The 72,089-nt window shown below is 38.3% G+C and overlaps 3 protein-coding genes and 1 pseudogene across 5 annotated transcripts; 3 read left to right on the plus strand and 1 right to left on the minus strand.

Annotated features, from left to right (window-relative positions):
- Positions 1-2,542: 2,542 nt before the first annotated feature.
- LOC149822757 (switch 2-like) lies at positions 2,543-9,407 on the plus strand (annotated as a pseudogene). The gene is made up of 7 exons (XR_016425824.1): positions 2,543-2,557; positions 2,776-3,717; positions 3,801-4,044; positions 4,751-4,877; positions 4,948-5,223; positions 5,324-5,652; positions 9,157-9,407. The product of XR_016425824.1 is annotated as a switch 2-like (transcript).
- Positions 9,408-14,211: 4,804 nt separating this feature from the next.
- Positions 14,212-15,015, plus strand: LOC149822758 (putative CCR4-associated factor 1 homolog 7). The gene has a single exon (XM_089980361.1). It carries the CDS (start codon positions 14,212-14,214, stop codon positions 15,013-15,015), a length of 804 nt encoding a protein of 267 aa, XP_089836487.1.
- Positions 15,016-23,787: 8,772 nt separating this feature from the next.
- Positions 23,788-24,597, plus strand: LOC149822759 (putative CCR4-associated factor 1 homolog 6). The gene has a single exon (XM_089980362.1). It carries the CDS (start codon positions 23,788-23,790, stop codon positions 24,595-24,597), a length of 810 nt encoding a protein of 269 aa, XP_089836488.1.
- Positions 24,598-26,696: 2,099 nt separating this feature from the next.
- LOC149822760 (uncharacterized) lies at positions 26,697-56,668 on the minus strand. 2 transcript variants are annotated; one of them, XM_089981247.1, is made up of 9 exons: positions 56,555-56,668; positions 52,226-52,300; positions 48,891-48,979; positions 41,436-41,540; positions 41,175-41,324; positions 38,240-38,313; positions 37,961-38,079; positions 36,232-36,315; positions 26,697-27,091 (listed from the first exon to the last, which is right to left on the minus strand). In XM_089981247.1, exons 4-9 carry the CDS (start codon positions 41,440-41,442, stop codon positions 26,998-27,000), a joined length of 528 nt encoding a protein of 175 aa, XP_089837373.1. In that variant the 5' UTR covers positions 41,443-41,540; positions 48,891-48,979; positions 52,226-52,300; positions 56,555-56,668; the 3' UTR covers positions 26,697-26,997. The 2 variants fall into 2 exon arrangements, with proteins under 2 accessions (XP_089837373.1, XP_089837374.1); XM_089981248.1 differs by lacking the exon at positions 52,226-52,300 and having other exon boundaries at positions 56,555-56,658.
- Between the last annotated feature and the right edge of the window lie 15,421 nt (positions 56,669-72,089).

Raw genomic sequence — 72,089 nt, forward strand, 5'->3', positions numbered from 1 at the left:
TGATTGCATGGGTAACTAGATATATAGAACCAACTTTCTGGATACTTATGAATCTATAAGTTTGTATGCAGGTTAAAGGTCGTGTTACAGTCATGGCATAGAGAAAGGAATTCAGTGTGTGTGGTGATTAGTAGACTGACACCAATCTCCTTATCCATTTGATGATGCATGTTAATGAAGCTATGGTTAAACTAATCTAGTCTATTTACATGCAAAAAGGGAAATAATGCCCAATCTGCCCTGGGTGGTTGTTGCCTCTTGGACAAGATAGATCTAGCTTGTGCTTATTGTTTTGAGAGCTAAGAATGAAGTCATAAGCTTAAAGACAAAATTTCTATAAATGGAAGAATCTAGTACATGTAAAGAATGGGTTAAAAGTTATGGTGAGGGAGAAATTGGTACCAGTTATTAACTGGATGACATAGCTGTATTGACTTTGTCGGTATAATTCTGCCAAGTAGAGACAAACTTTGTGCATGTGTTCAGAGAAAACATCTATTACTCCTACAGTCCTACTTTCACAAGCTTTTATATTTATGAATTAACTCATACTGTGGTTTACTGTTATTACATAACATACATTATGATCAAATTGCTTTTGTTTGTTTTTATTGCTAGCGCTAATCAGTCTCCAAAGATGACATTCTTTTGAAACTTTAGTTTTGTTATGCTTCTGCTCTGATCATGCAAGCTTCATAAGATCATCTCTTTTGTATCTATATGTGTATAAAGGAAACACATTTGAGACTTTGGGTGTTCTTTATTAAACCTAAGTTTACCATGGAAAACTTAAGAACTCCATATTATTTTTCAACTTGCGCTAAAGTTTTCTGGGACAAGGTTAAAAAATCCTGTAGCATTTCCTCATACATTTTTCAGACCCAAATTTTATACCAGAATTACTTAACCTCTCTCATACATGGATATTTTCTTTTTAAAAGATTGGGGGGCAATGGTCCTTAAACTATTGCATCGTATCTCTCATCTTCTGTGTAAATTATGGGAAGCTCTAAGTCTAAACAGTAAACACTAATAGGTTCTGCTTTATCCTTTCTATTAAATTTAAAACCATCCTTGTTGATGTACAAGATGGGTAGCGAGAGCCTCTAATGGGTCTAACACTGTAGAACTCTCTCTCTCTCACGCACTTCATGGAGAGATGATATAGGAAGAGGATGGTTCAAGGCTGCAGGAATGTCATAATTTTTTTTTCGGGTAGCACCTTTGTTGCATTTTTGGTAGCAATTCATGATGTATACAGTGTAGCATTTTTTTCGGGCAGCACCTTTATCTAAATTTTTAGAGATCCTGAAATTCTTTTACTTACCCTTATTCTTCCCTATCTAACTTTATATTGTGTCATATGTGACCATTCTTGTGTGTACCTTGTATGATCAAGAAATTTTGCTTCCTCCACTTACAGGTAGTGGTGGAGGATTGATGAAATATGGCTCGACTAAGATAATGGTGGATGTATACAGTGCATACATAAATATGTAAATGAATGTGTTCTTCTGTTCTTCTAACAAAAGATATATGTATGTATATATGGTCTACGTAAAATGGAAATAAAGAATAATAGATAGATAAGTACATAATCCACATATTTTATGTATGTGTGTGTCCTAGAGACAGATGGGTTAACTTGTGATGGTTGAGTTGACTCTTGACTCAGCCAGATCAACCTAGTGAGTCATCCGACTGGGAAAGCAGTTTATTCTAGATATAGAAGATCACCTTAACCTATTTGATTGACTAGGTTTCATGTCGATCTGGGTCAACTCGGGCAAGTCATTTGGTTGACCTGCTGGGCTTTGAAAAATGTTCTCTTGGAAATTTCTTTGCCTAAACTAATGTCTAATAATTTTATAGGCAATTCTAGAAATTTCAATTACCTGGGCTTGGCATGAACTATTATTCATGCTCCATTTCCCATATTTCTTACTTATGTATGAATTCTAATGCTCATAGTTAGACCTCTTGGCTTCTTTGTCTTTCTCATTTTGTCTCTTGAAATCACATTTCTCTTTCTTTCTGTTCAACCAACTGAGCTACCTTTGTCAACAATGCACCTCCACATAAGATGCTGCACATTCCTTTTATGCAATGATAAACGATATTCACAATATCCAATTCACTAAACAGTAGTACAAGCACAGGTAACGGGTAACTAAATACTATATTTGTTATTCACATAATATCATTGTGGATTTTTGTGTTTTTTGTTTTCTTCTGTTTGTAGAAATCATTCCGACATTGTCTTTTCATCAAAATGTTCTAGTTTGCTTGTACATTGTCTCTGGTTTGTTGGACTAGCATTCTTTGGACTGGTTTTGTGAGTAACTTCTTGTTCCTGGATTCATTGATTCAGTTTGTTAGGCTTCAATTTTGATCTGCATTTAAAGATGCATTTTTTTCTCCATGTTCTACATTTGGCTGTCTATTTTCTGCATGTTCCAGGATTTCTAAAACTATATAGTATATCTTTGAATTATTTCATGTAGTTTCTGAACAATGCTTTGAATGGTGAAATCTAGTTCAAATGTCTTCTGTGGAGGTAATGATCGATGCAGAATGCATATGAACTTTTGGTTTTTATGAAATATAGACACACTATTTTTTTATTTAATTGTGATTGCAATTATGAATTATGCCTTTTCTACTTATTTTGTACTATGTGTGGACATTTTGGTATTTATTGAACCTACAACTTATCTATCATCCTGATTAGCTTCTGTCACTAATTATAGCACTTTCTTTTCTATCTGTTTTTAGACATTGACATTGATATTTGGCAGGGGACTTGGTAAGACCATTCAAACAATTGCACTCCTGGCTGCTGTTCTTGGAAAGGATCCAGATCATGGAGAACAAAGTTTGCTTAAATCAGAAAACAAGGGTTTAACGTTGATTATTTGTCCTACCTCTGTTATTCATAATTGGGAACATGAGCTCTGTAATTGGGGAAACTTCAATGTCGCTGTTTATCATGGCATAAATCGTGACCTCATTCTTGAAAAACTTACAGCAAGAGGCATTGAAATACTTCTAACCAGTTTTGACACATTCATGATTCAAGATAAGGTTTTGTGCAACTTTAACTGGGACATTGTGATTATGGATGAGGCTCATCGATTAAAAAACGAAACATCACAACTTTATAGAGCTTTTTTAGGAATCAAAACTCGCAAGCGCTTTCGACTGGCAGCAACTATAATGCAGAATAAAATTATGGAATTGTTTAACCTGTTTGACTGGGTTGCTCCTGTGTCTCTGGGGAACCATGAACATTTTTGTGAATTTTATGATGAACCACTGAAGCATGGTCAAAGGTTAAGTGCACCTGAAAGGTTTGTGCGTATTGCTGATGAGCGTAGACATCACTTGGTCACTGTTCTGCGTAAGTACCTCTTACGAAGGACCAAGCAGGAGACAATGGGACATCTCATGATGGGAAAGGAAGACAATGTTGTTTTCTGTGCCATGAGTGGAGTGCAAAAGCGTGTGTACAGAAGGATGCTGGATCAGCCCGATGTTCAGGCCTTTATACAGAAGGACTTTCCATGCAGTTGTGGAAGCCCTCTGACACGGGTTGAATGCTGCCATAGGACTGTTCCCAATGGGATCATTTGGTCTTATCTTCATCGCAATAGTCCTGATGGTTGTGATTCATGCCCCTTCTATCTTGTACTTCCCTGCCTCATCAAACTTCAGCAGGTGGGCCAAATTTCCTTTTACAGTTTTACTCCTTTCCATTTCCTTGGCCTTAAAATAATGTGGAGCTGGATTTTATTTATCAGATAAGCAATCACTTAGAGCTGATTAAACCTAATCCAAAAGATGAAGTAGAGAAGCAAAGGAAAGATGCAGACTTGGCTGCTGCTGTTTTTGGGAATGATGTTGGTTTAGTTGGTGGAAATACTCAAAGTGAAAGTTTTATGGGCTTGAGTGATGTAGAACATTGTGGTAAGATGAAAGCACTGGAAAGTAGGCCATGTGGGTCTCGGAAGGGGATAAAATTCTTCTATTCAGCTATTCTGTGAGGTGATCTTCTATATCTAGAATAAACTGCTTTCCTCTATCCTGATATCGGGTCTCATAATTGAAATAATGCCTCATCAGTTTAATCTAATAGATCTTTTATTCGAGAAATAGTTTTTATGAATTTTGGCTCTTATGTAGCATGCATGTAATATATGCTCTCATGCTAAAAAATTCTGTGTACTTTCCCTCTTAGAACTAGTCTTTTGCTGTTGTGGTTTCTACTTTACTATGTATGCTCAAGCATGGTCCTGTGGCACTAGCGGCGACTGCTGCTAAGCTCTTTCAAGGATGCCTTTCAACTTGAAGAGGTGCAACCATGCAAACCTGTCCAATATTTCTGCCTCCAAATGAACTCAACTAGAAATTATCGAGTGTATAGTGACCATCAAGTGTGCTCAACTGCTCATCCTCCACAAATGACAAACTTTGATCTTTTATTTCACAGTGGGTAATTCCTTATGAATTTAGCAACTTTTACCTTTTATATTTTTCCTTTCACAGCTCACCAAAAAAAAAATCTAATTGCTGAATAAACCTTCATGCCTCTGAATGACTGGAGGTAAATGTGCTTCACCCTCAAATGAAAAAGAAAAAAAGTTTATTGTACAGCTCAAGCATTATATCATGCTGTTTATGACTGTTGATGAACAGCTTTAAGGTGAGCTCTGGCATGGAATGATCTGCCCATAATGTTTTTTACTTGCAGAATGCTTGACATACTGGAGAAATTTGTCATACGCAAAGGCTATTGTTTCTCCAGACTTGATGGTTCCACTCCAACGAACTCTTGTCAGCCACTTGTTGATGAATTCAATTCAAGTCCTAGCAAGCAGGTAATGTTCAACAGCAATTAAATTGCATAATTTATGCAACCCTAGTCTCATGGTGTCTGTTTTCTTCAAGGTATTTCTTATATCAACTTGAGCTGGTGGGCTTGGGCTCAATCTTGTCAGTGCAAACCGAGTGGTAGTTTTTGATCCCAACTGGAACCCTGCACAAGACTTGCAGGCTCAAGATAGGTCATTCCACTATTGCCAGAGAAGCCATGTTATAGTCTTCTGCCTTCTTGCAGCTGGTTCTCTTGAAGAGCTTGTTTATACCCGTCAGATATACAAACAGCAGCTTTCCAATATTGCTGTTTCAGGAAAGATGGAAGAGCGTTACTTTGACGGTGTCCAAGTAAAGTTTCTATTCTTGTGTTTTCAGTGTTTTGCTGTTGATTTGCATCCTGTTTCCAAATTCAGGTTTTACAAATTAAAACTCCATATTGAACTGGCAGGACTGTAAGGAGTTTTGAGGTGAGCTGTTCGGGGTATGTAATCTGTTTCTTGATCTTTCAGACAAATTATTTACCAGTGAGATAGTCAGAATGCATGAGAAAACTGTGAGAGAACCTGTTAGTCCTTCCAATGGCCTCGGAGGAGCAATGCCAGATTGTAAAGCACATGCTATACGTGAAAACGTGGAGACTAGTCCACAACCTATACATGGTTCTTTACAAGCACAGGTGGATGCAACTGTTTTTTCTTGGGATGAAAATTTCAACAGTCATGCCCAGGAATTATGAAAAAGAAACTGCGCAGCTGTTTAAAGTACTTGATGGAACAGGTAAGGATGCTGGCTTTCCACATTATCTTTTACTGCGTACAGCTTGCATAAACGTCTTTGTTCATCGCAAATTTAACACAAATTACATTGTGGTAGGTTTCCAATGTGGGCTTGAACTAAAACTTGATATGGGATGCATGTGGCTATATTTTTTATAAGCTATTGAACAATCTTGGACGTTGTACTAATAACAGGGCTATATATATGTATGTATGTATGTTTAACACCCACATTAGATCTATCACCATATGGATAGATGATGAGGGTACCCAAGCTCAGCATGAATTTTGCATTTCATGCGTTGTATCATTGCGTTCTAACTGTCCCCTTTGATTGTTTGCCAGAAATATTCATGACACTATTTTTGGCCAGTATTTCGCTATTAACATGACAATTGTAGATGCTGAGGTGTCCTTTATTCAGGAATCTTCTCTTGTGTCCTTCGCTTAAGTGTTTAGTCAAACAAAGCTTGTTTCTTGAGGACCATATATAGATGCGTCTTCCATGTGAACACTTTATCCCTTGTACCTTCATAATCATAGGATCTCTGGAAGATGCATCATGTCAGCTTAGTTGTAGCCTAAGATGATTTACATGGTGATGGATTAAATGAGTAGAGAAAAACGGAAAAGCTAAAATGAAAGATGAGAGAAGTGATAAAGGGATTGAGAATATGGCTCATCATCGACCCATTCTTTTCATTCTGACAATCTCGTGCCTGTTCTGTTCTAGCTCATTCAGTTAGACTACTCCAATGAAAAAAGGAAACCTTTAGCAACAAACTATAACATGTATAATATGTGTGAATACAAAAGGCATACACATATAATCAGTACTGCCTCCTACAACAAACATTTATTAACTAGCCTGGCTGGATTTTGTTATCGGCCTCAAATTTAGGATATACCTGTCAGATTTGTGAAGTGAAAGATCTCTCCCTCTCTCTCCAAGGCAGCCTGCATACAATAATGGTACAAACACGTAAGGTTTGCTGTTGGTTTAAGCGGTAAACCTGAATCAGCCTAAACCCAATTCAATGTTCATGGGTTTGATAGCTAGCAGATCAGATTCAAGGTTGGCAAATGTTAGGCACAGTTATGGATGGGGCATAACTTGATCCACAGCAGACACCTTTCATCTTATACGAGAGAGAGACAGAGAGAATTGCTTCTTTGCTTTTCCTAAAAATTTTCTAAATCTCATCACTTACTTGGATGCAGAAACACATACAAATATCGATTTTCACCTTCAAAATTCTGCATTTTTTGTCCTATAAATTAGAGAGATGATGCAACAGACATCACACATCATCAAAACTTGTTTCTATGGCACTGATTGGTCTTTGGTTATGGTGAGGCGACAAATCCCAACTAGGGTTTGTCAACTGTGTTGGACAACATCAACCTTGCTAGTTTTCGCTAGTGGAGATATACTCTAGTATCACAAAGCTGGATAGATGAAATGTTGAGGCATTAAAAAAAATCTTAGAAATGTCTGAAGAGTACATTTATGCAAACAAATTCATGTAGTCCAAATGAGTGTTGTCATTTAGTTTTCAGCTTGAAGAACTGGATGATATTTATATGGATTGTATCCAGGTTAGATCTAATTGGATCAGATGTGTTTATTGGATCCAAAATTTTCACCATTAATCTGCTTTAAGCCCTTTCCTATTTGCTATAGTGATGGATGAGCTTACGAGATCAATTCAAGAAAATGTGCCGTGGTGTATGTTGTTTGCTGATGATATTGTTTTGATTGATGAGTCTAGAGCTGAGGTTAATGCTAAGGTAGAATTATGGAGACAAACATTGGAAGCAAGAGGTTTTAAGTTGAGTAAGAGTAAGACAAAATACATGGAATGTCGGTTTAGTAAGCAATGAAGTAGTGATGAGAGTGTAGTGAAGCTTGGTGAGCAAGAAATACCGGTGGATGATTGTTTCAAATATTTGGGATCCATCATTCAAAAGTATGGAGAAATTGATAGAGATGTAAATCATAGGATAAATGTTGGGTGGATGAAATGGAAAAGTGCAACTGGAGTGTTGTGCGATCGTAGAATGCCATTGCGGTTGAAGGAAAAGTTTTATAGGACGACTATTAGGCCCGCTCTACTATATGATACGGAATGTTGGGCTGCCAAGAGACATCATATTAAAAAAATGAGTGTAGTTGAGATGCGTATGCTGAGATGGATGTCTTGAAATACAATAAAAGATAATATTCAGAACGAGGAGATACGTAAGAAGGTAGGCGTTGCACCCATTGAAAATAAGATGAGAGAGAATCGTTTACGGTGGTTTGGACATATTCGGCGAAGGCCTAATGATGCTCCAGTTAGAAGGATGGAGAAATGGGAAAATATATTAGTTAAAAGAGGTCGGGGTAGGCCTAGGACGACATGGATGGAGGTGATAGGAAAGGATATGAATGCTTTGAACCTCACTGAGGACATGGCATTGGTTAGAAAAGATTGGAGGAGAAGGATTCATGTGGAAGACCCAAAATGATTTTCTTTTTTGGTTCATATCGCCGACCCCAATTGTTTTGGGATGAAGGCGTATTTGTTGTTGTTGTTGTAATCTGATATGTGTTTGAACTACAAGGACCTAAGTTCATCCAAACAAAGCAAACATGAAAAAGGCTAATCCAAACAATAATTTTCTTTTCAAATAAACATGAAAAGATATAAATAGAAATTGATTACATCTAAACACCACCATAGTTATCTGAAAATAATCTTTTGCATCTTTTTGCCTCATCATTTTTCCATTTGATGCTCATGAAAGCAACCTTTTTTTTATTGTGCATGTTTGAAATTGTCAAGTTATGATATGATGAAGTTGAAAGATTCTGCTAATTAATGAGGATATACTGTATTTTCTGCAGCTGTATGTAATTTTGTATAAAAACTGCATAAGAGAGTCACAACATATAAGTATGCCTGAGGGCTAACTAAACGGAGGCAGTTTAAGTAGTTGAACGTCTACAGTTTTGTTGTGTTAATTGGATATTTCTGTTGTTTGGGATTTTATGATCATGCACCATAGCCTGAAGTTTGAAAAGATGTCATTCATTCCAGTGTGATATCTGCACATCCTACAGTGATGCTGAATCAACTGTAAAACCAGAAGTATTCAACTAACAAGTAGGTATATATTCCACTGTGGCGATTAGCACACTTCACAGTGAAACATAGGAAGCTCGTGAAACATAAATGATATAATATTAGTAGTTTGCTTTTGAATCTTAATGTTAGCCAACTAAAAATGTGCAAGACTTCTGCGATCCTTGTGCTGGAATTAGTAACTGTACGTTGCATATTATTTTTTCATAACTACGTTGTTAGAATAGAAGATGGGTGACGGTTGCCAAACTGTTATCCGTGCATGATAATTTTATTCTTACTATACGAATGCTTTAGTAAATTTAAAGTATTAAGCAATCACGATTTATGCTAAATACTGTCAGCATCAATACTCACCATACTGCCTTAAATTGCAGGGATTATGTATACACAGAAATGAAGATATTGTTAACATAAATGATTACCACCAATCAAAAGAAGCTGATGGTTGTTCTACTGACAAGATCAAACCATGGAATACCAATCCAAAGAAATGAAAAGCAGATGGCAGTTCACCTGTGGCATGAGAGGAGAAACACCGAGGAAAAGAAGGCAGAATATAGTCGGATTGCACGATTTATGGGTATGAAGTAGAATTCTGATTGGGGTAGCAGAATTGCGGGTTTTCCGTTGCCCGGGCGATCGAGAAGATGAACGCCGTGGAGTGGTTGGGAAGCTACATATCGAAGGGAGTCTACACAGTGGCTGGGCCATTCCATCCCTTTGGTGGCGGCAGGACGGAACCTTCAAATCCCTTCAAATCGACGCCTTGGTAAGTGAAGTTCGGCAAGTTTCAGGGGGTGCTGAAGCGACGGGAGAAGCTGGTCACTATCTGCGTCAATGGCGCCGAGGCCGGGTTCCACATGTCCCTCGATCACAAGGGTGAGTCCTATTTCCTCATGGTGGTTGATCACGACAATGATGATGGGGGCACCGAGCGCGCCATCCTCTGGCGAGGACACATGGGAAGCGGAGGAAGAAGGGTGGTGGTGGTGACTCGTCGTGGACCCAAACTGGATTAAGAATCCACGAATCCTGTGAGGACAACAATCAATGAGAACCAAGGGAAGATAGTTGTGAGGACCAACTTGAAACGGTCACGAATTCTGGGGCTCATGTTCGGGCGGAGGTCGATGAACGGGGAGAGGAGGGACGGCAATGGCGTTGAAAGGATCAGCTTGCTGGAGAGGGCAGAAATCACAGCGAATCTTCTTGAAATGGTTGCTGGAGCTTGAGCTCAGTAAATGGTTACTCTCTGCATCGCTGTTCGATAGAAAGAGTTTGCATCTTGATTACAAGAGACAAAAAGAGCAATCAAGAAAGAGCTAGCATCGGCCCATGCGTGAAATCACCCCGGACACCATCTACGCACACAACCACAACACCGGCCTACTTTGCCTCTTGCAGCTGGGCTTCACCTTCTTTGACGAGCACGGGAACCTCCCCACCCACCCCAACACCGTCGATAAGTTCATCTGGGAGTTTCATGTCAAGGTACATAACAAGCGCAAGTTTCACAACTGGGTGCTGAGGATGTGCATGACGATGTCGTTCTTAATGCTAAATTCGATGTTGATCATTTCTCGTGAGATACTGCCGGAAGTGAAGGTTGATCTCGTTGCCTAGAACGAGATATACCTTCACTTCCGGCAGTATATGACGAATAATGATCATCATCGAATTTAACATTAAAAACGACATCGTCGTGCACATCCTCGGCACCCAGTTGTAGAACTTGCTCTTGTTCTATAATGAAGTCATCACGTGGTTGGGGTTCAAGGTGGCCTTGGGCTTCGGCTTGATCCTAAAGGCCGTTCGGCGCCACGTGTAGGACCCGAGGCAAGGTTTCCTGAGGTTTGTGAGGCTCTACTTCTTGAGGTTCTACTATGTGTGGCGCCTGATGGGGTCCTGCGGCTTCTCAGGGACAATCGGTGAGGTCTCTAGCTTGCTCGGGGTGTGATTAGAGGAGACAACCAGTTTCAACCATGCTAACTGGGCGCGGCAGCCTTATGATGTTGCAGATGTTCTTGGCGCTGAAGCCCCAATACTTTCCCAACGGCATTTCGGAGACTCAGGCCAATGTGTTTTTTGGAACCGCTCTGTATCATGCGGTGGATATTTAAAATCACCGTCAATTGCAATTTTCAATAACACCTGGTCTCATCTCGTGGTAATACACACATTCTCTCTCTCTCTCTCTCTCTCTCTCTCTCTCTCTCTCTCTCTCTCCCATGAGTGTTTTAGTCATGTGTTTGGGAGAGTATGAGTGGCAGAGCGAGGAATTTAAGCCAGGGTAGGCCACAAATGGTCGAGATTTTGGTAAAACATTACCGTCCATGGGTTGAACTTTTGATTCATTTTTGCTAACAACTTTTACAAATATACAATATGAGTTGGATAACATGCGTTGACTCAATAAATTGCAAAAAAGAGAGATCACAATAAGAAATCTTTAAAATCTAAAATGTACCAAAAAAAATTTGGATTAAGCATCATTCACTCAATAATTGCGAAAATAGAGATTAAAATATTTTTTTTAATCTAAAGCATAAAAAAATGGGATTTATCATCATTCACTTAATAAATTATAAAAATAAAGATTGAAATACAAAATCTCTAAAATTCAAAATATAATAAAAAAGATTCGGATTTAACTTCATTCACATAATAAATTGCAAAATTAGAGATTAAAATATAAAACTTTTAAAATCTAAAATATATTAAAAAAAATGGATTTAGCATTATTCATTTAACAAATTATAAAAATAGAGATTAAAATACAAAACTCTTAAAATATAAAGCATATAAAAAAATAGTATATAGCATAGTTCATTCTATAAATTGCAAAAATATTTATTAAAATATAAAATCCCTAAAATTCAAAATATACTCCAAAAAAATCAAATTTAGCATCATTTACTCAATAAATTGCAAAACTAGGTATTAAAATAAAAAATATCTAAAATATAAAGGATACAAAAAAAATCAGATTTAACATCATTCACTCAATAAATTGCAAAAATAAGGATTAAAATATAAAATTCTTAAAATCTAAAGCAAAAAAAAAAAAATCGGATTTAGTATCATTCACTGATAAATTGCAAAATTAGAGATTAAAATATAAAACCTTTAACATTTAAAGCATATCCAAAAAAATCAGATTTGGCATCATTCACTCAATAAATTACAAAAATAAAGATTAAAACTATAAAATACCTAAAATCTAAAACATATTAAAAAAAATCAAAATTATCATTATTCACTCAATAAATTATAAAAATAAAGATTAAAATATAAAACCCCTTAAAATCTAAATCGTAAAAAAAAATTAGATTTAAAATCTAAATAATAAAAAAATCATAATAAATTTATTATCATTTATTCAATAAATTGCAAAAGTAAAGATTAAAATATAAAATTCCTAAAAACTAAAGCATATACGAAAAAATTAGATTTAGCATCATTCACTTAATAAATTGCAGAAATAGAGATTAAAATATAAAACTCCATAAATCTAAAGTATATCTGAAAAAATTTGGATTTAGCATCATTTACTCAATAAATTAAATAAATAGAGATTAAATACAAAACTCTGTAAATATAAAGTACACTTAAAAAAAATGGATGTAGCATCATTAACTCAATAAATTACAAAAATAGAGATTATAATATAAAAAATTTAAAATCTAAAATATACCTGAAAAAAATTGGATTTAGAATCATTCACTCAATAAATTGTAAAAATAGTGATTAAAATATAAAATCGCTAAAATCTAAAGCATACAAAAAAAAAATGGATTTACCCTGCATTCAAAATCATATTTATCAAACATTTACTCAATAAATTGCAAAATAAGTAAAAAAATCACAACCATAAAATCTAAGCATACCCAAAAGAATCCCTAACCCTAATATCAAGTATGCATTCATACTGGAAATCCATTAAAATATAAAAAAACTAAAATCTGAGTAATAAAAAAAACTAAAAATCTCAACCCTAAACTCTAATAGAGAGAGCGAGAGAGCACCTTGATGTGGGCATGGAGAGAGAGAGAGAGAGAGAGAGAGAGAGAGAGAGAGAGAGAGAGAGATTTTGGCTGCAACTAGGGCAAAATCGCTGGAGAGCCCGAGAGGGGTGGAGGGGATTGGGGAACGAGAGGAGATCTCAGGTCAGGTAGGGACTGACCGCCCCTTGTGATAGGAGGGGCGTAGGTCAGGGTTGGCACATGCCCACCCTCACTGCCACTGGAGATAATCCCCCTTTCCTATGAAAGAGACTCAAACACTCCGTTACCGATTCACATCTCGAACGCTCTGGCACAGTGAATGCGTACACATTCGATTCCAACTGATTTTCAGTACACAGTTACTACGAGTACCAGACTAATACACGCTACCAGAAGCACTCCTCTTTTTATATAAAAAATATAAGTTGGGTTGGGTTTGAATTCAGTTGTAATCCAAACTCAAACCCATGTGATATATTTTAAATTCATATGGGTTTGGATCTTTATTCAACCCATACTCCAAACTAAGTCGGACTCAACATGGATTAGCGGCGCACATTTTTTTCCGCCTTTTGGACATTCAGCGATGGACATGGTCTAAAAGGCAAAAGAAATGCACTAGGATGCATCTGTCGCGTCCAACTTGGTTTGACAACAGAATTGTCCCATGATACTCTCTTCATTAGGGGTGTCAACGGGTCAGGCTTGGTTCGGACTCAAGTGGAATGAGATTTGGACCAGATTTTCGGGTATGGTATCGGGTTCGGACCTAAGTCTAATCTAATCGAGTCTTCTATATGAAAAACCATACCCCAACCCGATAAAAACTAGGACCATATTGAGTAAAATAATATATATATTTTTTATCAATTTTACATTGAAAAATTGCAGGTCTTAATCGGAACTTCGATTGGGCCAGGGTATGATATAAACTTTCACAATCTATAATGGGTCCATGTATTAATCAGACCTTCTGGTCCGGACTTGGGTCTTCTTATTTATCACCATATTCAGACCCTATAGAGTTTGGTATGGATCGGGTCCAGGTAAACTCGATCGGTTGACACCCCTACTCGTCACCATACATATATATATATACCTGTACTCGTACCCATAACAAAACACAAGAGATTTGTGCTTAGTTATATCACCTGATCTAACCTCGTGCTAGTGTACGAACTTGACACTATGTATTCACAACTCTCTCTCTCTCTCTCTCTATATATATATATATAGAGTATAACTTTATAATCAAGAAAGAAGCCAACTACTACTACCACCGTTACCATCCAAAACGAACCTATATATCCACAGAGATTGATTCCTTTTCCTACCTTCTTGATCTCTTCCTTTCATTATCTTGGCATTTCACGTTTTCGATCTTGGCCTCTTCCTTCTTTCATTTTCTTGGGATTTACGTACGCCATGGAACAAACCACAGTCAGGCACGTTTGGGCTATCGACGTCCACCGAGAGATGGAGTACATCCGAGATCACATAATCAACAACTACCCTTACGTCACCATGCGCCCCATCGTCGCCCAAGCCGGCCTCTTACAGCAGCCCGAGGGCGAAAACACACTGGACACCATCTACGCCCAATTCGCCGAAGACATCAACACCGGCCGACTCCGCCTCTTGGAGATCGGCCTCACCTTCTCCGACGAGAACGGCAACCTCCCCACCCACCCCCACACCGGCGATAAGTTCGTCTGGGAGTTTCACGTCAAGGTCGCCAACTCCCCAAACGAGATTAACGCTGACTTCCGACAGTATCTGACGAGTTTTGGCTTCAACATCGACTTTAACCTGCAGAATGGTATCGACCTGAACATCCTCGCCTCCGAGTTCAGGTCTTCGGACTTGTTCGTGAATGACGGCATCACGTGGTTGGGGTTAGGGGTGGTCTTGGGCTTCTCCTCGATCCTGAAGATCGTCTGGGGGAGAGTGTGTAATACGCGGCAAGGGTTCCTGAGGTGGGTGAGATTCTTCTTCCCAAGGTTTTATGACGTGTGGAACCTGATGGTCTCCCGCGGCTACTCGGCGACTCTTGATGATGTCGCCAGCTTGCTCGGGGTGGGAGTGCAGGAGTCGAGGGTCACCATCAACCAGGGTGGTCGCGGCAGCCTTATGACTTTGCAGACGTTCTTGGCATTGAGGGGCCAATCCTTTTCCAACGGCGTTTCGGAGAATCATACCAATGCCAGTGTGATCTACGGGATGGATTGAGTCTGGAGAGAGAGAGAGAGAGAGAGAGAGAGAGAGAGAGAGAGTTTTCTTGAAAGGTTTTAGTTTCTTGCTGGTCTTAGTCGTTCAAGATTCGTGGTCGTGGTGCAAGATTGCTGCTGTTGATCGATCGTTGCTGAGTTCCGTTATCGTCTTTTCTTTTTTCTTGGTGTGTGTGTGTTTTGTTGTTCTCCATCAAGCTTCATCTTCGCTACCTCATGATCACTGCCATCTCGATACCGAGCTCCATATGCATTCGTTTGGTTTGGTTTCTTTCTTCTTGGTGGTGGTACGTATCAGTATTTCACTCCTAACATTTCTTGCAATAACCTAGACAATACGCAAATTTCCATCTTGGTCAGCGATAGTTAGTAAAAAAAAAAAAGACATGACCAAAGAGTGGGATTATCATAAACGTCAAGATCAGCTTGTTCTTTGCTTCTTGGGGTTCCATGGTTGGCATCATAAACGTCAAGATCAGCTTAACTTGATTTCTGGTGGAAGGTGTTCCAAATGGTTCAGACCTAGGTGGGACCGATCCTGGATCTGGATCTGATTTCAGGTGCTGCTAAAACCCATATGTACAATAGCAAATACTATACGTAGGTCCTATACGGATTACATGATCACCCAAACAAGACCCAGTAAAGTAATATTTTTTATATTGAAAATTTCGTGTTGGGCGTGGGTCTAGTAAGAAATTTCACAAACCATACTCGGCTCCACATATTAATCAAACTCTTTGAGTTTGACCCGGATCCTAATTAGCCCTCTTTCTTGATCACCAAACACTGATCTTATAGGGTTTGGTTTGGGTTGTGTCTGGTTCTCCGTGTCAAATCCTACCAGTTGACACCCCCTCATCTAATTATCTATATTGACCGTAGGCCAGTTCAATTTCAAGGTTCAAGTGGGAAAATCAACCACAATAGCACTTAAGCGTTATGATAAATATACATGATATTTTTAATATTTTATGACATGTGTTGGCTGATTCATTTTCGTTAAGTTGAGAATCAGTATATATCTGGTTGGGGTCTTATCGATTATGAATTGGGTCTAAAATTAAGGCCCAAATCTGACCCAATCTAATTGGGATTCAGCTCCATTTATATATTTCGGATTCATATCGATTATAAGCTTGGATAAGTTTTCTGTGGGCTGTTCTGGAAGAAACTGATACTCATGGAGAGCCCTTGTACCAGGTTGAGGAAGTAGCATATGAGTGCTGCTAACAGCAGATTTTCTCTTATTACCAGAGGAACTCGAAACAAAGCCTTGTTCCATTCCCGTAGTGACCAATGAACTCTGTGCATCGAATAACTTATTAATTTAAACATGCATCCAGATGATCAAAATACCTTCCGAAAAGTCAGATAATGACAAGTAATTTTCCTGCTTCCTGATGGCCTGTCTATCATTTTCTATATTTTTTACATTTCAAGACTTTTTTGTTTCGCCTGTGAGAGAGAGAGAGAGAGAGAGAGATAGAGAGCTACGTTAAAGTGGGAAAATCAACCACAATAGCACTTAAGCTTTATGTTATTTTTAAAATATCACAAATAAGCATACGATCTTTTGGTCATCATTTCAAATTCAAAATATGATGATAGCATGATAAACAAAAGTATCATGAGTTTTTCATGATATTTGTTTTTTTATGACCTAAAGCTATATTTATTTTAGCTTTTAATTTTTAAAATCAATTCATATTTTTTGCCAATGTTATCATTCAAACCATGTAGACATGATCTACATTGTCCATTTAGTGAAGATCGACATTTATATCAATGGAATTTGACCGTGCATATCACTTTTTTGGTGATTAAACCAATGGGTGAAAATTTTTGTGAATTTTCATGCATTCAAACCTTGTAGACATGATCTATTCTGAGAGTGTAAATGAGCACGAACCACACTTGAGGATCATTATGGGATTCTAAGAGAACACAACTTTATGCAAAGTTCTGTAAGTGCGAGTTCTAGCTTGAGAATATTCAATTTTGGGGACGTGATCTCGAAGGATCTGCAAATCCCTCTAAGGTGGAGGTTGTGTTAAATTGGTGTCAGCCAAAAAATATCATTGAGATCCGCAATTTTCTTGGATTGAAGGGCTATTATCGATGTTTTGATCAGATTTTTTCATGTATTGCCCTATCAATGACCAAGCTTCTTCGCAGGAGAGTAAAATTTATTTGGGATGCCAAGTACGAGAAGAGCTTCAAGTTGTTGATGCAGAAGCTCACATATGCTCTAGTGTTGACCCTGTCATCAGGACAAGGTGAGTTTGTTGTTTATACAGATGCCTTAGGCACAGGTCTGATGTGTGTGTTGATGCAGAATGGAAAGGTTATAACTTATGCATCACGTCAATTAAAGGTGCACGAGCATAGCTATCCTACACACAACATGGAGTTGCTGGTGGTAGTGTTCGCTCTAAAGATTTGGAGGCATTTGTACGGTGAGCAGTTTGAGATGTTCACCGACCACAAGAGCCTCAAGTGTTTGTTTATGCAGAAAGAGTTGAACATGCATCAAATAAAGTGACTTGAATTCTTAAAGGATTACGAGTTTACTATTCCATACCACCCAGGAAAGGCAAATGCAATGGCAAACACCTTAAGCAGAAAAGCAAGCAGTATGTTAGCTAGGTTATTGAGCCTGACTGAGGATCTTATAGAGTGAAATCCTTTTGAATAGATCAGATAAAAAATAATATATCCAATATGCTATGAAGACTGAACTGATGCATCAAATAATCGAGAAACAAAAAGCGGATCTACAGTTCACACAAATGTTGGACACGTGTCAAAAAGGTGAGTCAGCCCTTCATTTGGAAGAAGACAGAAGCATATGGTTTGGGAAAGGCTATGGGTGCCCAGTGACTCACAAATTTAAGAGGAGATTCTGAATGAAATTTATAAGATCAAATATACCATCCACCCTAGTAGTACCAAGATGTACAAAGGTCTGCAAAGAAAGTAAGTATTCAGACAACTTTAATTAATTTATACCCCTGTAGTAGAAGTTAAGTCTTTACCTATACCTGTTTAACTTTTCAGTTATTGGTGGATGAGTATAAAGAGGGAAGTAGCCGAATACGTGTTTAGATACTTGACTTGCCAGTAGGTCAAGATAGAGCACCAAAGACCTAGCAGATTGATGCCGCAGATTGTGATTCCTCAATGAAAATAGAAAGGAATTACAATGGAATTCGTAGTGGGCTTACTCAAGACTCGTAGGGATAAGGATGCCATATGGGTGATACTGAATCGACTCACAAAGTTAGCCCATTTTCTCTCTATCAGGTTCAATCAGACCTTAGAGAGCCTAGCAGATTTATATGTGAAAGAGATAGTTGGACTACATGGCATGCCACTATCAATCATATCAGACAAGGATTCGAGGTTCACATTCTGGGGTCAGTTAAAGAAAGCCTTGGGTAAGAAGTTGAAGTTTAGTATGACCTTTCACCCTTCAACAGACAGACAGTCAGAGCAAACAATCCAGACATTAGAGAACATGTTGAGAGTGTATGTGTTGGACTAGAGAGGCAAGTGGGACCAATATGTTGTGTTGGCAGAGTTTGTCTATAACTACAATTACCATGCCAGTATATGGATGATGTCCTATAAAGCATTGTACAGATGACCATGACAATCATCTGTCTATTAGGACGAGGTTGGTGCGAGGTTAGTTGAGTCACTAGTAGTGATTGAGCACTATACTGATCAGGTGTGAAAGATACGAGACAGATTTCCAGCGGCTTAGAGTAAGCAGAAGAGCTATGTAGACTGACGATGATGAGAACTCACATTCGAGGTGGGAGACTTTGTCTTTGTTCGAGTTTATCCTACTAAGAGTGTTCCAATTTGGTAAGAAAGAGAAGCTCAGTCCCAAGTATGTAGACTATTCAAAGTCCTGGAGAGGATAGGTTCAACAGCTTACCGAGTAGCGTTATCACATCAGTATGGTCAAATTGATGATGTGTTTCATGTATCCATGCTGAAAAAGTATATACCAGACCCATCTCACATGATCTAATATGAGGATGTTGAAGTACAAGAGGACTTGACTGTGGAAGAACACCTAGTTGAGATCGTGAATCAGAAGGCGCAGGTACTGAGGTCGAAGACCATTCCTTTGGTCAAAGTATGTTGGCAACATCATGAAATAGAGGAATGTACATGGAAACTCGAGTTGGCTATGCAAAAGAAATACCCTCACTTGTTTGAGTAGTTTAGTATTGAATTTCACGGGCAAAAATTCTTTTTAAAGATGGTAGGATGTAATAGCCACAAAATTTTAGAAAATTATTTAAATAAATAAAGATGATTTATTATCTTAAATATGGATTTTATTCATTTAAATATGTTTGTGAATTATAATTTATGTAGTACATTGATTGAAAATGAAATTTCAAGTGAATTTGAATTTTGTCGAAAGTTAAAATAAAATTCAAATTTAACTTGAAACTTAAAATTGTGTAAATTAGAAATACTGTTTTTTTTTTACAAATAAATAAAATTAATTAAAATTAATTTAGTAAACTACCAAGGAGGTTGGGATACCCACCTAGGTGTGCCCACACCATCCTGGTTAGACACGAGTTTCCAAAAATCAAAGAAAGAAATAAGAAAAATATACAAAAATGCAAGTTTTGAAATAGCTTTAGTATTGAATTTTATAAGTCAAAAAAGAAGAAAGGAAGGGGGGGGGGGGTGGACCAACCCTCCTTCCCTAGCCTTATGGGTTGCTAAGGCAAGCCCAAGGACTTGCCTTAGCAAGTCCCAAACTTCATTAAAAGGGGGACCTAGGGGGCGTCTCACCCTCTCTCTCTCATTTTTTTTCTTTCTCTTCTTCTCCAATTTTTGAAGGAGGTTCTAGGATCCATTAGAGTTGCAATTGAAGGATTCTTAAAGTAGAGAAAATATCTAATCCATTGAAATTTGCATTCAAGATAGGCACCTCTATCATATAGGCTTGAAAATAAATTTTGTGTTCGTTGAGAATGCAAAAAATCAAGATCAATGGTGATCCATGATGGATCAACCATAGATCTTGTATTAGAGAGGTTTTAAATGTCTGCATATGACATACGTCATGTTGATATATTTCAAAAATTTCTATTTCTTTGAAAACAAAATTCGTTTGGGGGTTTTACCGAAAATCAATTTCGGAAAATCGTGTAGTCTTGTATCTTATATGTAAATCAGTTTTGATTAAGCATGTTTAGTGAATTGTATGCATGATTAAATGGTATATAATGTTGAAAATGATGTGAAAGAGGTTTTAAATAATCTGAAATAAAGTTGATTTTTATTAATTCTGATGTTATTTCATGAAAATGGTATTTTTCTAAAGATGTGAATTAGATCTTGATAAAATCGTGGATTCAATTATATTTGAAAGCATGCATTGATTTCTTTAACATGTTATAACATCATGTTTGATAGATTAGGTGTGTATCATGCATAAAGATCCATGTTAGATGTGTTTAAATGTGTGTTTTCATGTAGATTGTTAAATTTAGAAAATAGTTATATACTATTGGGATTTTTATAACTGAATAATGTCGGTGAAAAAAATTCTAGTGCTCAAATAAATTGGATTATGGTGAAATCCTTCTACGGGGGTTATGTAGACATAAACACAAAGTCTAGTAAATAGGGTTTGGCCATAAGTTCCATCATTTGAGGGTCATAGTTTCTATAATACGAACCAGAAAATCTGGTCTATGTGTAGGACTAGATCTTGTATATCCTACCACAAAAAATTTAATAAATCTGTTTTATAGTTTTTCAGTTTGTTTTTGGATATATGTTAGACATTTTCATCATCCCCATGAAAAATAAGGAAAAATTATAACTCTTGCCAGTAAGTACTAGAACTTCACCTAAGTTGATGAGAATATGTTACTTACAGGAAATCAGGTCTTGTACAATTCCTTGATAGGGGTTCAGTCTAGATTAATTTAAAAAATATTGGCAAGTTTTGCAGCATAAGTGAATTATGTTGAAATATAACATATAAAGCTATTATCAAAAAAGCTGAAAAAATTAAAAGCCTTCAGATAGGGTGCTGAATAACTGCTTCTTTAGGGAGTAGAATTCTGCACCTGTATCTATTGACAGAAAAATCAGTTTCAGTTCGAGAATTACTATAGTAAAAATACAAGAGGTTTTTAAACACTTGTAGATATTACCCAAAAAATTTTATTTGACTATTAGAGCTCTTTATGAGCCATGTCAGAGCTTATAATAACAACACAATTTCTACTAAATATTGTTTTTAAGTAATGCTTGTGAACCTATGTGATTCGATGCCTATCATGCTCACATACATATAGTCAACATATGAATTCACGTACAATCTATGAAATATATAAAATTGATATATGACAACATGATAATCGTATGCATGATGATTATGTTGAATGCCATGTTACTTGATGCTATAAATCATGATGAGATAAGTCATGTATGATGATAAATTGCAGGAATGATGCATAAATGGTTTGTGTAAAGGCATGAGCATAACACATTGTGTAGAAAGATATATGTAAAATATGTGGGATGAGACATGTGTCATGAGATACTCTACGAGCACATGACTCAAGAGTGAGCTTGAGTTCGGTGGAACCATTGTAATGTTTACGTATACCTGGTAATGAATAATTGTAATACATACACATACACTCTTAAACCTCAAGGGAGGTTTGACTCAAAGATACTTTCGAGAAAAGTATGTTACCGCAAGTTTGGCTCAAGGGTGTCTCAGAATGGGGATATATTACCGAGGGCTTGGTTTCAATGGGTTGATATTTTTCTTGTGTTGTTGTAAGAGCATCTTGAGGAAGGTTCGATCTAGAGGCCCTAGGTGCTGAGGCACTTGAGTTGACTTGTGAGTTTAATTAATCAACACCAAGTACCATTTAAAACCTGTGTCTACCTTACAGAGAGCAGACAGTACACATGACTGAGAAAAAAAATGATTAATTTGGAGAGCGAGGCGTCTATCCGATTCTCCATCCTTGGCATAGAAAACTAGGACTACCTGATAAGACCTAGGTCAATAGATTCATAACTTTGTAGAGTAGAAATCGATTCCCTGGATCACTGAAGTATCTCTCGATTGTTAGTTGATTCAGTGGGTGTTTGCAAACCTTTCTGAGTCCATGGGGTTAATAAAACACATGGCTTGACGAACCCTATCGAGTTGGTTAGATCGAAGTTGAGTTCCTAAGAGTGTATTCTTACAAGGCAAGAAAAAAGAAACAATACATTAGAGATGAGGTTCACCGGTTTCACATGTTAAGATGTATGAAATGACTGTATATAATAATGCATGATCTTGATTAATAACAAGTTTGATTACTAACAAGTTTTAATGTAGTTGGAATATTTTCTCTTTGGGAGCAGATCTGGAAGTTTTCTTATTCAAGTTAGTGTTTACTCCCAAAGTGGTGAAGACATTGGAACATGCAATGCAAGTTTATAGCCTTATTAAATGACTACAATGCCCTCACAGTTGCCCTGGCCTCTGTTTTAGGTGGGTGTATTTTGTGGTAAAAATGGAGGAAAGTTTGGTCATTGAGGTGAATACGGGGCAGATTATAGTGGATCCGACTTTTAATCCGGATATTATGCAACCAAGCTAGATGCCCAGATTTGATATTGCCAAGTTGAATTCCGATCCAAATCTAAGATTGATCATATTGACTGTGAAAAAGAAAACAAAAGGATATTAAAAACAAGTCTTTTAGGTGTAAAAAAGTACTAACAGCTGGGATTTGATCCAATGCTAATATAGAGATCCATCAAAAACTGCCCACCTGAATCCGAACCCCAAGTGCAAAAAGCCCATCATGTAAGTCCGACTCTGGTTCAAGTTTATATTGGGGTTAGGGATGACAATGAATCCCATTTTATCTGATATACGACTGAATTTGATTCTGTTTAGTTGCATGTGATAAGCTAAAACCATGTCCGATGGTATATGGTTTTGATTTTTTTTTATGACTGAAACCAATAAATATCCGAATCTGTTTACATGTAAAAAAGCAGATCTAGTATGAGCTTTTCACTGTTCGATTCTGTTTAAACAACTTCCGATTAGTTCAAATATGGTATTGGCCACATCCAATCCGAATTTGAACAGTTTACATCGCTAATTGGGGTTCTATTTTAATATCCAAATTGTAGAAAAATAGATCAGATTTAAGTTGGAGATAAGATCCAATCTGATCCATTTGCATCCCTGTTGACAGGCTGCAGACCCAACCTAATTTGATAAGCTAATAGCTATTGGGTTTACTTGGATGGATCTGATCAGGGCCAGATCATGATATAACCAAATATTGGGTTAGCTATTATCGTAAGATGTAGCCCATACCCATATCAGATCCAACCAATAGGGTATCGGCATCAAATCCAGAGTTGGATTCAGATTTGGATGGAGAAAGGTGAAATACCAAGTCCAACTAGTTACATGTATTCGAATTTGTTTATCGTTCAAATTAGGTGTCCAACGGATTCAGTTGCAAAATCATGAACCAAATTTGAATCCAATTATTAATCTTGATTCAATTATTAATCTCCATCCATAAGAACCTATACATCCAAAGAGAGGCAGGCAGAGACAGAGATCCCTTCCCTGCCTGCTTGCTCTCTTCCTTCTTTCATTTTCTTGGCATTTCACGTTTTCACAAGAGACTTTGTTGGGTGATCCCTTCCTTCTTTCATCTTCTTGGCATTTCACGTTTTCACGTACCAGATGGAACACACCGCCGTCAGGCTAGTCTGGGATACTAACATCCACCAAGAGATGGAGTACATCCACGACCATATAATCGGCAACTACCCCTACGTCGCCGTGCATCCCATCGTCACCGTGCATCCCACCGTCACCGGCTTCATGTTGCAGCCCAGTTCCTCCACCCCGGATACCATCTACGCCAGCATGGCCGAGAACTTCAATACCGGCCGACTCCGCCTCATCCAACTCGGTCTCACCTTCTCCGACGAGCATGGCAACCTCCCCTATCGCCAAGACACCGGCGAGAAGTTCATCTGGGAGCTCAACGTGAAGATCGCCAACTCTCCGTCCGAGATTGACGCCGACTTCAGGCGGGTCCTGACGGAGCATGGCGTCGACGTCGACTACAACCTGGGGAACGGCATCCATCCGGACATCCTCAACGCCGTATTCTGGTGCTGGAAAATGACCTGGAATGACCGCATCACGTGGGTGGCGTTCCGGGCGGGCTTCGTCTTCGGCTCGATGCTGAAAGTCTTCCGGGCGCGCTTGTCGGACACGCGCCAGGAGCATCTGGATTGGGTGGGGTACTACTTACCCAAGTTCTACGATGTGAGGCACCTGATGGTCTCCTGCGGCCTCTCCGGGACTCTGCAGGAGGTCTCAGGGTTGCTCCGGTTGCCGGTGGAGCAGACGGTCTTTTTCAACCAGGCCGGCCCCGCCAGCCTTATCACGCTGCAGGTGTTCTTGGCGTTGAAGAGCCGATACTTTCCCAACGGCATATCGCAGAATCAAGCGAACGTGGTCTTCGAGGCCGGTGGAGTCTGAGAGTAGATATTCTTGAAAATTTTATTTTCTAGTTGGTAATGCAAGATTAGTGCTGTCGATCGATGTTGAGAGCTCCATTCGTGTTGGTGATTGTGTTTTGTTCTTCTCCGTCAAGCTTCGTCATGGCGACCATCAGACCACTGTCATCGATGCATTTCGTTTCTTTTTCCTTGGTGGTTGTGTTTTCATGTTCTTTCTTCTTGCACAATGGAAATTTGTATGTTACTTGATCTTTGGATTATAAACTTTTTGCCTAGTCGCCCATTGAAGAATTAGACACAATTCAGTTGAACCCTTCTTGTTTCTTCTTCTTGAAATATGATGGTCTGTCTCTTTCACGACAACCTTTCTTGCACCTTCTAAAACAGGGACACGCCCGGCACACACGGTCTTTCACATTTTAGATTTTTTTCGTTTACATTTTAGATTTTTTACATTTTAACAAGTTCTTTTCTGTTCTTTTTTCTTTTTTCTTTTTTCTTTTACCTCTTTTGGGAGGGGCAGTTACTGTCATATTGAATATGACTGATATATTTTACATCACACCCCAAATCTCACTTGGTGGAGTATGATACGGCCTCTCACACACATTTTGTTGGATTTATAACTCAAAGAAACCGCACCAGGCACTAAGATCTGGTCGGCCTGCCATACTTATGGTTGTTCTGCCAACATAAAACTTCGATGATAGAACCCCTCCCTCAGGGTCTATACTATGCGTTGGCTTGCGCAGAGGGGCGATACCCATGAAAATAGACCGTCTAGAAGCCAAGACCCCACTCCCTTTTGGGGCCGACCTCTTGAACTGGGACCCCTCTCACACATATCTCATGGTTACCAAGTAAGATGTGCGGTAGAGTTTCAATATAACCGGAGAGTGTTTTATATCGTAATGACTGTAAGAGGGAAGAGTGTTTTGTCATATGGAGTACGAATTGTACTCCGCACTGGCGAACCATAGCTCTGCAACTCCCAGGTCAAGACATATTGAAGATCATGTACGATTCCCCACCGCACATCTCACTTGGGGAACTGTGAGAGTGGTCAGGTGAGATGTTCAGTGGGGATTCAATATGACTTATGGCTTCCAAATTGTAAAATATATCCGGTGGTTGGTCTTGATGACTCATTTCATCATCCATCTTTGCATTTCTGGGTAAGGATTTGTTTCCATTTATATCCCCAGTATCATCCCCATCGTCATAACCATCTTGGGACCTGAAAGTTGTTTTAATCAAATCTGACCCATATATGTGATTTGATGTACATGGTTCATTTAGTAAATATCAGCATTTTGAACCGTTAGAACACTATCCTTGTATAAGATTTTTGGCAATTCAAAAATCAATTGCCATATAAATCAAGACACGAGGATACAAAAAAATTGAAATCCCCTTGTTGCCTAAAACAGGCAAAATTTTAAGACTGTTTTACCCTTCGCAGTGTCAAAAAGTTCACACAATATATCATTTTGCCTGTTGGCTAAGGCAAAACCTCACTTAAATGTATATTCACATATTTTTTGCAGACCTTAAAAAACACACAAAAAATATACCATTTATGTGATATTCATTATAAAATCACAAATACCTTAGTAAAATCATACATTTTATACCAAAGTCACTCAACGTCGTGCAAACCTTATTTTTTATTTTTTTAAGTGTCTTATGATTCAAGGCAGAATCAATTTGAATCAGCCCAACTTTTGAACACAAAAATGTGTCAAAAAAATATTAAAAACTATTTTTAACCATTTCAAGATTTATTTAAAAATTAGCTAGTTGGTGTCGATAATGACAACATTGATCTGCACTGCACATCTTACCTGGAAACCATGAGAGATACATCTCCATCGGGCGAGATGTGCAGCGGAGATGAATTGGATATGACCTGATCTGCCCTCATGCAAGTGTTGGGTTGGATCCTGGCAAACAAATTAGCCAAGTTGGGTTCCAACCGCCTATCCAGTCTAAGGATGTCAACGGGTCAGATTCATGTAGGATTAGCCCTTATCAGATCTAACCAGTGGCTAGTACTCAAATTTTAAATTCAAGACGATAGTTTATGATAATGTAATTACTGCACAGCTACAACTACCCTTTTGGAAGTTAAAATTTCTTGTCCTTGTTTCTATTACAACTACAAACACGTTTCCATGAAAGCCTAAATCATGAATGCTGAAAACTGATGTCCTTTGATCCAAGTGAGAAAAATACCACGAGATTCAGATTCCAAGTTTGTAAATCTTACCGTCCCACTCCAGTTTCACCTGATTTCAGGGGGCCAAGTTATTTTCATGTTAGAGAATACATGTTACTGCTGCCACAAATTCCTTCAAAACTGCTCTCTCTCTCTCTGTGGAAAAACTCGAGACATGGATAAAGAAACCACCCACAACGGTTACCAAAAATACCACCGCTTCTTATTGCCTAAACCCTCTGGCTCTTTCTTTTTCCTATTTGTCATTCCCTGATTCAGAGATTCTAATCTTTTCCTGTACAGAAGATAACAATATCATCATCTAACATGAAGGTGTAGAACTAACACACGAACAATGCTTCGCAATCAATCGAAGAATACATATATCAATTTGACAGATTAAAAAAAAATACCTAAAAAATTACTAAGTGATACTTAAAGCGGTCACTTTCTATGATCAGGTGAAGGATGGGGGAGGGGCCTTCATTATGCTTAATTTATATTAGAAAGGAAGGGCATCATCTTGAAGACTAGTGGCCGGGCAGGGTCATATTTTTAGAGGCTTAGTCTAGTTGGGTCAATCTTAGCCAGGACCCGGCTCTTCCTTGCAAGAAGAGGCTGGGATTTTAGAAGGCCAAAGATGGAGATCAAAGAGACAGAGAGAAGCGGTGGCGATGGAGATGACCGTTTCACTGGCTGGCACGAATAGAGGGACAAAGCCAATGTCTGTGGAAACGGGCAACATTGTAGCAACCACCTAACGCTAAGTTCCCAGGCTGGAAGCCATAAATCCTGGGCATGTGGTTGAAGTGGGAAACAAGTCAGGGTTATTGCTGATCACAGCGATCAGGGCTTCATCTACAGATGACACACCCAAGATTACCATCCTGGGGGGGCGATATGAGCTATTGTTGGAACCTCGGCGATGGACCATCATAGCAGGCTTCCCAGGAGGATTGGTAGACCGGCAACTACTTTACAAGGTGATGTTTGAGGCTCTAGCTGTGCAATGGCCGCAGATGCTAAGGCTGTCCTTGTTGAAGGATGAATTGTTTTTAATCTCAGTAGCCAATGAAGAACAACACAAAGTTGTTACCCGAAGAGGGGCTTGGAGAATCGCTGGAAAGACTCTAGTTATGAACAAGTGGAAGCCAGGCAGGAGCACCAATAAAACTGGAAATCGACACAGCTCTCGATCTGGATTCAGCTGCCGGAATTATCGCTGGAACTCTAATCAGAAGACGTGTTTAGGGGAATCGCAGAAGCGATCGGCGGACACTACATTGGGCTCGATAACTATACTCGATCCAAGGAGAGGCACCAGTTCGATAGTCCACATTCAGATCCCACTAGCCTTTCGTCCTCCTCCAGTGGTGGAAATAGATGTTGAAAAAGGTACCGCTTACCCAGGAAATTATATATGAAAGTAGCATTCTCTACTGTTCTTGTGGCTCCATATCACACCGGTTAACTCTATTTGTGACCAAGAAACCCTCACCGGCGGTGGAGGAAACAGTGGTCAATGGAGGATGGACAGATGTCAAGAGCTCCCGCAAAAACCGCAGAAGGGGTCCGGGTTTATGGAACCAATAGAACAAAGAACCCCTTTGAAGCCTTGCAACCATTTCCCAGCAGAGAGAAGGTGATGGCCATGGATCCTGGTCGGCAGAAGGGCAGAAACGCCCAGAAACGATGTCATTCAGGCAGGAGATGAACTTGTCGGTTGCACTAGACACGGCGAGGATGAGTCTGAAGGAAGCGGCACTGGAGAACCCTCGGACAAAGGCAGGAAAATGCGTCTCCCCAAACAAAAATCACGATAGGGGGCAGAGCATGTTGACACCTAGCGATGCAAATAAAAAAATGGACATGTTGAAAACATCCCAGTAAAGCACGTTCGACTTTCTGAAAACCTTTTTACCTTTCCCCCTCAAATGGAACTCAACAGGGAACCCGGGGTTGAGACCCAACTGGACCACCCCCTCCTGATTTTCTCTCCCCTTGCTTAACCCCGGTCTCTTTGAATCAGCCGGACCTACTAGACCCCAGATTGGATCAGACCCAATTGCTTAAGACTCGATCCAAAACCTGCTGCAAATCGGGTCCAAGAGGAACCCACAGCAAAGAAAATAGAGGACCCGCTCTCATGTCGAGTGGATCATTCAAGCGTAAGAGCGCCTCTGCTCACTGCAGCCCGATTCCTCTGGAGGTTCCATTTCAGGGTATGAAATGCTGCTGGCTTGCCATGAGACTGATCCAGAGATGAAAGTGGTTGTTAAAGAGCTAGCAACGCCAGGTGCAATTTGGCTCAGTGAAGCGGGTTCGGTTGGGAACTCAGAAGGTGCCAATGAGAACCCCTCCAATGTCTATGAAGATAGTGTCTTGGAACATTAGAGGGTTGGGGCACCGGTGGGCCCACCGGTAAATCATCGATACGATGCGTAATCAGAGGATTGACATTGCCTTTCTCTTAGAAACGAAGATTACAGGAGATAAACTGAACCAGATTCACAAGGAATTCCCAGGTTTTGATATGTCTGGTAACACTGGACCAAAGGGCCACAACCAGATCACACGTGTGAGGAATGAAAACTCCGTTAAAGTGGAAGTGTATTCAGTTCGGATCAACTGATGACGATCATTGCAGATTGTCAAGAGATGGCAGATTCAACTGGGGTATATGGCAGCAATGATGCATCAAAGAGGTTAGAGTTATGGAAGCACCTGGAGATTCACCCCAGTGACAGTCCCTGGCCTGTGTCAGGATACTAGAACAAAACCAAATGCTTAGCAGAGAGAGTCTGTTCCGACTCGGTCACACTGGCAATGGCCACTTCAACAATATGATAGTGGTATGTGGTGGTCTGCCTGAGATTGTAAGTCCTAATGCCCCAATGACTTGGCATAACCAGCAAAAAGGATTGGGACTTCGCGCAGGCCGTTTAGATCGATGTGTAGTAAACGACTTGGATTCAGAGATTTCCTAATACTGAGGGCGCCCTAATTCCAAGAACAGTGCCTGACCATAATGGTATTATTATCAGTATAACTCGACATTTTTTGTCAGCCCCACCTTTCAAATTTTTCAATTTTTGGTCTCAAATGGAGGACTGTAAATCCATTATCAAATCCAGCTGGAAAAAGGAAGTTAGGGGTTGTGCAATGTTTGTTCTCACCTCCCCTAGAGAGGAAACAAAATGGAACTTACCCAGTTGGGCAAGGAGCAAGGTTGGTCGTCTCCCAAACAGAATCAAACAAATTCAATCATCCCTAGCTGACTGTCAAAAACCTATAGAGGAAGGGGGCCCGAAAGGAGTAGATCAGGAGCTACAGTGTCTACAAGAGATGGAGGACTGCATGCGGGGATAAAAAGCCAGATAGGTGATCGAAATACGGCTTCTTTCCATTCCATGTATAACAGGAATATTAAAAGGAATAGAATTACTTCGCTAATCTTGGATAATGGCTCCCAGATCTATTCTCAGGAAGAGCTTAAAGTGGAGGCAGCTAACTACTTCATGTCCCTCTTTCAGAAATCCATCCCCAATTCGGTCACGATTATAGGAGAAAGGGGCCAGGTGTGAACCCTGAAGAGAATGATCAGGTAGCTAAAGAGATGTCCGCAGAAGAAATTAAAAGAAACGGTACTTGAGATGGACCCTAGCAGTGCCCCGGGCCCAGACGGGTTCCCAGGTTCTTTTTACTAAAAATTTTGGCACATTGTTGGTGCAGACGTCATTAGGACAATTAATTTTTTTTCCATTATGGAAAGATTTTGAAACGTATAAACTGCACTCACATTGCGCTGATCCCCAGGGTCAAAGGAGTGATCAGGCTAAGTCAATTCTGTGTGATCGGACTATGCACTTTGTCTACAAAATTATATAAAAAATCATAGTGAACAGAATGAGGAGTCCTTGACCCCATCATTAACCAAAACCAACAAGCTAATCTTAAAGGCAGGAGCATCCAGGATAGTGTATTACTGGCTCATGAGAAGGTGGATTGGATGTTGGCTAGCAGAAGGCAGGTGATTATCTTCAAAACTGATTTAGCTAAGGCGTTTGATAAGGTTGATTGAGACTTTCTCGAGGAAACCTTACACTTTTTTGGATTCATTGACAATTGGATTGAAAGAATTATGAGGTGAACAGAATCCCATCCTATGAACTGTTAATTAATAGAGAGGCCAACAAACTATTTTCTGGAAGTAGGGCAAGGAGATCCCATGTCTCCTAATCCATTTCTCTAACTAGGCATCTGAACCTTACAGTTTCGAGGGGTCTGATCACTCCTACGTCAGTAAATGGGTTTCAATAGCATCACTAATTTTAGAGCTGATGACACCAATTTCTTTATTTGAGACCGCAAACATTCGGTCTCGCAGTTATTAAACGGTATGGAATTATTTGAAAGGGCATCGGGCCTTCAAATTAGCAAGGAAAAATCCATCTTCATCAGGTGCAATCTTCGCCCCAGGCAGGGCAGCCTTCATTGCTAGGAGAAGTGGGTGGCTCCCTAGGGAACTTCCTATCACTTATCTTGGTCTTCCGATGTTCGGGGGAGACTAAATAAAAGGCTCTGTGAAAACCTCATCATGAAATTCAGAATGAGGATGGAGTCTTGGAATAGGAAGCACCTGTCAATGGCAGCCAGGGTGGTAATCATAAGAGCCATCTTCCAATCTTTCCTGATCTATTGGATGGTTTCTTTCCTTTTACCAGCAAGCATTGCAAAGCAAATAGAACACATCATCTCATCATTCTTGTGGCAAGGAACTAATAACTGGCACCATCCCCCCACCTATTGAGCTGGGACAAAGTGTGTAAACCTCATGATGAGGGTGGGCTAGGCATTGCAAAGCAGCTTGCTTGTCTAAGTTAGCATGGCAAGTGGCACACCAGGATAAGACCCCTTGGGTTCAGCTGACACAGAAAATATGTAAAGAGTCTATATGGGCCCCGATTAAGGGACATCGGGGGTCTAATGGATGGAAAGGAGTGAAACAAACTGAGCACCAGTCAGATTCATAAAGAAGGAATCAGCACAGTGCATGAACAGGCCTTGAGAGTTCTTAAATCTAGTGAAGATGTTGTCGCCTCCCGATGGAGAAGCATGAGACTGCAACTCCCTCCTTACCCAGGTTGGCTCCTGGGAAATATCTGTGGCTTATACTGGTATACTGGTGATATGGTACACAATCAGTACACATACTGGTGCCTTAAGATATGCAGGTTGTTTCTCTAAAAGTGGAATCGCCTCGCGACAAAGAATGAAACAGCTGGAAGGAGATTGTCAACTTGGATGCGCCAGGTTCGAAGGTAATCCCGGAATCAGACAGAGTCGACCTGGTTCACATCATTTTGAAATCTATGGAAGACATGGAGGTTTGATTATCCCCTCCGAGATAGAGGAAATTTTATATAGTTTTGACAGGATAATTGTACAGAAACCTAGAAACAATTCTAACCAAATTGCTCGAACTTTAGCTAATATGGCTAAGGGGGGACTACTCAAATCATGGAAGGATCACCCCCCAGTTTGGTTTTCCGTAAGGGATGATCTATAGTGATATGTAAAGTTTTTGACTGATTAATGAATACTGGTAGGGATCTGCCTAACCCCAGCTTACCTATAAAAAAAGGATGGGGAGGGGAGTTACAGAAGAGAGATCCAAATGAAGCAAGCAAGAAACACATTTCTAGCATCGAGTTGAATACTGAAAAATGCAAGCAAATCCAAAATCTGACATTCGAAAAAAAGTGTGGCAGGCACTGAAGCACCACGTTCAATTTTCTTTTTAATCACTTATCTCAATACAAGGGTTCACTACTCTTGGGGTTATTTGATTGCGGCTGAAGAGGAAGTGGACCTACACATTTTTCACGTGCAAATTGAACATGGGCAATTTTAGGAGGGAGAAAAACTCTCCCAGGAGAGCTCACTTTGTTCCTCGGTAAAGTATGCCCCGGTAAAAAGTCCCAAATAAAAGATGTCAGAGCAATCAAACACTCTATGAATGTCTTAAATCCATCCTTCCCAACAAAGTAGGCTGTTTATATATATATTTATATATATATATATATATGCAATTTTTAAATGTTAAATAAATTCATTATATAAAATTTAATCCTATGGATCTTGAACTAGATCTGGACATGATCCGAAGTCCAGAAGCTCGATCTAAATAATATTCAAACCTAGATCTTTTAACAGATTTGGAAAATGATCCGAACTCATATCCAAAGATAAAATGAATCTTTTTAACGGTTCTGGGTATTATCCAAATGAATATTTTCAGCGGATCTAGATATTTATTTGAATCCATATTTCAGGGATAAGCTTGTATATTTATATTGTCCAAGGGCAAAATGGTAATTCTATATCTCAAGGGTAATTTCTGAAAATATTTAAATTGACTAAGGACAAAATAGTAATTTCACAACCTAAGAGTATATTTTGAGAAATAATTAAATTGTTCAGGAGAAAAATAGTAATTTATCATCCCAAGTGCATATTCTCATAAATATTTAAAATATTGAAGGACAAAAAGGTAATTTCATACCCAAGTGGCAACTTAGTTACTTGAACTTATCTCAAAGTTAAAACAATAAAATTACCGAGGTCATTATTAATTAAAATGGTTATTTATGAAACTAATCAGGGATAAAAAGGTAAAAATAATAAGATTTTTTAAATTAACAAAATAAATAAATAAATGTTAAAAAATTAAGATATTCTCAGTTTTTTTATGAAAACAATAATATTTGATGGTTTTTGTAAATGGTTTTACAAAACCACATTTCGAAAACAAGGGTTTAGAACATGGTTTTTGAAGGGGCGCTTCAGAAGAGGACACCCAGCAGTGGGCGAACCCCCTAACCTATAAATACCCCCTTGGGGTCTCCCTCAACTGAGAAAAATCACCCCTCCCCTCTCTCTCTCTTCAGAGCTTATCTCTCCTCCCCAAACTCTCTCTTGTTTAAGTATCTCTAGCCCCATTATTTTTTCAGTTTGTTCCGTTGGAAACCTTTGCGATCCCAACCTCTACCTATTCACGGTCTCCGTTTGTTTGGGTGAGTCCTGCCCAAATAAATCCGGTCTTTGGAGCTTAAACAACTGAGGTTCTGCTCAATTCATCAGCAGTTATAAGATAGCATTGCGGAAGTGTTGCCAAAATCTCCACTCACTTTCGAAGATTCTGAGATAGCACAGTGAAAGCGGTGTCAAAATTGTCTCGTCCAAAAACAGACTTGAGAACACATTGCAGAAGCGTTGTCCAAATTTTCACTCATAAATAAACAAGATATGTACCCGTCGAAACTCATTTGATCCCTCGTATAGATTTGTATGACCTCTTAGCTCTTTCCTACGGACTAAAATGCGATGATTGTGCTAAAATTTTAGTTCATTCACTTTTTCGTGTAGAAGAGGTTCTCTCAAAATTTTTAGAATGATTTTTGGATTTTTCAAGCTAATATTGGACAAGTACTGCCCAAATTTCATCTTTGGATTTTTCAAGCTAACATAGGCCATGTACTGCCCAAATTTCAGTACATTCAAAAGCACTGACGCTCTAAAATAGAGCAAGTGTTGTCCAAAATTTTAAAATAATTTTTGCATACTACGATCTGAGATAAGGTAAGAAATACCCAAATACCTCGTTGTCATGGCTTTCTGAAGGTGTTGTCTGATATTTCAAAAAATCTCAAAATGGGGAAAAGAAACCCTATAATGATTTGTATGAATTTATCTGAATTATTTTAGAATTTAATTTGATATATTGTGGAGGATGTGAAATAAATGAATAGGCCTTGAGGTTTGGCATCTTTATTTTATAGGGATTACAAGTTCAAAACCCTAATTTAATTAAATAATTTTATAATACTTGTATTTAGTTTGTATGCTAAAATCAACATCCGTATGCAAGATTGTGGTTGAGCCATGAGTGCTAACCTAGGATTCTAAAATTATTCAGAAAATCCATTTGTGTTTGAATGATTGAAAACATATAATATGATGTGTTTAATTGTTGATATAAATGTTGTATTATTTGTGATGATTATTAATGTTTAACTAATTTTAAACGCATACGTGAATGCGTGATAAAGTGAACATATACTCCCGTGTACCTTATTTGACTTCTGGTTTGTATAATCCAAAATAGGCAGATGCTGCCAAATTTTCAGATGATTTATTTCGAGCAAAACTATGGGAGGTTTGATTTCCAGTTGGACGTAGGCAAGAATTAGTTTGATTCAACCTCTAATAATAACTTTATAATATATGTTTTAAATGATTTTGAAATGCATATTGCGATACATAAATGTTTGATGAAGTAAAATTATGCTTTAAATGTGAATCTATGTTGCTTAAATTGTAAGCATGTTGATTTCAAAAATATATATTGATAATGTTATGGGTATTGAACCAAAAGTACTAATTGTGAGTTTTGAGTATGTTGCACTTATTATGATAATGGCATGTATTAAAAAATGTTTTCCCAAGATAAAAAAAATATACCCCTGTGAAGAGTTGTGAGGGTGAAAACCTAAGATCAGGAGATCTATCCATGAAAAGGGTTGTAAGGGTGAAAACCCAAAATAACAATTATTTATAATTATTTCTCTCATTTTCTTCCTGGTTCGCCCCTCTTTTTTCTTCATTCTCTCCCTCTCCTTCCCCAGTTTCTCTTTCACCAACTACTTTATTTTCTTTTCTCCTGGTATTTCAGTCATAAATGTGAGATGTAGCGGCCATTATGATTTTTCGTTATGATTTGCGAGATGCAAACAAATCATAACAATTCAAATTAGATTAAATTTGATTATTTGGAATGATTGGTGATATGCAAATTCCCATTAATACATACTAGAGTTACATGAATAAATTGAAATACGAATATGCATTAATGAATGTTCAATTGTGATTGTGGAATAACCCTTAATTAAGATGTGTCTTATTGATGTGTATTGTGTGGCATATTCTGTACGTACTAGAGACCCAAGAGAGGTCTACTAGTATATACGATGACATTAAGTTGTCTCAATTGTTTTTATTAAAATTTTCGGGTTCACAGAGATGAACGGGTAGATGCTCCAATGCATGAGGACTCAATTAAGATTTTGATGTAGATTAGGTTAATTTGAACTCTCTCTGAGTTTTTATCTGTATGAACTCTGATATTAATTCAATGGAATGATTTTTTTTTGAAATAATTATTGTGGTTTTTCTTTTCACCTATAACTGCCACGAAAATCCGAGCAAGTTTATGTTTTAAAACAATTTTTGTGGTGTTTCAAAAGAGAAAAATTTTATGCAAAATTTTAAGTCTGAATTTTCGGGGTGTTACAATATATATCATAAAAATCATAAAGTTTGATCTAAGTCTAACTCATCTACAGCTAAGAAAAGGCACAAGAACATAAAAACTACCTGGTATCCTCAAGGCGCCCATGCAGGCTCCATCTCTGTCTAAAACCCTCCATGCCTTCTATTCCACTGGCAAGAATCATGCGCCTGCAATTTTGTACCACACAAGATCAGATTAAGATAGCAAAATTCTGCATCAGTAAGACAGCTGTAGACAGTTATCAAAAGTGCTGATGCAAATGAAAACTATCTTCTTATCAAAAAGAAAAAAAAAATGAAAATTTGCAAATCATGTAAAAAATGCAATAAGAGCTTTGATTGGGAAAAGATTAGTAGCATATCAGTCTAGATATTTTCCTTAATTCTTGGCACTAAACAATCAAGAACAAATAATAAACATCATTCGAAGTTTCCTTTACGGGCTAAATTGCATCTCATAGCCGTTACTGTGGATGACTTAATGGCTGAATAAAAATAGTATAGTTAAATACTAGAAATTCGCGAAGGCTTAATAAAAACAGTATAGTAAAATACTAGAAACTCGTGAAATTGATGATGAAAATAGGCCTCAATGCTCAATGGAAACCTATTCCGTGCTTAATGGAAACATAACTAGCACATTTATTTACAGGAATTGGATAATAGTGCAAGCATAGTCATGATAGTGCAAGGGAGGAAAGAAAAAAAAACAAAGTTCATAACTCTAACTTTAGAGTAATTTACAAAAAGGACAGTTTATCACCTATATACAAAAGAACAAGTTTTCAGTTATTATATCCAACTTCCTGTGCTTTTCTAATGCAATTCAATTACCAGACAAAGATATAAAATTTGTTTTTTACTGCCAGGTTTTCGGTAGTTATATCCAACTGCTTGAGTTTTCCTAATGCAATTCAAGTAGCTGACTAAGATATAAAATTGTCGTTTAGCTCTTCATTAGAGAAAGCTTAAGTTCTTTTTTTTTAATAAATAACTTTGAGGACTTTTTTATCACTCTATTTGACCTAACCATGGCCAACCAATTGAGTTCAGGATAAAATTAGAAAATCCAGGAGGTTAAAAGTAACAATTAAAAGCTTAGGGATTTTCTTGAATAGGTCAAATATCCTGCATTCTTTACTTTTGTTCTTTCCCCATGTCATACAAAGAACTTTTTTTTTGAGACGAAAGGCAATTCAATTTTATAAATAAAACCTTATGAAGTACATGACCAAGAAGAAGAGAGTAAAAAATTCTATCAAAAAAATGGGTGATGAGAAATCACCCGAGCCCGTGAGAAAGGCACACAGCCCCCTAAATCTGTAAGATGTGAGGCAAGCTGTCCTGAAAGACGATACAGATCCACTAGATAAATCAGTTATATAATGTATAGCATTAACCATTCAGCTCCCTGAAACTGATTGTATTATCTATCAGTCTTTTGCCTATGAAATGATATTTATGACATTTTTGTGGTCCAGTAAAATAACTTGGCATGTCATTAAAAAGCACCTTCTTATCATAACCAAAGGCTCTCGGATTTGAACCCTATAGGGGCTTAACCCCAGCTTGTCTTGAAAGATAGAATTACTTACAGAGGCAAAAACTTCAATTTTTCACTTTAATGACTTGTACGTTAATACTACATATTCTGTCTATGATCATAATACTGAAGATTAAATGAAAAAACTGATTCCTATGTTATAGAAAGGAGATTCTAGCTGACTATTATCATAGTGCAAGTTAAAATGCCTACACGCTAACCTTAATGAAACCATATTAGTAAAAAAATAATAACTATGCATTTCAATACCTCTCCAATGTAGTAATTTCTAATTGGAGTTGAGCAGCTCTATCCTTTGCCTCATCCAAAGGCATGGACAAACCTAATTTATGTTCACTCTGTTGAAGCCTTTGCCTCAATTCCTTGTCCTGCAGATTAGTTGCATAAAGTCGGTATTAGAAACAATGACGGTAAACATATTGATTCAACTGATCATTTGTTAATGGCACAACAAATATTGTATGATTCCAAAGAAACAAACCAGCAAGTGGCATCATAAAATATTACAGGAAAGATCCGGATTCTCACCCGCTTTTCAGAACACTGTCGATACAAAGCAATCTCATCTTGACAAAATGGTTCAATGTCATTGATTTGCAAACCTAGAACATATTTCATAATTAAATTTCTGACGAAATGCACATCAATGCTAAGAATGGATGATTATGGTGCACTTAAAGAACATAGTGCAGACACCGGAAAACAATATGATAATGATATCATTCAATAAGTAACCAGAAAACTTGATGGTTCAGTCATTCCATGCATTCAACAAAATCACAATTCATATTTTTACTGCATGTGCAAAGTTACGGTTGAACACTATTAAATTTACTAACTCTTCTTCCAATATGAAAATATTGTTGTTACCAGGAAATAGATCATCATTGGACAAGCTGTCTCTATGCTTTACTATTTTTTCCAGTTCTTGTTAAGATACTATTGGCATGCTTTACATTTAGGAAACCTAAATAGGTGACATCTTGAATACACGCTGAATATGATAAACAAGAACTATGCTGGATACTAAAAATTTGGTCATACATGGATAGGTGTATTCATATGGTGCATAGTTCACAAAGTTAACACCAACCCTTTTGGGCTAAGGTGCTCTTAAAGTGCACCATTAGCTTATAACGACTCATAATAAAACTAAGAATGTGGAAAACCATGAACAAATACGTAGATCATATTAATGTGTGATAGCTTTTCCTTGTGTCATGTAGTCAAGTTAAAAATTAAAGAATTTAAAAGAAGACCTACATTTCTTATCTTTAGCTTCACCTAAAAAACATTGTGAATGAAGGATACAATTTCTGAATCCGAGTAAACCAAATCATTCTAGTAAACAAACACAACTTAGAGAACTAAAAATTTACATAATCCACATAATGCAAAAGGAGTTTTGTTGTCAAGCAAGCCCAACTTTGTGCTGACTTAATTTGATGAATCATAGGTTGCACTCTTCCAGCTTATTATGATAATCTAACTGACTGAACATGCTATAGAGTGTCTGAGGATTCATGTCTCCCTCCACCTTTCAAATTTTAACATTCAAATAGTTCAAACCTATGTCACATAGGTGCGGGGGTGGGGGTGGGGGTGGGGGTGGGGGTGGGGGTGCGGCACTTTCAAAAAACTTGGGTGCGGGGGTGCGGCAATATATATATATATATATATATATATATATATATATATATATATATATATATATATATATATATATATATATATATATATATATATATATATATATATATATATATATATATATATATATATATATATATATATATATAAAGTCCAAAAGTTGCGTATGCTGAGATGGATGTGTGGAAATACAATAAAAGATAAGATTCGGAACGAGGAGATACGTAAGAAGGTAGGCGTTGCACCCATTGAAAATAAGATGAGAGAGAATCGTTTACGGTGGTTTGGACATATTCGACGAAGGCCTAATGATGCTCCAGTTAGAAGGATGGAGAAATGGGAAAATATATTAGTTAAAAGAGGTCGGGGTAGGCCTAGGAAGACATGGATGGAGGTGATAGGAAAGGATATGAATGCTTTGAACCTCACCGAGGACATGGCATTGGATAGAAATGAATGGAGGAGAAGGATTCATGTGGAAGACCCAGAATGATTTTCTTTGTTGGTTCATATCGCCGACCCCAATTGTTTTGGGATGAAGGCGTAGTTGTTGTTGTTGTTGTATAAAGTCCAAAAGTTGGACATAAATGACCTTGGGTGCGTTGACCGCACCCAGGGTCAGGTTGACCGCACCGGGTGCCGCACCCGCACGCGCACCTGTTTTGCATCGACACGGGTGCGGCAACCAGTTGGCCGAGTCCCTGTGACATAGGTTCAAACCTTATGTTTACAGCTCTCTTCCTTTTTAGGTGGTTGGCTCTCTAAGGGATTGTTTGTTTCATGCAACTTTCATGGGAAAGTAATGAGCTGGCAATCCTTTTTTTTTTCTTTCCCACCATGAATGAAACAAACATCAAATCATTATGGTGGGTAGTGCCATGCTGGCACAAGTGGGCCCCAGTTTTTTCCACCACCTACCATTTTTATGTGTAAAACCTTTCATACCTTGCCACCTATGAAAGCTTTATCATGAGAAGGATGAGCTGGCAGGATTTTTTTAGAAACTTGTGCCCCTTCCCATGAAAGGCCTTGCCCTTTCATAGGAATGAAACAGACTCTAAATGCCCAAGCCTTGACAATGCATCTGTGAGAATCAATAGTCATCCAAATTTAGAACCAAAGGAACACTTTAACAGCATCCCAAATGTTGCACTGCACGATGATGTGGACAGGATTAAACTCAATTCAAAGGAGCCTCCATAGAACTGCTAAGAAATCAAATTTTCGAAGGTTTCTACATATTTAGAGTAGATGAATGACTCAAAGACTAAACATGTAAAATTTCACAGGTCACCAAAGTCTAGCTATCCAAATTTAACAACCCCCACATAGCACCTTTTTTCCTGGTTCAGAACTTATGTGATTGTCAAAAATATGCTATGCATGAATAACAGTGAAAGAACCTTTGAAAGATCATTATCACTGGGTGAACTTCAACAACTAAAGACAACTCAGACATTAAAAGATCAAAACTCATGCATCAACAAATTCTCTGCATGTATCAGTGCACCCATTATCCATAAAAGCTGAGATAAGTTTGGTTATTGCATTTGAGCTCCTCATGCTCCACAATGCAGTATCTACACTAATCCCAGTTTCATGGATAGAAGAAGCATACAAACACCCCTGAAACATCTTAAACATAACAATTAATATCATAAGCTTCTCCAATCTACATGGGCTTTTGACATTGTAGGTCCTTCCAAATGTAAATCTAGAATCTTTAAAAAAACAATGGAAAATGGAAGGGTTTGAGGCACTAGCAAGCAGCACTGTTTTGTATCAATCTCTTCCTTTATATGGCACAACTTACAGAGGAAAAGGTTTCTAAGGATGCCATTGCACAACTCAACACCTTCGAGTACGTGTGGTGCTATCTCTGGGGGAATGATAGGAGATGGTGGCCCCAACATAAGATCATCACCCACCAAGATGGTCTCCTCCATTACTGGCTCTTTGTCCACTGATACACGAAAATGCCACCACATAAAAAAACACAGTAAAGAGAAGGAAAAAAGTTGAAGTCTTCCATAATATGATGAATTGTAAATCATTGAAATCAAATGCATCATACCATCCATGGTTTCAGATTAGACTCTCCTTTCTGAAGGAATGGATCAGAGAAAGTGCCTTCTGAAGAAAATAATTGTTATAACACACCTCCAAATATAGTTAAAGCCTGAAAACCATCAGAGAGAGAAATTTAGCTTGGCAACCAAAATCTCTGCGTATACAGCATATCAGCTCTTTTTTCTACCAATGAACTATGAGTACTGACACACTGTTACCATGCAACCTAATAAACAAAATCCAAGCCCATTTACTTGGATTTAGTAGAGCAAATAACATCCAATTAATAATTCAATTAATAACATCATACCATCCAATCAATTAGACAAAAGCTTGCTGAGGCTCAAGAGTTCAAACTCAATGACTACAGAGGAATAAGCTTATCACCACTGTTTAAAGCACACTTTCTTTCTTCCTCTCCTATGAAAGTCAGCCTTAGATGATAAAAAATGCAAAAAAAATAGGGTTTGTACTTTATACTATCATAGGAGACCCTATCTTAATAATGCATTATTAAAAACCATTGATAAATAAACCAGTCAATAATATGATATCATTTGTTTAGTAACTGATGTATTTAAAATATAAAATAATTACATTATGCTATGAAACAAATAGATTCAGATAAAAAATTAGATCAGGATTTATATATACTTCATACTTGTGTTCATGGGGTTGTTCTGAAAAAAAATAATACTGAGTTAAAACAATCAAAATGTTTTCACGATGCTTATAGGAAAAAAGGATATCATGGATATGTTGAGTAGATCTTAGCACGTGAATAAGCATAAATCTTGGTTTAACCAGCATCATGTCAACAACCACAATCAACTATGGTGCAAACTTCATAAGTACCCATTTGTTCAAGTTGTGCTAGAGATTATGAATATTTTTCAAAACCAATTAACTTTAAGTTTAAAATACTCAAAACAACCAAATATTTCAAGTCAGTGACGTATACTAACACACAATAAGCCATTTCAAGTCCCAATCAAAATTCTAAGTGAACAACCCAAAGCTCTAATTGTAAAACCAGTTATAAATATACAGTAAACTGATAATGATTCACTCAAGTTCGCATTGCCTTCGTAAACAATCAGGAGTACAAGAATTTGATTTTATCAGCTAATGTGCATGTTGTACATCTATAAAGGTTAAAAGCGTATAATCTTATATCAAGTTATAATTGTGAGATTCTTCACTAGAACCTGTTTTGTGAGAAAGAGAAAAGAAGAGGACGATAGGGGCTGCGGCTCTCACGAATCCATAATGAAATCGTGACCTAGAACCTGTATTTAAAGTTTTAACATACAATATGGGTCTGGGTTTGTTATAATATCCAGACCCGGCACATGGTATATTCGGTAACATGTGATATACAAAATACTATTTTTTCACCTCCCCTCAAGTTGATCATGGTTTTGAACCATGAACAACTTGCCTTTAAGCATCCAAAAACGATCTTTTGTTAATCCCTTTGTAAATATGTCTCTTACTTATCTTTCAGTATTAACAAATTCAGGCTCGATCTCTTTTTTTTCAACTTTTTGTCTTACAAAATGTTGGTCGATCTCAATATGCTTGGCACGACTGTGATGTACTGGATTGAATGACATGTTGAGAGCACTTTGATTGTCACACAACAAGGTAGACCGAGAGATCGTTTCTCCCACTTCAATCAGTAAATGCCTGACCCATGTGACTTCGGTAGTAGCGGCAGCCATGGATCTATACTCGGCCTCAGTGCTTCATCTAGCGACTAAGTGCCTTTTGTTTTCTACTACTCCAAGAGACTAAGTTTTTTCCAATGAAGACACAATATCCTGATGTATACCTTCGTTCATTTGGATCCCTTGCCCAGTCTGCATCACAATGTACAGTAAGCTCACGCATATCCTTGCCAGACGATTTTGGAGAATATAACAACCCATCCCCAATTGTTCTTTTTAGATATCTGAGTATCCTCTTAACCGCATCCATATGTCCAGTACGTGGTGCATGCATAAACTGAGACACTTGATTGACTGAATAAACAATATCAGGTCGAGTGAATGTGAGATAATGTAACATCCCTATTAGACTACGATACCCGGTGAGATCCTCGCACAGGTCTCCATCATGAGTGCTTAATTTTTGATAGAGCACACTTGGAGTTCCTAGAGGTTTGCAGTCTTTCATACCTGCCTTGCCGAGAACGTCGATCCTATACTTGTGCTGAGTGAGAGTCAAGCCATTAGCCCGACACCAAGATCTTTCATTTTGAACCTCTGACCTAATAGGTTTTTCACTTCTTTGATGTGATCTCCATAGTTTCCTGTGACGACAATATCATCCACATAGACTAGTAATAGGGTGATCACATTCTGCCTTTTAAAAATGAATAATGAGTGATCTAGTAGAGAGCGTGAAAAGCCATGCTTTTGAATCTCAAGTGAGAAGCTGTCAAACCAAGAATGAGATGCTTGTTTTAGGCCATAGATAGCTCTTTTTAGCCCTGCATACATGTGTTTTACAATCTTGCTCATGATATCCAGGTGGTTGTTCCATGTAAACTTCCTCCTTTAAATCCCTATGCAAGAATGCATTTTTTATATCAAGTTGACTCAGCTTTCATCCGTGTTCAACAGCCAAGGAAAGAATAATTCAAATCGTTCCCATTCTCACCACGGGCTAAAGGTCTCATCATAGTCTTGCCCTGCTTCTTGGGTGAACCCTTTTGCCACCAGTCTTGCTTTGTATTGTTCAATGGTCTCATCTAGTTTATACTTTATTTTGTAAACCCATTTGCATCCGACAACATTTTTGTCAGGTGGCCTGGGAACAATTTCCCAGGTTCCACATTCATACAAGGCTTGCATTTCATCATTCATGGCTTCTACCCATTTGGTAGAAGTGGTTGCCTGATAGTACATAATAGATTCATCTTCCTTATTGAGGGTAGTTAAAAAGAGCTGAAAATCCAAGGAGAAGTTATTATAGCTAATCCACCGATCAATAGGATGTCTGTCGCATGCGATTGGATCTTTTGACCTCAAGAATATGAGAGGAAGTAGGTGCAGCTGCTGGGGCGTGATATAAAAGACCTGACGCGGTCGTTCTTTGTCTAATATAGAAAATGCCCTTGTATCTGCCCGGTACCGATGATGGTACTTCTTCTCCATTCTGTGATCTCGATGCACCAATAGTCTCAAACCTTTCTTCTTTCGACTGCACGCAGTCTGAAGAACAGACTTCATTGGGACTAGCAAAAAGTTCTGATTTCAACCAAGGATAATAAACTTCAGTTGTGGTAGAAGGAATATCCGTTGTGCCAACTTTGTGATCAAATTTTTTTTTATCGAAGACAACATGTCTTGAGATTCTGATACGTCTGTTAGCGGGATCATAACACCTATATCCTTTGTAGTCGTCTGTATATCCCACAAATCTACACTTCTGAGCCTTGTCCTGAAACTTGTTTCTCAGGGACCGATCAATGTGTACATAGCAAACACATCTGAAGGCAAGTAAATCATGATAACTAGGATGAACTCCAAAAAGACAGTAATAAGGAGACTTATTTTTCAAAACAACCATAGGTAATCTATTTATCACATGTACGACAGAATGAAAAGCTTTTGTTCACAGATTGATGGGAAGATTACTGTCATGGAGCATACTCATTGCACTTTCAACGATATGCCTATGTTTTCGCTCAGCAATCCCATTTTGTTGAGGTGTGTGGACAGGATACCCTTCTTCCTATTCCATTATTTTGAAGAAAAGAAATAAAGTCACTAGATGAGAACTTCCCTCCTCCATCACATTGGAAAAATTGTATGGACTCAGAGAATTGATTTTTTACTAAGGAAATAAAGTTTTGAAACAAAAGAAAAGCTTCCGACTTATTTTTTATGAAATATATCCAGGTGTATCGAGAGTAGCTATCAACAAAAATTAAGTAGTATCTGCTTCCAGATCCAGAGGCAATTGGGGCAGGTCCCCATACATCATAACATATTATCTCAAAAAGTTTTGAAGCTCTCTTATTAAGAGAGTGAAAAGGCAATACATGACTTTTGCATAAAAGACAATTGGAACACATTTGACTTTTCTCATCCACATTAAGACTTTTTTTTGGAATGAGATTATTAGAAACAAGTTTCTCAATAAAATGACTCCCACAATGTCCTAACCGACTGTGCCATAGAAAAGGCTTATTACATTCAGAAATACTAAAAACATTTGTTGAAGAGAAAGAACACGACTCTAATGAAGGCTTCAAATCCAAATGAGTAGAGCGGACGGGATGACATGGAGCTTTTTGAAAGACATACATATTGCCTTGTCTCTTTCCTTTAGCGAATGTTTCCCTCGTGCGAAGGTCCTTAACCTGCACAGAGAAGGGAGTGAATTCAACTGAAGCATGATTATCATCAATAAGTTTAGAAACAAAGACAATATTTTTCTTGATATTGGGAGCATGAAGGACATCAGAAAGTTCAAGAGTAGAATGGGACATGAGAATGACAAATTTTCCAACGTGAGAAACAGGATGGTAGGATCCATCTCCAGTGACAATCTTACTTTTACCAAAATAAGGAATAGGTTTAAAAAAGTTTACTTGCATCACCAGTCACGTGAGTTGCTGCCCCTGAGTCAACGAACCAAGTTTCTTGATCATTCTGCTTTAAATTCAATTCTAACAAGGTGGATATCAACAGATCTCTAATCTCTCCATTATCTCTGATATTGCTGGACTTTCTTTTTTGTTCTATCTGTGGAGTCTTTCCTTTATTTTCAGAATTGTGCCAACAATTTGCCTTGATATGCCCCCTTTTGTTACAAAGAAAGCAAGTGGGGATAAATCTCTGTCCCTGAGCATGGGTCGACATATTTGGAGTGGGAAGCAATCCACGTCCTTTGTGTCCATTTCGCCCTTGTCCTCCTTGCCCCCGTCCTCGACCATAAGTCACCCCTATGGCAAAAACTTCTTGAGAATTTGCATGAGCGTGGGTTTCTTCAGAAAATCCTTTCAGAGTCATTTCATACTAAATTAACTTAGCCCGCAACTCATCAAAAGTAGGAAGAACAGGCAAGCACAATAGTGAAGTGACGATCATATTATAATCGGATCCCAATCCACTCATAATTTGTCGCACCATATCACTGTCACTCACTGCACACCCTATAACTGCAAGTTGGTCTGTGATAGTCTTCATCTTATTTAGATATTCCATGATGGTCATGGAGTCTTTTCTCAGCAGCTGAAATTCCCTCTTGAGAAAAACCATCCGCGCCTACGAAACTTGTGAATATGTCTGAACCAATCTCTCCCAAAGTTGCAGGGTTGTACAATTGTCAGGAATTGCAACAAGAACCTCTTGAGACAAGATAGAGGTAATGTATGCAACTACTGATTGGTCTTTCCTTTCCCAATTGAGATATTCTACATTTTTGACATACACAATTGAAGTTGCCCATTTATCATCTTTCTCTTCTCTCGTAACAAATTCTAGCGGGACTGGAGTAGTTTCATCCAGATGACCTAAGAGACCATGGCTCCTTATAAAAGGAATGATTTGTCTCTTCCAAATCAAGAAGTTTGAGGTGGTTAACTTTTCAGAAACAAGTTTATTGAGGAAACTCGAAGGAAGACTCGATTGAGAAGAATGAGAATCCATGAAGAAGAAAAAAAATTAACAAGGGTATTCACGAAGTGCAAAAAAATTAACAAGGGTATTCAGGAAGTGCCCAGGTCGATCTTTTTTTTTTTTTTGAAGTTGAGCAACCTTCAAGAAACTGGCGATCAGAGACTGTCAGATTCAAAGAGGAACCAAACCTAAAATTTTCCCTTCCTTTTTTTATTTATAAGGTTTGTGACTGACGCAATAAGAAGTTCTCACAAGTTGAACAAAATTTGAAACTAATTGTGTTTTCAGACAAAACGCAAATGGGTATGATGTGGACAGACAACTGCTATGTGAATATCAGTTGTGACAACGAGAAGAAATATACTATAAAGTGGAGACGCTCGATAGAAATAAACTCAGATTGAAATTTGCTGTCAAATATCAAGTTTGGACAGTAAAACAAAAACTTAATATTTCAGATCTGATGCAACTTCACACTCAGATCTGAATGTTCCGGTCCAAGTGAAAAGGAGAATGCGCAGAGATGAAGTGCTTCAGATCTGGTGCAAAAACACGACCATATTTGAATATCCCAGACGAGGAAGAAGATGGGTCGACTTTAGGGATTCACGTGAAACAAGGAATTCATGTGAAACGTGATTTTTCAATACAAGAGTAAGAAATAGGATAGCTTAAGAGATTCACATGAGACGTGATGATTTTAGGGATTCACGTGAGATGTGAATCCTCCAGAAAAAAAATGAAAGGAGAGAAAACGAAACCTCAAACCTCCGGTCGCACCTTTTGGAAGCCCCTTCAAACCCTAGGTGGATCTCGGCTCTGATACCATGTGAGATTCTTCACTAGAACCTGTTTTGTGAGAAAGAGAAAAGAAGAGGAGAATAGGGGTTGCGGCTGTCACGATTTCCATAATGAAATCGTGACCTAGAACCTTATTTAAAGTTTTAGCATACAATATGGGTCCGGGTCTGTTATAATATCCAGACCTGGTACATGGTACATTCGGTAACATGTGATATACAAAATACTACTTTTCAATAATTACTAAATCTTTAGCATGCATGGACAAACATGTTTCATGAAAACTAAATTAAATAATCGATGTCATAAAAATCCATTGACAAGTCAAAGGCATAGGTGACAGAATCAATACTATCGTCCTTTTTTAGTTTTCTAGCACAATGAATGTATTTTCCCACATTTCCGACTTTTTTCTAGCACTCTTTACCTAATGATCATCTGATCAAGAGTTCAGTGATTATATACCATTGTTTATAATAGACAAAGACAATCGAGTCTGGTCGGAATACATTGTGCAGAATTTGTATAAATTGCAGGAAGATGAATTATTAGAAAATCATATAGATTAATCAGGACACTATAGCAATAAAAACCTAACAAAATCACAAAATAATCAAGAAACATAGTGGGAATTTCGATAAGGACTGAACATAAATGGTTTTAAACTTTTATTGTGTGGTACAGACTGTGCAGACACAATAACACCAAACTAGACGTCAAATGATTGAACTTGTTTATCTCTTCCTCTCCAACACCACACCCTAGTACACAAGATTTTTGTAAAAGCCCTAATTCAACATTGTCAAAGCAAATCGAACCACAATGCACCCTTCAAATGATAAAAAGAGAGAATAAAAATGGAAAGGAACCAATTTGCCTCGATGAAGATTCAGATGTTAGACAAACCCTTGAAATTTGGGGAATCTATATCCAGCAACGAAGGAAATCTAAGAGAAGAAGTAGAAAAGAGGATTTAGTCTATTTCAACAGCATGTGTGTGTGAGAGAGAGAGAGAGAGAGCTTACGTTGGTGGGAAATGGCAGCAGCGAACACAACAAACCCCATGATAGTCGTGCAAGAGTGAGCCATAGAGCCCATGCTTCGGTAGAAGTCCCTTTAAGAGAAAAAGGAAGTTTCATTTAGGAACCTACTTTTTCTCCTTATTCTAGCAACAGATCTTACTTTTCTAAAATTCCTTATGTGCAGCTTTCCTGAAAACTGCCAAGCACAGGTAGACTTATTGTTACCTATGTCCATTAACCCATGATTATTTAGGGATAATGCTGGTAAAGAAGCCGAACAAACTGAAGAGAGGGTATTCAAGCTCATCTTGTTTCTTGTGTCGAGCACAAGAGAGCTTGAGCTCATGAAAAACCTGAGCGAAAGGAGTCAAGCACGAGCTAGCTCATTTACAAAAAAATGTATATTTTCAAACTTGAAAATAATAGAATCCTAAATCTACTAAGACAAGCTCAAACTGGAGTGTTTACAAAATAAATAATTGTTTCAAACTTGTAAGCAACAGGATTTGAACTCTAAGCTTATTACTTGAAAGCCAAACACGTCAACCATCTTCACTCTATGATATAACATATATGAAAAATACATTTATTACTAGTTAAGGAGCCTATACAAGCAGAGTTGAGTCGAAAATTGGTTCTTTATGCTTGAGCTTGTCGAGCCTATTTCACGAGTTTGAACGAGCTATTTACGAAACAAAGATGAGCCGAGCCACGAGTGGTCATCTCATTTCCCAGCCCTATTTAGAGATGTCAACAGATCGGATTTATCCGCTATCCAACCTGATTTGGAATCCAATTAGTCAGATCCGGTCAAGAAAACTGAATCTGATTAGTAATTGGATTCAGTTCATTTTAATGATATGAGTCATATGACTAAATCTAGTTACATGTATTTTTCCAGATTCGATATTAGTTTTTTCCCATCTGAATCTGAAACCGAGTTTGAATAGCCAATATTAGATCCGTTGGATTTGGTATTGGCTACATCAAACCCAAATCTGAACCGTTTGCATCCCTGCATGAAGTTTGAGTTAAAGTGACACAAATGACAATAATACAATCCATTATGGAAGAGAGACAGTTGCTGCAGAAAACTCATCACAGGACAAATAGGTGCAATGTGTAGAATCTTATTTCAAAAAGAGGCCATTGTAAGCAGTTAAAAGGAAAATATTTTCTGCACCAAAACATGGCTCCTTAAAGGTTGCAACCAATGAAGAAAGGGACATACAAGAGCTATGCACAGTTGGCTAAGTGGGTTGGCTTAAGGCCTTCAAGTTGAAGGGTGTCAATAATTTGAGAGGCAAGGTGTGTCCCTTGCCTTATGGACGAAACAACAGCTATGTACTCAGAAACAGTGACTAGAAGCTGCATAGTCACCCTAGGTACAAGTCCATCACCTAATCTACTGTATCTACCTGTGAAGGTCTCTTTTCCACTGACTCACCCTGCCTAGCCACAAGGACGGAAGCAGATCAGGTCATGCTGAACATGAGCGTTTTTGCTCATGCCGACATCGTGGCCGTCAGTTTGCATTTTGGATGAATGCCACGTGGTTTTGTTGACTTTTTAGATTTTTAAAATGCAAATTGGATGGCCACGATGTCGGCATGAGCAAAAACGCTCATGTTCAGCATGACCTGATCTGCTTCCCACAAGGACAGCCTAGCAATTTCATTTTTTTTGTTAAAGAAAAGGATACAAAAGAAGGGATTTTTAAAACTCTCTCTCTCTCTCTCTCTCTCTCTCTCTCTCTCTCTCTCTCTCTCTCTCTCTCTCTCTCCTTGTGTCTTGCCCTTTGTCTTGTCGAAGAAGAAGAAAAAGGTATTCTCATCCCTCTCTCTCCACTTCTTCTCCGTCGATAGAGTTTGAGACTAAGAGAAACACTGAATATATATATATATATATATTCTTTAGATTATAAATATTATATTCCACTGAAAGCATGTCTATATCATAGTCACCTAAATCTTTAAAGGCAATTTCTTGGAGAGATTTTCAAAAGTTGATAAACCTCGGGAATATCTTGGGAGTTTAAAAAATTTGAAAAAATATAAACAACAAAAAAGCTAAGAAAATAATAAGTTTTGCATTATTTTTCTTCCAAAAATATAAAAAAACACGTTTTAAAGTTTTTCAAATACAAAAGAAACTAAGTCACAGTGACTCGGCAAACTGGGTGCTGCACCCGCGTCGACGCGACGCAACGCGGGTGCGCGTGCAGGTGTGGTCAACGGGACCCTGGGTGGTGTCCATTTTTTGAACAAAAAAAAAATTGCTCCCAAGTTTGCCTCCTGTCGTCGCCACCCGAATGGGTCAAAGAGAGGGGAAAAAAACGAGGAGGGCCGGCAGACCCAGAGCCACCACGATGGTGGCTCTGGTCCACCAAACCTGAGAACAGGAGGGTCGAGGGAGAAGGAGAAGAGAGAAGAAGACTCGAAGGAAGGGGGGCTTACCTGAGAAGTTGCCCGCGGGAGGGGCGTCGGTTGTCGAAAAAACATCGTGAGAGAGAGAGGGAGAAACGAGCGGTGGGGCTCGTCGAGGTTCCGGTGACTGAGGGAGCTCGAGAGGGAGGGAAACCGAGGAGGAGGAACCGATAATATTGTGATATTTTCAATATATCAGTGATAGTGGTCTATATATACATATTGTGAATTTTGTGGCAGTACATAAATATATTCTGAATATTTTTGTTAATATATCATGATTATGAAAGTGTGTACTTAGTTGATGTGTTCCATGTTATATATATGATTCTTTTACAGTGTTTGGCTATATTTTTTGTCTATTACTTATTGTTGATTGATTTTATGTTGCATACATATTAATAAGTTTAGCAATTCATTTTTAGGTTTTATAGAATTTTTGTTTTGCAATTGGGGCACTGACTGGTCCCGCCTAATCTTCGATTAGTTTTTTTGGGGCCCACCAACTAAGCATCACCCAGTGCTTTTGACTACATAGAGCAGAAGCCAGCAGGCTTCTAGTAAGCTTGGAGCATCCGAGGGATTTTAACTTTTAATCACTTGGAGGTGGGCAATATGGCAGCATATAAATCTTTTGTACCCCACCATCTAAACTAGGTTTCCTCACAATAAATATGTTAAAAGAAAAAATTGAAGAGGGCTAAATTTGAATATACTATACCGCTATACTTGAAGAAAGTCATCAATAAAATCAATATCTAAGTGTTGCAGAGACAGGAATCTAAACTAAGGTGGGGACAAATTTCATAGCAAACAGAAAAAAAATAATTACTATGAATATACTAACAATATGTTTTCAAAAAAAAATATTGAAGATATGTGAAGGGAAAATAATGAAGTTTGTAAACATACCGATAATGTTAACGATGAGCCTCGATAGAACCTTTTCATAAATGAAGTCCCAAGTATGAAATATCAATCCAATGTCTACATTGCAAAAATATTTGAATAGTGAAGCTACCTTCATAAAAGTATAGCTATATGAAAGTCCAAAACAAATCACACAAAAAAAAATCATAACAGTAATCAAACATAGAATCATGATTATTAATAATTGAAAAACACAAAGAAAACCCTAAAATCCTAATAGAAATCAAACATAGAATCATGATTATTGCTCATTGAAAAGAAAAAATAAAATAACAAAAAACTCCTAAAACCCTAATTAGACATTCATGTTATTTGAAACTGTGTAAATCAGAAACCTAAATCCTAACAGAAATCATAGATCTCTCATTTATGCTAATTGATTAAAGAAAAAACAACAACAACAACAACAACTACGCCTTCATCCCAAAACAATTGGGGTCGGCGAGATGAACCAAAAAAGAAAATCAAGCATTCATTATTCATGAATTCATGGTTAATGCTAATTGAAAAATAAAAGCACATAAAAACCCTGAAACAGTAATTAAACATTCATGTCATTTTTAAAAACCAACTTGAAACCCTAATTCCTACAAACATCATAAATTATGCATTTATGTTAATTAATAAAAAACCTAATATTATAACCAAAATCAAGCATTCATTATTCATGGATTCATGCTTAATGGTAACTAGGAAAGAAAAACGCAGAAAACCCCTAAAACATAACTCAACATTTATGCCATTTAAAAAAACCAAATCAAAACCCTAAACCCTAAATCCTAACCGCAACAAACATCATTCATAGATATGCTAATCGAAAAAAAACAAAACCTTAAAATTTTAACAAAAATCAAGCATGCATTTGTGGAATCATGTTTATTGTTGATTAAAAAAATACATAAATGCCTAATTAAATATACATATCATTTGAAAAGCCAAAATTAAAATTTTATATCCTAACAAAAAACAAAGATTTAAGGATTTGATAACCAAATCAAGCATTCATCAATGGAATCTCGCTTAACGATAATTGAGAAGAAAAAGAGCACAGACCAAACCCCTAATTAAACACTTGTGTCATCGGGAAAAATCCAAATCAATACGCTAAATTCTAAAAAAATCATAGATTTATGCTAATTGAAAAAAAGAAGGAAAACCCCAAGCATTCTAACCAAAATCAAGAGCGACCGATTAAAATGTTTTATTTAATTATTTGTTATTCATGGAGTGATTTCTAATGCTAATTGAAAGAAAAAACACAAAAAAACCCTAAATAAAAATTCGTGCTATCTAGGAAAAAACTAAAGAAAAAACCTAAACCCTAACAAACATCACACATTATGCTAATTAAAAAACAAAACTCCTAAAATCAAAACCTTATCGAGCATTCATTCGTGATTCATGGCATTTAAAAAAATAAATAAATAAAGGATGAAGAAGAAGAAGACCCAGCCCCCAGGGGCGTGCGCGGAGATGCCGCCGAACACATTTCTGCAGAGTTCCAAGAGAGAGAGAGAACCAAGGGGCGTGCCTCGTGTGCATCGTTGGTCACTACAGAGAGCTTCAGTCTTTTGAGAGAGAGAGAGAGAGAGAGAGAGAGAAATTGGGCTTGCAGGGGGAAGAGGCGTAAATAAGGTTATGATCCAACAAAAAATCTTTTTTTACATTTTGTTAAGATGGGAACTAATGAGGTGTTTGATTCACGGACAGCCCTGGACAAGTAGGTAGCCAGCTTGGTTATCTGTCCACTTCCAGTCCTGTCCTATCCAGTGGTGTCCTTGTTCATGGCTGTTCGTGACACCATTTTAGTTTTTTTGTTTTGTTTTTTTGTCCATACATGTTGTCGATGGCCGATGTGGCTCCGTACCTTGGTGCGTAAGCTGGTTTCTTCTTTAACTTAGCCCGCTCCTTCGTTGGCAGTATAAGACTCCGAAAGGAAGCATTGATTTTCAAGGGTGTCTAAGGGCGTTTGAACACCCTTGTTCCAGAGAGGAGGGTGGAACTCCCCTGGACACCAAAAACTGTTAGAATGCATGAGCTGCCACGTTCCAGGCATCCCACTTGTCTCGCATTGGTGTGAGAATGTGGGCTCCATGCATTGTGGAAACAGCTGATAGTATTCTCTCCACGATTAAATGTGCCCTAAAAGCATATAGGGCTGGGGGTTGGCAACGAGTCAGGCATGCAGAAAAGTCATGTATAGATGTGGAACTGAAGCATATGAAGCACACTACTGCAATGACCAATGACATAGTTTGTGATGGAACCATTACTCCAGTTCTAGTGCAAGACCTGATTGTTGTAGTCGTGAAGATGGTTGAAGCTGAAGCAATTCCTATTCAAATCACTTGGGGCGTTGTCAAGAGTCAAGACCATAATATTCTGGTTAGTATACCGAGACCGACATTTGAAGCGCTTGGTTTATCAAAAGAAATGTTTGAAGTTCCTGAGGAATGTGCACTAACAGAGGTTGTAGTAGTCAATGCTGGAAACAACCATGAGACAAGACATACGATTGTAGAAGAAATTGAACCGGAGGCCCAGTCAACTAGAATGAGTGTCCACGGGCCAAGAAGCGCAGCAGAAATAGCTACTTGGGAAGCACTGGAATGTTGGAAACAGAAAAGCCAACACCTTAATGGTAGTGTTATCCTAACTAGAGCAGCTGAAAACAGAGACGTGGTAAAGTTATTCCTTGATGAGGCCGACAATGGGGTCTTAAGAACCGGCACTCACGAATGATACAACCATCATTGCTGGAAATGAGAATACCTGTGATCTTGTAAATAAGCCCATTGGCAAGGCTAAAATTCTAGAAGGTGTTGAGCAGAACTATGATAACGCAAAGCCAAATGAACGACTAGCCAGAATGTCTGGTCATGTTGCTTACGTTCAAGATTGGAAGACATCTTCTTTAGACAGTATTCGTGTTCACAGGAAAAGCTCATGTGAATGGTCTGGAGAAGGCAATGCATAGAGCTTCTAAAAGAGGCCTAATAGTTATTCATGCATAGCTCATGTGGTTTGCGCTAGTAAGGCTTCCAGGGCATCATGCTATTCCAAAAGACCCCATGAAGTTCTGCATTTCTAAAAAAAAATCTTCTGCAACTTGGCATGCACAACATAACCACCCCCTTATTCTCCATTATAAATAGGAGGCTTGGTTGCATAAAGAGAACAGCCAGAAACCAGTAGCCTGTTGCCCGTGTCCTAGTAATTGTCATTTGGGTTCAGGGTCCTACTCACCATCGACTTGAAGGCCTAGGCTCAGTGTGGGCGTCGATAGGTTGAGGAGAAAGCCGAACACCCGCACGTTCCATCGACCATGGCGTCTACTGGTCCATGTGTATTTTTGCATTCCTCTTTTGATTTTGTGCATACCCAAACATTGGGTTATGGGCCCACTACCGTGTATTCCGCTGAGCGTGTCGGTGCGTTGGGAGCATTCAGTCTAGGCCAATGTCGGCGTGCTGATGACTGGCTCGGGCCTGCATATGAGTACGCCCGTTTTGCTTCCAGTGACCAGCGTCAGGACGCGGTTCACCGGCAGTAAGGGTACCGCTACACCCCTGCTACGGATTATTTTCTGAAAAAGCAGAGGGTGATCCGGCCTCCCCCTTCGCAGAAAAGGCTTTCACCCGGAAGGAAGGGGGAGACGGTTAAGGCTGTCGCCTTCGGCCTTCGCCGTAGCTTTCGCCAGCGGGACCACCGCCACCGGTGGCTGCCTGGCATCCAGAGAGCCTTTCGGTTTCTGAGTGAAACTGAAAAAACCGAAAGGGTTCTTTTGTTTTTCGGCCGATCACGGTCGCTGGCGAAGCAGGGACCGGATCCCTGTCGCCGGCGGCCTTATCGGTTGGTCGCCGGCGGCCTTATCGGTTGGTCGCCGGTGGCGACAGCCAGCCCCGACGGCAGGTGTTGCCATCGGCGACATATCTGAATATAAAAAAAAAAACAAAAAAACCCGAACGCAAGTCGGGTACAGTGGCCGGGCTAGTGGTGGAGCCCTTCTCGATGCCGGCGCCGGTGGTGAGGACACGTCGGCGGTACGCAATCGCCATGGGGCGGCCTTCGCCAGCGGATTCACCGGTGCCGGGGGCCGTCCGGCATCCGGGGCATCGTTCCCCTTTTTTTCTTTGTCCCCCAGCTGGGTAGCTTCGCCGGGGGCGTCGCCGAGGAGGAGAGTCGAACGCCGTCGCTGGCGAGGCCGGGACTGGATCCTCGTCGCCGGCGGCCTTGTCGTTTAGTCGCCGGTGGCGACAGCCATCCCCGGCGGCAGATCTATACCCAAAAAAACAAAAAACAGAGCCTTACCTGTCGTCGGGGTGCGTTGCCGGGGTTTTCAGCCGTGGCGCTTCGCCGGGTAACGGGGTGGCCTTCACCGGCCGGCCGCCGCTGACGGTCGCCGTACGGCGACGTGGGTTGCCGTGGGGCGACGTTCGGTTTATGAGAAAAAAAAACGAAAGCCTTCGGTTTCTCAGAAAGCGAAAGCCATCGGACCCCTTTTTCATGGCAGGGTACCGGGTCGGATCTGGTGTACCGACCTGGTGGCGGGCACGATCCAGACCCGTTTTGGGTAAATCGGGTCTGCCTCACCTTTTTGACCGGGCCCGATCCATGTACCGGATCCATTAAGAGACCGATTGGATCGAGTCAGACCCAAGCTTGGATCAGAATCGGAGCCGTTCGGGTTTCGGGTCTTGATCTGAATTCAACCTGATTCGGGTTTGCACTGGGTCTGAACTGATCCGATTAAGACCGGGTCGAGATCCAGACCTAACCGGATTCGGGTTCGAACCGGGTACCTGAACCTGACCCGGGTCCTATTCTGGACTGAATTGGGTTTTGGATCATTAGATCCAATCCGTGACCCAGTCATTATGGGTCGGGATCCAGATTGGATCCGGACCAGAGGTATCTAACCAATAATTTGTTTTTACTGGATCTGAATCCATATTGGATCAAATCTGATCCGAAACGAAGTTTGTTTACTATTTACACTTGAATCAGTTTTGTGATCGATACGGTTCTTTCTGAGACCGGTTTGGAGCCATTTTTGACCGATTCATATGATTTTTCACTGGTTTCGTGATGTAGAGACCTTATTTTTATAAATCCATAAAAAAATAGGGATTTTATCATTCGGTTATAGAGACCCTATTTATGTTTTGGACTGGTTCATTAAGTTTAAAACGGGTTCAAACCCTTAGATGACCGGTTTGGGGTAATTTTAGACCGGTTCAAGGTATTTTTAGACTAGTTCTAGCTTGAGGACCCTAAGTTTTACCCATATGAGTGTGTTTTTTTTATTTTTCATGCCTTATAAGTGTTTATTGTTAAAGAAGCATGATTTATGCGTGTTTAATACATGTGTTTTATGTTATTTAAGTAATGCATAATGTTTTTAAGTATGATTATGACTAAATTCATGATATTTTTTAATATATTATCATTAAAATTAGTTCTTGCATATAAGTTGAAGCATGAACTTATATTTTGACGATATAATGCATATTTTGTCATGAATATACATGCATTAACATGTGTGCATGGGCATGCTCTATAATACAAATATGATTTTGGTAAAAGATCTTGATTGACTGACTTATGCAATCACCAAAGTTATCTGGGTTACGTTGATTAAGGATTCTTTGGACCATATTAAGATTCAATATTATAATTGTGTGTGACTTTATGAAACAACGATTCTAGTCAAAGGTAGATTGTTGTGTTCCAAATTCACACAAGGTGTACTAGTAGATGTGTATTTCAGCCGACGAAGTATGTTCGTACCCAAAGATACAATGTTGAATTACCTTTGGTTACATGATTTGTTAGTTTCACCAATTAAAGTCAATTCTTTGTGAATTGAGGAGATAGAGCAACTATTAGTATTGTCGTTTCCACTAAAGTAGAACGATAATTGCTCAGTTATGCTTGTCTCAAAAAAAGTGAATAATAAAAGGGTCTCAGTTTTTATCTTTTTATCATGAGTCATGTGAGAGCAATAATAAGGTCTTTTCTTTCCTTTCTTGTTATATCAGGTTCTTTTCTTATTGACGGTTTTAGTAATATTTTCTTGTTAGACAGATCAAATTTCTCAGATTGGAAAGAAATAGTGTGGTTCAGTCTCGATTACATCGACTTAGATTTGGCCCTTAGGACTGATGAACCTCCCGCTCATATAGAGCAGAGTACAACCAAATAGAGGTATATCTCTGACAAGTGAGAGCGCTTGAATAGACTTAGCCTATTGCTTTTGTAATCTGGAGTGACTAAGAATATTCAAGATGCTATTCCTCATTGCAGAACTGTGAAGAAATTTCTAGAAGCCATTGCGACTCAATTTGTCAATTATAATAAAACAAGAGCCAGTACACTAATGTCGAAACTGGTGTCTATGAAATATACTTGTGATAGTCACATCTGACAACACATTTTGAAAATGAGGAACATTGCATTTCAGTTGAATGACATGAAGTTCGCCATTTATGATTCTTTTTTGGTCTATTTGATTTTGACCTCATTGCCTACTGAATATAGATCCTTCAAAATCTACTACAACACACATAATGATGAGTGGTCTTTTAATGACCTCTTGACCAAGTGTGTTGAAGAGGAAGAAAGACTGAAGGGTGAGAGGGTACCAAGTGTACATATGACCTCTCATAAGGAAAAACAAATGTTAGGGCCAACGAAAAGTTATTTCAAAAGGAAGAATAAGAAGAAAACCTCTAGAGAGAGTTCAAACTCTCAGGCGAAAGCCAAATCACAGGTAGGAGGATCTTTTATAAAGTATTTCTTCTGCAAGAAGAAGGGACATAAGAAGGTGGACTGCTTGAAGCTTAAGAAATAACTCAAAAATCAAGGTAATAAGTCATTTGTTTCACATGAATGCAATTTAATTAATATTCTATCGCATAGTTGGTGGATTGATTCTGGTGCCATGGTGCACATTGTCAACTCTTTGTAGGCATTTCTGAACAAAAGAGAACCAATAGAGCATGAAAGAAGCATCTTCCCAATAAATAAGATATGTTTGCATGTTAAGAACGTTGGGACCTACAGAGTTGTGTTGGAATCGATATTCATTTTGGATTTGGTTGATACATTCTATATTCTATCCTATAGTCGAAACCTAATTTTAATTTTGAAACTTAATAAGTTTAGTTTTATTTTTAAATTTGAAAACTCTAAGCTTCTTATTATTAAAAAAATTATTAATGTAGGTTATGCATACATGTGTGATGGTTTGTATTTGTTAAAAACCAAACTTCTGAATTCAGAAATCTCAATCTATTGAGAACACAATGATTAGCAATAAACGTGGTTTAAAGAAAGATCAATCATATTTGCTTTGGCATCGAAGGTTATGCCACATCTCAAAAGAGAGTGTCCAACGACTTGTGAAAGAATGAATTATTAGATCCCTTGATTTAAGGGATATAGAACAATGTGTTGACCGCATAAAGGCTAAACAGTCTAACATGTATAAGAAATCTGTCAAATGCTGCAATGGAAAGTTGAAAATAGTGCATACTGATGTTTGCGGCCCTTTTTCACTATGTTATACGGGTGAAAAGTATTTTGTCACCTTTATAGATGATTACTCAGGGTATATGTATCTCTACTTATTATTTAAAAAATCAGAAGTCTTTCAGGTTTTTAAAGACTTCGAGAAAGAAGTAGATAAACAAACCGATGAAGTTATTAAGGTGGTCAGGTCTGATTGAGGGGGCAAATATTATGATTGTTTTACAGAGATTAGAAAAAAAAGAAGGGTCATTAGTGCGGTTTCTAAAAGAAGAAGGTATTGTACCATAGTACACCATGTTTGTTAGTGATTACTAGAATGGTGTAACTGAAAGAAGAAGCGTACGCTTAAAGAAATGGTTCGAGCGATGTTGAATCACTCAAACATTTTCTTGACCTTGTGGGGTGAAGCTTTTAGGACAATAGTGAATATTTTGAATAAGATTCCTACGAAGGTTGTTCAAAAGACTCCTTATGAGTTACACTACAACAAAGCAGTAGATTAGCGACGACCACATTCCGTCGCGAATCCGTCGCTAATCCGTCGCTAACCATGTTAGCGACGGATTAGCGACAACGCGGCGACAGTATGCTTATGTCGTGAATATTTCGACGCTAACTGGCGACGGAATAATTCCGTCGCCCGATCCGTCGCTAATTGCGACGGAATAACGAGCGCTATATTCCGTCGCCAATCTGCCGGTACTAAACGGCGACCACGGCTTGGCAACGGATTTAATTCCGTCGCTATGCCGTCGCTAGATTAATATGAATTGCGACGGATGGTTCCATCGCTAAGCCGTCGCTAGATTAATATGAATAGCGACGGAATCATCCGTCGCTAATCCGTCGCAAACACGAAAAAAAACCAAAAAAAAATTATTTAAAAATTAATTACCGAGAACTGTACAATTTCTATTTTCTGTACAATTTATATTTCCTGTAAATAAAAAACAAACCACACAAAAAAATTCATATAACAAGTATCTATAATAATTAATCGTTCCACCTTAAAATTAAGAAGTTTAATTATTTACAATTCAACAATTACAATTAGGAAAAATAAAAAAAATAGAACTTCTTCAACACAGTCCTCTAATCATCGCCAAGATTTTGTGCGTCTTCTTGTTCATTGTCTTTATCTGTCCCTTCAGCTCCACTACCCTGATTATCGCTAGCAGCCTACACAAGAAAAGAACAGTCAGTATTGATAAACAAAATATAATGAAATAAATTACACACTATATGTGATTCTATCATGTGCTCATGTGTGATCTAAGGCAATAAAAAAACTCTATATATGATTCTATCATGCTCATATGTGTGGTAAGGCAGTCAAAAAATTGAATATGTGATTATAGCATGTTCATATGTGTTCTAAGGCATCTAAAAAAACTCTATATGTGATTCTACCATGCTCAGATGTGCTTTAAGGCAGACAAAAAACTATATATGTGATTCGATCATGCTCGTATGTGTGCTAAGGCAGTAAAAAAATTGAATATGTGAATATAGCATGCTCATATGTGCTCTAAGGCAGGCAAAGCCAAAAATTTTATATGTGATTCTATCATAAATGATATATAACATGTTCATATGTGTTCTAAGGCAGTTAAAAAACTCTATATGTTATTATACCATGCTCATATGTGTGCTAAGGCAGTCAAAAAACAGAATATGTGATTATAATATGCTCATATGTGTTCTTAGGCAGTCAAAAAACTGAATATGTGATTATAGCATGCTCATATGTGTTCTAATGCAATCAAAAAAACTTTATATGTGATTCTATCATGCTCATATGTGCTCTAAGGCAGACAAAAAGTTAAATATATATATATATATATATATATGTGTGTGTGTGTGTGTGTGTGTGTGTGTGATTCTATCATGCTCATATGTGTGCTAAGACAGTCAAAAAATTGAATATGTGATTATAGCATGTTCATATGTGTTCTAAGGCATATAAAAAAACTCTATATGTGATTCTACCATGCTCAGATGTGCTTTAAGGCAGGCAAAAAACTATATATGTGATTTGATCATGCTCGTATGTGTGCTAAGGCAGTAAAAAAATTGAATATGTGAATATAGCATGCTCATATGTGCTCTAAGGCAGGCAAAGCAACTTTATATGTGATTCTATCATGCTCATATGTGTGCTAAGCCAGTAAAAAAATTGAATATGTGATTATAGCATGCTCATATGTGTTCTAAGGCATCTAGAAAAACTCTATATGTGATTCTACCATGCTCAGATGTGCTTTAAAACAGTCAAAAAAACTATATATGTGATTATACCTGAGAGAGACCTGGAATCGAAGATCCCCTATCCTGAACAGCGGCCTTGATCTCATTTCGGAGAAAGGGGGCGACGGTGTATTGGAAGTAGTTATTCAGTGATTCATTAATGATCTCGCGTACATCATCACCGGAAAGAATAGTCGGCTGCTTGGAGCTTATATCGGTGCAAGAAGTCGGTGAGCCGTAACTGGAAGAACCAATAACTGGTGAAGTGTTCATATTACTCCCAAACCCGAACACACGACCTTTTTTGGGTTCACCTGCTGCAGTCACCCATGCTGTAGGATCAAATGATGGATGCTGAGTAGCATCTTCGCCATATCGCTCTACCATCTGTTGCTCATATGCCTCCTACAAAATAATGTTTAAAGTATTCATTAATAATTAATGATAACATTATGATAACTTGCATATATATTGCAATGATTATTAATAGAATTAATACATACCGTTGTCGTTCTCGCCTTCTCTGATACGAAGACTCCCGTGGTCTTCCGTTTATGTGTTTCTACAAACACATCCTTATATGGTACACTGCCTCCTTTTTCTGCTTCCTGCGAAGTTAAATGACAAAAGATTTAGTACACAAGTTTGCAACAATACTTATAAAATTAATATTATATATTGATGAGTTACCATTTTCTTTAGGTGGCTCCCAAATGTCTTAGATCCACCTGTGTGTAGATGGGCTTCGGGCATCTTCGATCGATTTTGTGAAGCCTTCGCAGAGCGATTTTTAAATGCATCTCCCGCCCACTTATCGCACATTTCATCCCAGTAATCTCTCCTGATAGTAATAGGACCATGGCCCTTCCACAGTAATGGATCATCTACTACGCCAGATGCTTTTTTTGCTGCAGTCTTCATAGTGTGCAACATGTCTGCAAATCGATTGGCAGCCACCTTCTGCCACACCTTCCTTGCATCATTTTCTTCCACCGTAGTTGCAAAGCGATTCGAAGCCTACAAATATTTTCAGAAAGTTAGTAGACATTGCTTAAATAAATTAAATATGAAACACATTAACTATGAGGAACAACTGTATACCATGAATGAGGACTACAATCTGTCTAACACCTCCTTTGGGTACTCTTTCCATTGAGCAACTGGTCCTAGTAGATGTTGAAGAAGTGAATTCCTAATCTCCCGTACTACTTCTTGTGGCTCAAACCTCGTGCTGCACATGAATTGTTACAGAGTAAATATCAATATAAAATATTTAAAAGATATGCAATAATTGAAAACAAAATACTTACGGTCGATTATCGATATACACTATTCGAATGAGTCTTCTTGTGCCAGCCTGAGAAGACCCTGTTTCCTGTGTTGGCTGTTGACTTGTGCGATCAACTGGTGTAGGTGGGTCGTGTACAGGCGCAACATCATCTGTAAAAAAATACATTAGAAATTCTCAGAATGTGCATTTGAACTAATCAAGCATCTAATTAGTTATATGATATACCTATCACAGGAGCCCGTGAAGATGAAGGTTGAGCCTGGCTACTACTGGATGAGCGACCACTATAACCTCCACGAACCATATTCTAACAAATAACATATGTCATACAATACATTCAAATAATTCACATCAAGTATTACAATGCATTCAAGTCATTCACATCAAGCATTGCAATGCATTCAAATAATTCAAATCATTGACATCAAGTATTGCACTAATTCAAATCATTCGTTAATTGCATAAATTATAATACATTCAGATAATTGAAATCATTCACATCAAGTATTACAATGCATTCGAATCATTCGTATCAAGTATTACAATACATTCAAATAAAATTTTTAATCATTCACACCAAGTATTGCAATGACCTCCGATGCGCACAATGTTCTGAAAAATCCGCTCAACTCAGACAATACCCCCCATATAGGTTTGTCTAACATATCATGGAATGCTAGGGGTATCAATCGTTGCATAAAGATATGACAATCATGGCTCTTCAACCCATATAACTGTCCATCGTCAATCTTCACAGCCCGAGCAATGTTAGAGACATATTCATCTCGAAATCTCAGTTGTCTCAACCATTGACATACATGTTTTATTTGATCAGGTCCGAGCACGTACTTCACCTTTGGTTTCAGTACTTTGCCATTATACTCTTTGAATTCCAATTCTGGTCTTTTACATATTAATTTTAAATCCATACGAGCCTTCGGATTATCCTTCGTTTTTCCTTTAATATTCATTACTGTATTGAACACATTATCAAACACATTTTTCTCTACATGCATCACATCCAAATTATGTCGTATCAATAGGGTCGGCCAATACGGTAGTTCCCAAAAAATAGATTTTTTCGTCCAATTGTGTTCCTTCCCAAATCCACGGAAGGGTGTAGGACTGCGGGCATCTGTTAATACATCTGGAAAGTATCGCAATCTTCTTAAAATCTCTATGCCAGACAATCTTGAGGATGGACCTTCCGTTTCAGTTGTACCTGCTGTAAATGCATTCTTTTGACGTCGGAACGAATGATCGCTAGGTAGAAATCGACGATGGCAATCAAACCAGCAAGGCTTCCTTCCATGCCTCAATCTAAAAGCTTTGGAATCCTCCATGCATTACGAACAAGCCAACCTCCCATGTGTGCTCCAACCAGATAACATACCATATGCAGGGAAGTCACTGATTGTCCATAGAACAGCGGCCTTCATGTTGAAATTTTGTTTTTTGTGGGCATCATACGTGGTAACACCGTCATCCCACAGTACTTTTAATTCATCAATCAATGGCCTTAGATATACATCAAGATTTTGGCCAGGTGAGGTCGGACCAGGGATCAACAGAGACAAGAAAAGATTTAGACGTTTCATACACAAGCTTGGTGGAAGGTTGTATGGAGTTACAAATACTGGCCAACATGAGTATGAAGTTGATCTACCCCCAAATGGATTAAATCCATCTGTACATAGACCGAGTCTAACATTTCGCACTTCCATTGCGAAGTTCTGATGAGTACGATCAAAGTGCTTCCAAGCTTCAGCGTCAACAGGATGCGTGATCTTGTTTTCATCGTGTCGAACTTTATTTGCATGCCATCTCATGTGTTTAGCTGTCTTTGAAGACATATACAATCGCTGCAATCTAGGAGTGATAGGAAAGTAGCGGAGCGACTTGTATGAAACTTCCTTTGATCTCGTGCTACCATTGCCTCTTGTCTTTGGTTTGAACCGAGGATGCCCACATGATGGGCATGATATGTCGTTTTCCTGCTCTTTGAAATACAACATGCAGTGATTTGGACAAGCATCAATCTTTTTGTAACCCATACCTAGAGCGTTGACCATAACTTTCGCACGATAGAAATTTTGTGGCAATTTCTCATCTTTAGGCAACATACTCTTCACAATCATGCACAAACAGTCAAAACATGATTGACTCAAATTATACTCGGACTTCAAATTCATTAGTTGAAGAACTGCAGACAAGATAGTGTGACTCTCACAACCGTTCCAAAGTGGCTCATCAGCATCTTTAAGTAAATCATAAAATCTACTAGCTGCATCGTTTGGTGATTCTTCATCTACGGCAGTTCTTACATCACTAGAACTCATAGCAGAACCCAGTTCTATTCCTGCAGCATCAAATATCAAATTCGTATATGGATTATCGTGCACCACATTCACTCGTGCATCAAAATCGTTTCTAAATTCTTCTCCATGAAACGTCCAGTTCTGATAATCACTCACAAAACCCTTCCTGTATAGGTGATGTCTAACGCCATGAGGTTCTACAAATCGATTATTCTTATAAATCTTGCAGGGACACCTAATCCGACCTGTGGGATCTACCGTACTGACACTCGCCGTTGCAAATTCAATAAAACTATCGACACCATCCATATATTCATGCGATAACTCATTGTCCACTATCCTACGGTACATCCATTCACGGTTTGCAGTCATTCTGTCGTATGATGTTACGAATAGTATCCTAACGAATTAAGAAAAAAACAATCAGAATGCTACGATGAAGAAAATATCAAATTTATCATGCAATATACTATGTCAAACAATGACAAGAATTTTGATGCATGCATTGATAACTTAATATTTTCATGTGCAAACTATTAATGACATGATACAATCATTTGAAGCATGCTTTTATTATAAAATTTCACATGAAAGTCAAAATCAAATTGAAATTAACTACATGCAAGCATGGATACAATTACATCAAACTTTGCAATACATCATAATCATTCATATCAAATAAATGGCAAACATGTACCTGCAGCAAACACACTTCAATATCTCACTAACTACTACCATGCTTAGCATGGACTCCGTACTCCAAAAATAAGAACACTTCCATATTTCTACATTAAAATCATGCTCAGCATGATCTCCGAACTCCAACAAAGCAGTCCTAGATATCAACAACTAAGTGAGTGTGTGAACAATAAAGTGCTGCATTCAATAAATTAAATAACATGTGATACGTTTGCATCACGTACTCACCACGGGTATTTACCCGATTTGCATTGTTTTTGTCATTTACTTACCACAGGTGGCCGAGCACGAGTTGGTTCCGTTGAAAAATCTGCACAAAAAACAAAACAAATTAAGTAACAAACTAACTAATCATGAAACAAGATGAAACACTAACTAAAAAAATTAAAACAAATTAAAACAACTCTAACTAATTGAAAGAAGAGAAAAGAAAAATAGTATATATGTTAAGCCAAATCTAACTAGAAGATGCTAATTTAACAAACCAGCTATAAAATGTTGAACCAGTCGACTAACATAAAGTCATAGACAATTTCTAATCTGAACTACTTAGCAAAGGAATAGTAAATCAATCAATTAGTTACTAGAAAAGATGTGAACTCCGTTTAACCACCACTATCATAAAGAATTCAAATAGCCCTAATCTAACTAACTGATTGTGAGAACATTAAATACCAATCTATCTAAGAAAAATATAATTATAAAAGACTAATAGATTGAAATACTCTAACTAACCAGATTTCAAGAAAACAAATTGAAGTAAAACTAACTACCAGTAGACATTAACAAACTAACAAATTGATAAAAATTTATGAACTACTCTAACTAGATATAACTAACAAATTGATAAAAATTTATGAAATACTCTAACTAACCACAGTTGATTAAATCTCAACCTAGCCAGTTGATTTCGATTTGAATTTTTTTTTTATAATTTAGTCATTATAGTTGTTGATTAAACTCAAAACAATAAATCTTTTGCTACGATTTTATTAATTTTACAACTGTTGGGTTCAATCACAATAGCCTATTATATTTTAGCAGTGTGGTTCTTCATAACTACAGTCGTTTCAAATTTCAGCAGCTTGAATTGTAGTACCGTTGTTATTCTTTTTATTTCAACAGCAGTAATTATTTCTAATAATTACGATCTAATTTTAGCACAACATAAAAGTATTAATTTTTTTTATTCAAATCAACATGATTTTCAAATACAACAATTTGTTTTCAATTTGTTAGTTTGTTTTCAATTTGTTAGTTTGAAAGCACGGCAGGGGGTTAAACCCCCTGCCTTTCCGGCAGGGAAGGGGGTTAAACCCCCTGCCGGAAAGGCAGTTCCGGCATGGGGGGTTGACTCCCTGTCGTGCCTTTACGGCAGGGGGTTAAACCCCCTGCCTTTCCGGCAGGGGGTCGACCCCCCCTGCTGGAAACGCAGGGGGTCGACCCCCCCTGCCGGAAAGCACGGGGAGCGGCGGCTGGCGAGGTCGCTGGCGCAGTCGACAGCAGAGAGGGGGAGACCTGGAGCGAAGCTCGGGGGCCACTAGGTCACCGGAACTCAGAGCGGAGGCGAAGAGGTGGCTGCAGGGAGGATCGTCGATCGTCGGCGGCTGAGGACGCCGGTTGCGAGTCGCCGGCGAAGGGGAGACAACACCTCCCGACAGCAGCCACAGAGAGGAACAACAGGGAGGAGGAAGAAGTCGGCGGCGGGTCGCCGGTGCTCGGGGTCCCTGGCGCAACCGCTAGCCAAGCAGGGAGGTCGGCAACGAGGATCGTCGGCGAGGCGGCGGCGGCCGGACGGTGGCGAGAGCCGACGGGCGGCGGGAGGGAGAGGGCGGCGGGCGGGAGCAATACAGCGAAACAGGAAAAAGAGAAAGAGGGATGGGATTAGGGATTTATGCGACATTTAGCGACGGAAATATTCCGTCGCTAAGCCGTCGCTAAATCAAAATACAAAAACGCGACGGAATATATTCTGTCGCTACGCCGTCGCTAATTAGCGACGACAAAGTTCCCTCTCTAAATCCATCGCTAAAATGGTGTTCTTGTAATAAAAAGTAGCGACAAAAAATTTAGTCGCTAATCCGTCGCTAAGTAGCGACAGATTAGCGATAAAATTTGTTTCCTCGCTAATCCGTCGCGAATTAGCGACAGATTCTATCTCTAGCTAATCTGTCGCTAATTAGCGACAGATTTTTTCCGCCGCTAATTTTCGTCGCTAATTAACAATTTTCTTGTAGTGTTATGAACTGGTAGAAAAACTTCTTTGTCATATATGCACATATAGAGATTTTCAGCTAAAGTTAAATTGTATAATCCACATATAAAAGCCTTTGATTCTAGGATGACTAGTAGATTTTTCATTGGTTATCCAGAAAGACCAACAGGCTTTAGGTTTTATTGTTTAGCTCATATACCATAGATAGTGAAAATAGATAAAGCAAGATTTTTTTAAAATAATTCTATTGGGCTAGATGCGTCTCAAAGTATTAAATTTGAGGAAATGCAGAATTCAGGTTCCATACCTACGAAGGATAAAGACTCAATTTTTTCTATTATTATCCCTTTGGATAATGTCAGAGAAAGTTCGATCAATGAACACCAATCACAACTAGAGTAAGTTGTTGAGGAGGATATACAATAACAAGATACACAAGTTTATTTTGAACCACCTATAGTACTTATATGAAGGTCTATGAGGATCAAGAAATCTACTATCCATTCAGACTATGTGGTGTATTCGCAAGAGTCGAATAATTTCATAGATATTGATGATAATCTCTTCACCTTTATAAAAGCTATTGAAAGTAAAAAGTCAACACATTGGATCAATGTCATGAAGAAAGAGCTTAACTCTATGTCAAAGAACCAAGTGTGGGATCTTGTATATTGACCTAATGAAATTAGACCTGTTGGTTGCAAGTGGGTTTTTAAGACTAAGACAGACTCTAAAGATTAAGTAAAAATGTACAAGGTTAGGATTGTTGTACAAGGTTTTATACAGATAGAGAATATTTATTATAATGAGACTTTTTCTCCTGTCTCAACTAAGGAATCATTAAGGATAATCATGACCCTCGTAGCTCATTTTGATTTAGAGTTACATCAAATGGATGTGAAATCTGTCTTCCTGAATGAGGATCCTTCCTAAATGGGGATCCGGAAGAGGAAGTATACATGCAACAACCTCCTGTTTCAGTGTAGATGACTCGAATAATTTAGTTTGCAAATTGAATAAGTCAATTTATGGACTTAAACAATTCTCCCATCAGTGGTATAAGAAGTCCAATAAGGTAATTATGAACTTTGGATTCACTGAAAATATTGTTGATTAGTGCATATACATTAAAACTAGTGGGAGTAAGTTCATAATTTTGGTTTTATATGTTTATGACATTCTTCTCGCAACTAATAATTTGAGTCCACTACATGGGATAAAAGATTTTCTTTTCTCAAATTTCGATACGAAGGATGTGAGTGAAGTTATATATGTCATTGGAATCGAGATTCGTCATGATAAAACTATGGGTGTCCTTGGCCTCTCTCAGAAATCCTATATCCTCAGGGTTTTTAAAAGATATGAGATAGAGAACTGTTTTCTTGGTTTGACACCTATAGTGAAAGGGGATAAATTGAGCTTAAAGGACTATCCTCATAATGATAATAAAAAGTCTCAAATGACAACTTTCTCATATGCTTCAATGGTTGGGAGTTTGCAATATGCGCAGACCTGCACACAACCTGATATGACATTTGCTGTGGGAAAGTTTGGTAGATATCAGTCAAATCCAAGCATTGCGCACTGGAAAACAGAGAAGAATGTCATGCACTATTTGCAACGAACAAAAGACTACATGTTGACCTATAAAATTGTTGACCACCTAGAGGTCATTGGATACTCTTATGCAGACTTAGGAGGATGTCTCGATAGTAGAAAGTCTACTACTGGATATACATTTTTCTACTAGCAGGTGGTGTCATCTCATGGAAGGGTGGAAAACAGTCTATAATTGTTGCTCATACCATGAAGGCATAATTTATTGATCTATACGAGACTTTGTCTCAGACTATTTGGATAAGAAACTTTATTATGGGTCTTGGGATTATGGGCTCTATTGAGAGACCACTAAAGATCTGATGCAGAGCATCCTAAAAATCCGCACATTGAAGGCAAAGTTGGATCCATATCTAACCCATCAGATTCGATCCAGAATGCGATTTGTGGCAGATCCAATCATGCAGGACCATCTGGGTCCAATTGGATCTTCACGTATTCAGATCTATTTTGAATATCATGTTCTAATTTTTAGGATATTTTGTTTTCTCAAAAATTGTATTTCTATGTTTGATTCCATTTTTTATGTCTGGAATTATTTATGCTTTTTTTATGTATTTTATTTTATGTATTTTTTATTTATTTATTTAGGTGCCAGATTTTACGGATCCGTATAGTTCTAGTGCCTTGTAGGATTGTTTTGTGGTACTAAATGGTATATAGAGTATTCAAGGTAGTTTTTTTTTCTCATTTAAAAAAAAAGAACCAATATTGTGAAGGGTTTTTGAAGCAAAAACATTATTTGGATCTTAGATCTTATCCAAGATCCAATTTAACCCAAAACATAGATGAAGCCACCTTGATTGGACCTCTATAACCCTCATTCGAAATCAGTTTGACCATAAAAGGTCAAAAAGGGTTGTTGGAGAGGCAATGATGCCCATTTTCAAAAGAAGCCTATGCATTGGGCAAGTGGGCGACACCTTGGAGAATCCCACCCCTCTTTTGGTGTGATTGGAGCTGCGGGTGGAATCATCATTCTACCCTCCAGCAGAACTTAAGAGCCCATGGAAGTCGACCATAGAGGAGGTCTTCTTATTTTTTAGAAAGAAATTTGAAATGGTGATGGGGGAGGGGAAGATATTGTTTGAAGGGTGAATACAATCCCGATATTTTGGCTGTATCTTCCTAGATACTAGTAGACATTGCATGATCTTTAGCTTTTTGGAAAGCTACGATCATGTTCTTTAAGTTTGGTTTTTACCACTTGACTTGATTCAACTCGGTTAAGTCGATAAAGTTCATGACAAGTTATATACTGATGGCATCAAGGAAGTTTGTGGGTGATGGGTTGTGAGGGATCCTAGTGAGTGTGAGAATGAAATGAAGAAGGTGAGTGTGTGAGTGAGAATGACCTTTAGTGAATGAGTTTTGGTGAAGAAGGAAAGAGCTCAAACTGGTGAGGAGGACCATGATCACTGCAGCTGGAGGAGTTTGCACATTCAAACCATCCTACCTCGTCTCCAATGACATCCGCAAGCTTTGTTTGCATTTTCAAACCCTTGTTCTTATATTTTGAACTTGTTACTTTAGGCTTTTTCATCTCACTCTACCAAGGATTGAGGAGAATCCCATGTGACATGGGAAAGGGGTACCAATAAAGCAACAAGGTTTGGAAGTGAGAGGGATTGTAGCCAAGAGAAGGGAAGGACGATTTTGGAAATGCTAAGATCCCATTAAAAAGGTCGTGGGATATGAGTGAAGTGGATTTTGAAGTTTTGAAACTCCCCTAAGGAGGGGGAGTTAAATGAGGGATTTTATGGTGGGGAGTTACACTGGACATCTCTCTCTCTCTCTCTCTCTATCTTTCTTTCTCTCTTATTTTTCTCTACCAGTGTGGTGATCGATCTCCCTTGCTGGACCGAGTGGCCTTTCATTCTCGTGGTGGTGTGTTGCTCCAACGAAGGAACGAAGTTGCAGTGGTAC

This window comes from Nuphar pumila, chromosome 11, assembly GCF_984573655.1.
Source record: "Nuphar pumila chromosome 11, dmNupPumi1.hap1.1, whole genome shotgun sequence".
Classification (NCBI taxonomy): domain Eukaryota; kingdom Viridiplantae; phylum Streptophyta; class Magnoliopsida; order Nymphaeales; family Nymphaeaceae; genus Nuphar; species Nuphar pumila.

What these genes read in the sequence shown, in the direction of transcription:
- LOC149822758 (XM_089980361.1), top strand. Translation starts at nt 14,212, where the DNA reads ATGGAACAAACCACAGTCAGGCACGTTTGGGCTATCGACGTCCACCGA.
- LOC149822759 (XM_089980362.1), top strand. Translation starts at nt 23,788, where the DNA reads ATGGAACACACCGCCGTCAGGCTAGTCTGGGATACTAACATCCACCAA.
- LOC149822760 (XM_089981247.1), bottom strand. An exon ending in CCTTAGAAACCTTTTCCTCT is followed by an intron (nt 38,314 to 41,174) that starts GTAAGTTGTGCC and finishes AATATGTTCTAG; the next exon opens with GTTTGCAAATCAATGACATT. An exon ending in GAAATTACTACATTGGAGAG is followed by an intron (nt 36,316 to 37,960) that starts GTATTGAAATGC and finishes ACAAAATTGCAG; the next exon opens with GCGCATGATTCTTGCCAGTG.